This window comes from Cynocephalus volans, chromosome 9 (assembly GCF_027409185.1).
Source record: "Cynocephalus volans isolate mCynVol1 chromosome 9, mCynVol1.pri, whole genome shotgun sequence".
In the NCBI taxonomy this organism is placed as follows: Eukaryota; Metazoa; Chordata; class Mammalia; order Dermoptera; family Cynocephalidae; genus Cynocephalus; species Cynocephalus volans.
The window spans coordinates 105,015,489-105,087,577 of NC_084468.1; the positions used below are offsets into that span (position 1 = coordinate 105,015,489).

General features: G+C 35.0%; 1 pseudogene; it reads right to left on the reverse strand.

Annotated features, from left to right (window-relative positions):
- Positions 1-469: 469 nt before the first annotated feature.
- LOC134385775 (protein LTV1 homolog) lies at positions 470-28,166 on the reverse strand (annotated as a pseudogene).
- Positions 28,167-72,089: the final 43,923 nt, after the last annotated feature.

The following is a 72,089-nucleotide window of genomic DNA, read 5'->3' on the forward strand; positions in this document are numbered from 1 at the left end:
AGAAAATGTGGTATATCTACACAATGGAATACTACTCAGCTATAAAAAAGAATGAAATACTGCCATTTGCAACAACATGGATGGACCTAGAGAGAATTACATTAAGTGAAACAAGTCAGGCACAGAAAGAGAAATATTACATGTTCTAACTTATTTGTGGGAGCTAAAAATAAACAAAGAAATACACAAATTACCTGGGGAGGGGGAGAAGACACAACAATTACAATTCCTTGAACTTGATATGACAAGTGAACAGATATGAGGTTGTTGGGGGTGGGGAGAGGGAGTCGGGAGGGAGGTTTCGGTAATGGGCCACAATAATCAACCACATTGTATATTGTCAAAATAAAATAAAATTTTTTAAAAAATGGCAGAGTGAAGAGTTTCATCATTTGAAGATTCTAAGTCATAATTGAACACAATGAGGAATCCCTAATAGGGAATGTCTCTTTTCCTAAATGTCTCACTGTCATAACTCTAGACCCGCAACAGTATTCTTCAAGTTCACCAGCTCATTTTCCTGCCTTCTGTTTTCCAGTTTAAAAGCTAATTTGTTAGCTTTCCTCTCCATCTGTTCCTTGTACTCTTCTTTTACAGATTGCTTTCTTGTTCTATTATTTTCTTTGCGCTCATTTTTAGAATGTGGTTGGGTTGATCCCTTAGGCAGATCACTGCCATTAATCACCTGCATTTATTCAATTTGCTTTGCTGTGAGTCCTTTCTTTGATAAACAATTCAGAACTATTCCTGTTTTATAAGATATTTGTATTGGTTGGGATCTTGTTGATACTTGGTAAGCTAAAGAAGGTTGTATAAATGTGAGCATGCACTACAATTTGATTCATAATCCTATCTCTCTTTTGCTTCTTCTAGAACTACGGGAACAATGTCTTCCTCCTCAGACTCATCAGTTTCATTTACTGGCATACCTTTATCTTCAGAGGCTTAAAGAATATTCAGCTTTAAACAATTTGCTTTAAACAGTTCAAAATTTTGTGTAACTGATTGCTATCGATATGAATAGAACCCTTCAATTCAGTATTATTCAGTGCCCCAATTTTGCCATCATCATGTTGCTCATAAAATTTCCTAAAGTTCTCATTATGTTGGATCAGCTGCTCATTACTTCTTATGACTGAGGAAGTGACAGAATATTCTAAGAAGTGACTTTTTATTTCCTCTTTCTAAAAAAAGTGGCTTTCTATGACTCTGTGTGGTTTGCCCAGGCAAACAAATCATCTTCATCTGAAAATGAACTTTGAAAATCATAGTCATCATTCCTCACTCCTGATTTTTTTCTCATCCATAATCCAGTTGAGAGCCTTAAACAGGAGTTGCTTTACTTAACAATCTTATACCTTCCTCAGACTCTGTTCTGCAAATGCTGATTAAGGCAAATTAATTCCAGGGCCTGGAATTACAAAATCTCTTCTTTCCCATCTCTCTTGTCATGTGCACTGAAAGTGTTTTTGGGAATAAGTGCTAAGGGCCCAGATGGTTCTTTCAGGTGCTGTATGTGGTCATAATCATCATCAAAGAACACTTCATAACTTCCTCTGTTTTACTTACCTTCACTTTTTTTCTCTAGTCAATGGAACTCTCTGGTGTACATTCACATCTGCTGCTAAATATCTCTGACTTGAGTGGGCCAAGTGAAAAGACATTTTTTTTCTCTGTAAAGCTTTTTTTTTTTTTCTTCTTCTCATTTTGCAGGCTTGTTGGGCTCACCCCAGAAACAGCAACTACATAGCTGAGGGTTTCAGAGCAGGTGATATCACATCTTAGGAATGGGCAAGGCCCAGCGGGCAGCCGTGTCTTAAGGCCCTGCCACAAATTTCCTGTTGCATTTGAAAGTGCAGACCTGAAGACTTGATTCAGAGACACAAGGAAAGCTGCAATATTCTGCCCAGCCATGCCTAAATACACCTAATTTCTGTCACCCACAACTGCAAAGTCAGCTTAAACAGCCAAAAGAGTTTCAAATTAACTGCCAGACCGTGCCCCACTCAGGGCTGAAAGTCCACGTAGCCCAACACAAAAGCTCCCAGCCCAAGATCGAGATACTATGATTTTGCATGCTACTTCCCGCCCCCCTTGCCCTCCACCCCAGTCTATTCCTTATTTATTTTTTCAAGGTTCTCTGCCCATTTACTAAAATATTGGAGTTTAGGGGGATTGGTCCCTTTTCCCATCCTGAGTCTTGAACAAATCCAGGGACAGATGCAGGATTTCAATAAAAGAAAATAATCACTTAATATACCACTTTTATTAAAGAGAAAGTTGACTTCTAGAGTCAGAGTATTCTATACATAGTCCTTTTAAACTGAACTCTTAGCCTCTGGAGTCCATGTGTTCATTGAGTGGTATATCTACCTTAACCCCCAAATATGACTTCTTCTTTTTATAAGCCTCCCCTAATAGTTATTTGTTTATTAATAAATCTATTTTACCTGGGTGAAATAACAATCTGTATTTCTTAAGACCCATGGCCAAATAGATGTGCACTCCCAATTTAGACAGGTTACCACTCACACAGCTGAACTAGTGTAAGCCTCCCTGTTAGGGAAGGAACCTGACTTCATCACAGAGAGCTCACCCCAGTGAAAGAGGACTGGCCTATATTGCAGAACCAAGTTAATTCTCTCACACTTTCCAATTAGGTAAGTCAACCCCCAAATGGTTGGGACAGAAGTTGGAAAGATTATTCTAGTAGATGTACTCCCACAGGAAACCTTCTGCTAGGTAAATGGAGCTCTCCTCCCAGTAGACATATTTTCTAATATATCTGTCAGTAGTGAGAGGTAATTTCAGCCCCCCAAAATCTCAAGTCTGAGGTATTTTGCATAGAGGACGCTTACTCAGAAGGTGAAGCAATCCTGAGAGCAAAGTAACAGGAATACATCTAGTCTCCTCCCTGAACAAAAAATAATAATTGCTACCGTTATAGGGATAACCTACTAGTCAGTGAAAAGGTTCAAATTTTGGTAACAGAAGGTTTGGTTAGAAAGGTTGAGTAAAATTTCCTGCAATTTGACTTTCACGTTTTTTATTTTTCCAGTTTTAGTTACACAAAAGGAAATAGGAGCAATCAGTTGTTAATATTCTTCATGCCAACAAATAATGTTCCTGCCAAATTGTGTGAAATCTACCAGTAATTCAGAATATGTATTCTCATTTGTTTTATTACCCATTGGCCTATTTGTTTTATATTTAAAAATTTTTTGTGGACATGGTAATTTGAGAATTAGAACACATAAAAAAGATTAGACTTACAATGAAATATTACAATTTAAAATATAGTTCATATAGTTCAATATAGTTCATAAAAATATGTTGATTTAAATTTTTTAATAACTGACTTGATATTTGAAGTTATTATAATATAGCAGGTTGAGAGAAATTATATCATTGTAAATATAGTCAGTACATTAAGAGTAAAAAACCAATGTTATGAAATTCCAAAATTAATTTGGGTTATACTAGATTACACATTATTCCTTACTGAACTAAATAGATTATATATTAATATATGATTTCATTGCTAGGAGATAATTTAAAAATAAAAAATGTTATTTTTAGTAATTAAAAATCCAAAAAACTGTTCTGTTTCAACCTTTTTACTTTCCTGTTTAAATGCTTATTGATTTTATATTGTCTCTTCAAAGTTAAATTAAAATTCCATGGTAACAAATAATTGTGCTGTTTGTTTCCTTTTTGTCCTATATTGTTCTTTGTTCCCCCTCTCCTTTTTTTTTTTTTTTTGCCTCTTTATGGATTTATTGTATACTTTTAAAATTCCATTTTTCCTCCTTAATTGACTTATTGGTTATAATTCTTTGCTGTATTGTTTTAGGGGTTATTTTAGAGTTTATAGTATACATCTTTAATTGTCTACCACCAAGTGATAGTCTAAAACTTTACATATAGAATAAGATCATTATATTTCCATTACTTCCCCCTCCACCTTTGTGCTATTGTCATGCATTTTACTTCTACATATGTTACAAATCCCCTAATACATTTTGTCATTCTTACTTTGAACAGTTATTGTAAAGAGATTTAGATAATAATTACAAAAACAACCCTACTATATATTTATCCTTCCAATTATCATATCCATTGATCTTCATTCCATTGTGTATATATAGAGTTTAATCTTGTATTATTTTACTTCTGCTTGAAGGACTTTAACTTTTTTTTTTTAGTGTAGGTCTTCTAGTGATGAAAAATTCCCACTTTTATATGCCTGAAAATTTTCATTTTACCTTGCATTTTTTTGTAAGATGTTTTTGTTGGGGGAAGAATTTTGGATTTATAGTGTTTCTATTGCTTTAATGATTTGGCTGCACTCGTCTTCCAGTTTACATAGTTTTCTACAAGAAATTTGCCATCACCCCATCTTTTGTTCCTTTATATGATGTATTTTTTCCCTCAGATTGCTTTTAAAATTGTCTTTTCAGCACTGGTTTTAAATAGTTTGATTACAGTCATGTGCCACATAATAATATTTTGGCCAATGACATACTGCATATAAATGGTGGTCCCATAGGATTATAATGGAGCTGAAAAATTTCTATCACCCAGCAGTGTTAGTGCTGCTGTAATATAGTGCAAAGCATTACCCGCATGTTTGTGATGATGCTGGCTAAGAGCAATAGGCTATACCATATAACCTAGGCATGTAGTAGGCTGTATCATCTAAGTTTGTGTAAATACATAATATGCTGTTTCCATAAGGATGAAATCACCTAACGATGCATTTTTGGGAATGTATCCCTGTCATATTCCTATCATTACATGACACATGACTGTGTAATGGTGTAATGTTCCTTAATGTAGGTTTTTTTGTTTTTGTTGTTGTTGTTTTTAATGTTTCTTGTTCTCAGCCATTATTGCTTTAAATATTTTTCCCCTCCTACCCTTTTGGAGGATCCCATTATATGGATATTGGGCTGTGTTTAGTCATCCACAGGCTATGGTTTGACTGTCCCCTCAATCTCATGTTGGAACTTAACCCCTACTGTGATGGTGGAAGGTAGGGCCTTTAAGAGGTTATTGGATCCTGAGGACTATGCCCTTGTGAATGAATTGAACTATTCATGGAGTAATGTGTTGATGGTTTAATGGGTTGTCATGGGTGTGGTTCTGATGGCTTTAAAAGGACAGCAAGTGAGAAGGTTAGCTCTCTTGCTCAGCCCATTTCTCTCACCATGTGACATCCTGCATTGCTGTGGAGAGTCACCACAAAGAAGGCCCTCACCAGATATGCCCCCTGCACCATGGATTTCCCAGCCTCCAAAACTATAAGAAATAAATTTCATTTATTTGTAAATTACCCAATTTCAGATATTCTGTTATAAGCAATAGAAACAACTAATACACCACAGTTAATAGATACTCTGTTAACTTTTTTCTCACTGTTTCATTTTGGGTTATTTCTATTGCTATGTCTTAAAGTTCATTATTTTTTTCTGTTCAGTCTGTAATCTATTATTAATTCCATTCTATAAATTTTTCCTCTTAGATATTATAATTTTAGTCTCTAGAAGTAATTTGGGTTATTTTTATATTTTCTGTATCTTTACTTAACACGTTCAGTCTTTAACTGCTTCAACAAATGGAATACAGTTATAATAGCTCTATTATGTTTTAGTATTTAAGGCTTAACATCCTTGGCTACTAATTCTATCAATTGTGTCATTTCTGTGTCAGTTTTGATTGATTTTTCCCTCATTATAGATTATATTTTCCTGCTTCTTTGTATCCCTGGTAATTTTTATTTAATGTGAGACATTGTATATTTTACATTGGATGCTTTGTATTTCTGTATCTTTAAAAAATGTTCTTAAGCTTTTTTTTGAATGGGATTCAAAATCATTTGATCCTTTGTGGGTCTTTCTTTTAAGCTTTGTTAGGCAGGACTAGAACTGTGTTTAATCTAAAGTTTAATTTTCCCCTGCTGTTGAGGCAAGACCCATCTTAGTACTCTGAGTTATAAAAATTGATTATGAGGTTTTACCTTCTGACTGTTGGGACAAGCATTATTCCTAACCCTTTTAACCTCTGGACACTGCTTTCTCACATCTTTTCATGTAGTTCTTTACCCAGCTTCAGGTAGTTTCTTTACATATATGCATTGATCAATACTCAGGTGAATATTCAGTGAGACCTGTGAATCTCAAGAGTTCTCTTTTTGTAAAACTTTGTCCCTTCCAGTATTCTGAAGCAAAACCCTAGTCACTTCACTTCTCTGGACTCCCAACTGTGCCTCCTCGACTCAGGGATATGTCTGGACCCTGTTTGGATTCCCCTTCCCTGTGCCACACCCTGGGAACTTTCTTTAGGCAGTAAGCTAGGTAATCAAAAGACTTAACCTCTAGTTTTTCTATCTCTCAGGGATACTTTACTGCCTAATCTCCAATGATCTGAGTGCTGTTGTTTCATGTATTTTGTCTGCTTTTTCATTTTTTTCAAGAGGTAATGTAAATCTAGCTGCTGTTATTTAATCTTGAATGGAAATAGAAGTCCCATTGATTGATTTTCAAGTGTTGCACTATCCTTACATTCTAGTATAAACCCCATTTGGTCATGATGTATTATCCTTTTTATATATTGCAGGGTTGGGTTTGCTAAGAATTTGCTGAAGAATTTTGCATCTGTGTTCATGAGGGATACTGGTCTTTTCTCATAATGTCTTCATCTGGTTTTGATTTCAGGCTAATGCTGCCTTCATAAAATAAATTGGGAAGTATTTTCTCTTCTTCTAGTTTCTGGAACAAATTGTATAGAATTTATATTATTTCTTCATTAGAGGTTAGGTAAAATTTACCAGTGAAAATATCTTGACCTGAAGTTATCTTTATCAGAAGGTCTTTAATGATAAAGTCAATTTCTTTAATAGATATAGGACTATTCAGATTGTCTTTTTCATCTTGAGTGAGATTTGGAACTTTGAGTCTTTTAAAGAATTGGTCAACTTTATCTAAGTTGCCAAGAGCTATTTCTATGGAGTGCTCCAGCAAAAGCCAAACTAAAGTAGACTTAAGAGGTCTTTTGAGGATTTTTGGTACAAAGGATAGCACATAATGTGGTAGTGTCTGGAGGGTACTGGGTTCAAGAGAGACTTTTTGCTTTTTAAATATAAAAGAAATAAGGTAATATATTGTGATTAGAATCACCTAGTAGAGAATTTTGGTTGCCCCATGCTTAACTTATAGGATCAATGTGTAAACAAAGGTGTGCAAACTGATTTTAAATTGCACAGTGGTATGCAAAAGAGTTTTAATATTAATTTGGTGCACATCCTTCTTGATTTTTTACCCTTGCATTCTAAACCAAGGCAGATTACTGAGTTGTTTTCAGTCAAGAACTGCTTGAAAAAAATAAGATGCTAGGCAACCATTGATCTTCAAGTTTAATCTAAAATGAGGGTGATTATAGTTGAAGGGGAAGATGTTTGAATCTACATTATTACTGTCTCCCTTTCCCCCCACTTATTCTCCCACCACTTGACATTTAATTTCTAAAATGGAAAATGGAAAATTATGGTGATAATTTTTACTCTATTGTGAAAACAACTACCGAATGGAGCTAAAAAGATACTCTAATGCCCTTGGAAGAGGAGGGAAGATATTAGCAGCTTTTGTGCAAACAGTTATGCAGGAGAGGTAAATCCTGCTGGCTGAGATCAACGGGGATTGTGGGAATATGAAAATAACCTGTATAAAATATCAGATTTGTATTATAATGTCGACCACGTAGTAGGCACTCAATAAATAGTAGCTATCATTCTTATCATGTTAGTGTAGTCCCGTAACTGACGTGCCTGTGTCCAATTCTCTCCACACCAAACAATATTTCTACACTGTCACTAGACCTACATAAATAACAGATTATATCACTCCTTTGCTTAAGAAACCTCTTAGATTCTTCTGGTCAGTGTAAAAACTTTATGGCATTCATTAAGGATATCCATCTTTCTTTGTGTCTTTATTTCTCACATCATCCTTCCCCCATATACTATAGGCTCTGGACTAGAACTTCTCAAACTTTCATGTGCTTACAGCTCACAGGATCTTTGTTAAAATGCATACTCTGATTCAAAAGATCTGGGTGAGGCCTGAGGTTCTTCCTTTCTAACAAACTCCCACAGGATGCTGTTTCTGCTGGTCTCTGGACCACACTTTGAGAAACACAGCACGGTGGTACTTAAACTTCCTGCAGATTCTTTTGTGTTCCTGTAACTTTGGCTTTTTTTTAATTAATCTGATCTCACAGTGTGGACTGACCTTTCCTCATTTCTCTACTTAATGAAATCATTCTCATCTTTCACGTTCTATCTAACCTAAAGGTCACTTTCTTATGAAGTTTTCTTTAAACACCTGTTTTACTCACCACCAAAGCTTCCCAATGTTTGCTTTCTCTATTCCTCATAGTTTTGGTAAATAGCTTTTATTGCAGCATGTATCATTTTGTACTTCAGCTGATATTCAGATTGCTGGTGTTCCTTACTGTGTCTTTGTTTCTTCAGCAAGTTGCATAGTTCTTTGCAGAAATAAATAAATGAATAAATAAAGCTGTGTTGTGAACTTCTGAAAAACGGTGAATCACTGTATAGCAAATGTTACTCCAAGTAAATAAAAAAGTTGGGTTTTTTTTTTTAGCTTAGACTATTGATTTTGCATTTCTTTATTTAAGCAATCCTTAAATTTTTTTTTCAGTGTTTGTAGCTAGTCACCTAAAGCAATTATATATCCCTTAGCAAGCCAATTTATTGAGTTTATTAACTCTTAACATAGCCATATTTCTTTTCCAGGCTAGAGAGGCTCAGGCTTTCCTTAACTTATGCCAAGCTAAAATTTATAAAGATTATACACACTATAACTAATGATTTCTTTTAACTGTGCTACCAGAGGGTAACATGGTTAAAAAGTTTTTGCTTGCAGCTAGTAAGAAATGAGAAAAAAAAAGAAAACATAATGAAAATATAACTGCCTTTTTAACATTTAAGTAATATGAAAAAGAATAGATATGCTACTTAATTTACATTTTAATATCTATAGAAAAATTTAAAAGTTCATTTCAAATTTTTTAAAAAACCTACTTGTCTAATGGAGAAATTTAGGAATTATATAGAACCAAAAATTTCTTCAGAGGGTGCATGTGCAGTTAACTTCCATTTCTTGAGAATCCTTTAGGTATTTTTGGTGGCTAGCCAGTTCAGGGATCCGAACCCGTGACTTGGTGTTATAAGGCTGTGCTCTAACCAGCTGAGCTAACCAAGCTAAGCCAGAATCCTTTGGCTTTTATGAAATTTTCTCAAGGAGAGAAATCACGTTTTTTTCCCAACCCTTTGCCCCTACTCCTCCCAGTTCCCCACCAGGGAAAGTCTCTATGAAGTCAATTAGAACTCCTTGCTGACAGTGTAGCATAAAATGAAGGCTTTCCCTAAAATGGCTAAGCTGGAGATATCAGCAGGTTGGATGGCTCTTTTCTCAGGGCTGATGAATTGTACTTTTCCATATACACAACTCTTGGTGTTGCTGATTTCAGTTAGGTTGCCTTTCAAATTTTAATTTACATAGCATTAACACTTTTCCCTGAGAAGCTACAATTTTATGGAGCTATTTCCTTGTCTGTCCTCATGCAATTAAAAAAAATAAAATCCACAGGGCATTCATTTACACTTCTAAAAGTGATAGGCTGTGCTTTTATGCCATTTTCATTTGCACTGCTTCTGATCTTCCCATCACTAATTAAAAAGAGAATTTAGGTTAATATGGTTAATACTCTTTGGCTATACTAGAAACTATTTTTTTTTTTTTATCTGAAGTTGAAAGAGATAAGGCTCTTGGACAAAGGATAAGAATAGGCTGTTTATGGCTTGGCTCTCAAGAGGCCTTAGAGTCTACTGTTCGCCTATACCTTCCTTTGTGGAACTTTCTTCTAGTTTTGCTTCTATTACCTATCATTTTGTCCTACTTCAGTCCAGTGAGGGTACCCTAAAATCAATCACTTTGGTGGAAAGGCATGATTTAAATTGGGTCTTGAAATAGGATTTTTAAATCCTTTTAAAATAGGATTTTATTATCAGGAGGGGAGTTGGTCATGCCTGATTAAGAAAGAATTGTCAGCTGAAGCCCAGATGTAGGAAGGATGCCAGGAATATTCTAGAGGCAGCTCAGTGACCAGCTTTGTTGGATAGTAATAGGTAATTGGAAAAGGAATCCTGAGACCAGATTGTTGAGAAACTAAAATTTGGAGCAAGTTAATTTTGACTTTACTAAGTATATATTGATAAGTTACTGAAGGAGTTTTTTAAAAATGACAGTATGATAGCCATGTTAAATTTGGATGGGCATGCATATGAGATATCCCAGGACTACAGTAATATTCAACAAGTGAAGAAAGGGAGGAAAATGCAATAGAGGAAACTGAGCCTTGGAAAGCCGACCCACATGTATAGTCTGGTCTATGGGAAGGTCACAAACTCAGGTAGTAAAGGAGCAATTGTATTAACAAGAATCATTCTTTCTGCTACAGTACAGCAATAAAGAATATTAAGTAGTAATCTTGAAAGTCAAGATGTCTTTTGAAAATCTTGCATGTCACAAAATCTTCCCATTTGGCAGACTCTTTGCCAGTGGGGAACAAGTTCAAAGCACAAGTAATCAGGTGAAGAAAAGGGCTTTCCATGATTGAGGATAAGGACTAGGAATCCCTAGTTACTTGTTTCTTAAATATGACACAAAAGGGATACACTCTACAAGAAAAAGTCAGTAGATTGAATTTCATCAAATTAAAACTTTTATTTTTCAAAAGTCACTGTTGAGAAAATGAAAGCCATGACTGTTGAAAAACATTTGAAATATGTATCTGACAAAGGAGATATAGCTAGAATATATGAAGAATTCTTAAAACTCAATAAGAAGACACACAACTCAATTAAAAAAATTGACAAAAAATTTGGAAAGTTCACCATAGAAGAAGGGTTAACATACAACTACATACAAAAATGTACAAGGTTATTAGTCATTAGGGAAATTGTAAATCAACACCGTAATAAAATACCACTGCATACTCACCAGAAGGGCTAAAATTAAAATGACTAACAGTTCTAAGTGTTTGCAAGGATGTGGAACAATTGGAACACATATATTTTTGAAAAACAAATGTTTTAATTTGATGAAATTCAATTTATTGAAGTTTGCTTCTGTAATTTTTGCATTCTGGGTTATATTTAATAAATCTTACCCAAATGCAGGTCACAAAGACTTTCCAAATTTTTTTCAAGAAACTTATAGTCTTAGCTTTAAAAATCAGGCCTATGATTCATTTCAAGTCCATGTTAGACAGTGAGATCAGTCAAAATTAATCTTTTGCATATAGATCCCAATTTTTTCAGCACCATTTGTTGAAATAGTTGCCCTTTCCCTATTGAATTGACTTGGTGCTTGTCTAAAATATAAACTAGCCATATATGTGTGAGACATTTTCTGGACTATCTAGTCTGTTTTACTGATCTGTCTCTAAGTCAGTGACACATTGTCTTGATCACCGTAGCTGTATGATAAGCCTTAAAATCAGGTAGAAATATAAAATGCTGTAACAATTTTAAAAAACAGTTTGGCAGCCTCTTAAAAAGTTAAATATAAACCTACCACATGACCCAGTCATTTCATTTCTAGGTATACACCTGCTGTAGATTGGATGCCCGCCGCCCAACGATGAGGCTTAATCCCCACCATAACCGTTGAGGGTGGGAAATCCTATTATGGTAATTGAAAGGGGGGCCTTGAAGAGGTGATTAGATTGTAGGAAGACGCCATAGTGAATGGATTAATAATGGTGGTCAGGGGCATGATTCTGAGGGCTTTAAAAGAGTGCATGAGGAAGTATCTTTCTGCTCTGCCATTTTCTGCCATGTGAGACCCTTGGTCATTGTCACCACCACCAGATATGTTCCCGGGACTTTGGACTTCCAGCCTTCAAAACTGTAAGCAATAAATTTCATTTTCTTTATAAATCACCCAGTTTCAGGTATTTTGTTATAAGCAACAGAAATGGACTAATACAATACCTAAGAGAAATGAAAGCACATATCTACACAAACACTTGTACAGGAATGTGAATGGCAAATTTACTTATGACCAAAAACTAGAAACAGCCCAAATGTCCATCAACACGTGAATGTATAAAACAATTAGAGTATTCATACAATGAAATAGTACATAGGAATATAAAAGAATGATACACACAAGAATGGATCTAAAAATAATTATGATGACTGAAATAATGCAGACAAAAAAGTGCATTCTGTGTGATTCCATTTATAAAATTTCTAGAAATCGCAAACTAACCTATTAGAAAGCCAATCAGTTGTTGGTTGCCTGGAACAGTATTGCAGGAGGGTATGCATGGCGAGTTGGGAGGGACTACCAACGGACAGGAAAAAACTTCCAGGGGTTATAGATGTGTTCATTAGCTCGAGTATGGTGATGGTTTCACATATGGATTGAGACATAAGCATTCACCAAATTGTACCCTTAAAATATTTGCAGTTTATTGTGTCTTATGCCTCAGTTGATCTATCTAAAAACCTATTATTGAATTGTATTTGTTTTTGGTTTTGTCTGGATTATAAAATTGTAGAATAAAGTGTCTCTGTTCAGATTGTGTGCTTTAAAAACTAGAAAGATTCTAGTAGGGTTAGACACATAGGAGGGCTTAACAAATATTTAACTGGAGAATATATGATTAAAGAATAAGTTGTTTGAGTAATAAATTAGTTCCTCATGATACTCTTATTTATTAGTTAATTTTTCATGTTTGCATTACTTTATAATCTCAATTAGATTAAAATTGTCATATTAGATTAAAAGTAAGTTTTAAAATTTGGGATTGGTGTAAAATAAATGCTGAGTAAAAGCTTGATATTTACCACGGGATACAAGTCACTTCAGTCTTCCTTTAAATTGCTGCTTATAACAAACTTCAGGTCTTTAACACTTGTCTGTTTTATTATTGGTAAGTCTTATGTCAAGTTTCTTCCCACTTAATTGGAGCTTTATGGAATGTTATGCAATTATTCTAACAATAGTGACTGAGACTGTAATTATTTGTAGTTTGTTTTGGTAGTTTGTTGTTATTTATAGTTTTTCTTCAATAAAAACAATATACTACTTTATTACTTTCAAAACGTTTAAATAGAGATTGCACAAAATTGATTATTCATTAATTTTGAAATTGATTCTATTATCTAATATTTACTATAATACATAGTATGGCAGATTTCAGATGTTACTTTCAAAATCAAGCTATTGATGATGTATTGATATGGCTAGTGTAAATAAAAGGAACCCTTATTTTAATATTTGTTGTTGATGGCTTTAGCTTCTCTAAGCTTCATATTCTTGATCTTACGTGTTTTTTAAACTGTGGGGTCTTATAGAAACTTTTTTCTTTATTTTTATTTCAAAAAGATTTCTGGTAGGCTTCCAGGGAAAATAATTGGTGAGAAGATGTCAATGCATGCATGAGATTCATATATACATGAATGAGCTGCGTTCGTGTTAGGTGGAAGTGTGATTTAAAGTCTGTTTCTTTCATACATTCAGGACTGATGTACATATTTAGAGTGCAGCAAGATACTGCCGGAAATGGATGAAAGGGGCAAGTCAGGCCAAGCAAAGTTTGAAAATGAAATATGAAGTGTCAGCTCAAGGATCAAATGGGAAATTAGTGCTTGTCTACCAATGCTATTGTGCCACTCCGTTCATTATTCTGTCATGTTGTTTCTACTCATCTCTTAATCTTTGTTTCCTGTTTTCTTACTTCTAACTCTCTCACTTTTTCTCATCCTCTTTTTTTCTCCCTTACTATTGCTGCATCCAGTCTACTAGTGATACTTAGAAATAACCTCCAAGTCAATGTGTCAATTTAGGAACTCTCATATATGAGATGTAGTCTGCTTTGCTGTAGTTGTTCTTTCTAACGTAGACATGAGCTTCTTAAATTGGTTACGTTACAATAAATTTTATGTCAATCTTATTTTTTCAGAATACATATAACTGTCCTCATTTGTTACTAAATAAATAATCCATTTTAAAACTGAATCCCAATTTCTTCAATAGTCAAGGCCTTATGGAATCACTGTATGTTAGGGAACTTCCTAAAATCTTGTTTGTGGTGGTTTTTCCCTGAGGGAGTGGAAAGGGACAAGTCTACTTTTGAGCCACAAATACTATGGTAGGACAGCAAAATTAACAACCTTATATTAGTCAGTGGGAACTGAGAGTAAGAATGTTTTACTCTCTAGTATCTTTGCCCCTTTAAGCAAAATAATGAAAATAGTTCAAGAATGATTAAATCTGAGTGGATTATAGGAGCAAATATCCTCTCTTTCAAAATGCTTTCCCATTTCATGACTTTTCCACTACCCTCATATTCCCAATTCCATAATAGACTACACAGATCTTTCTTAAGGGAGATGGGAAAAGCAAGACTATTAATGGCCTTGGAGCCTCCAAAAATTATTTCAATTTTTATCTTCTTAATAGCCTCCTGCAGACCTGTGCTGTGTACAATGTGTAACCCCAGTCAATCAGTACTGGAAAGAGTCCATTGACATCAATGTGCTTCTAATGTCTTGTTGCCAGGGATTCTAAGGTAATAATAGATCACACTTACTGAGCACTGACTGTATGTCCAGCATTATTCTACATGCTTTATGTCTGTTACCTCCTTTAGTGCTCACAACAGCCCTATGTGATAGATTATGTATGCCCTTTTTACAGATGATGAAACTGGAACACCCGAAGAGTAAGTAGCTTACGTAAGATCATGTAGCTGATAAAAAGATCTTTGAACCCCTACTTTTTGGCTTTGGAGCTCTCACTTTCTTAACCACTATGTTATTGCTGCCTTTGGTCATACACCACTTGCTATCTTCAGATATTGGTAAATGTGTCAAGTGTCACTTTTTCAAAGACCCTACCTAGCAAAAATAAAGAAAGCAGAGGATTTCATGGCTACTTACCTAACCATATCCTGATCCACAAAAAGCAACAATCAAATAATCTGAGGCTAAAAGGTATCACCAGGTGGTATTCACTCTAGATAAAGAAGTGCAAATTGTTACAGAGCTTTTTTTCCCCCGCTACCATTAGCAAGAAACTATAGAGAAAGAAAGGCAGACCAGACCAGTGATGGGTTTGAAACATTCCCTGTGCTTTTTTTTCTTAAAACTAGGCATCAAGTTTAGTTCACCCGTTCTGGTTCATTGTCATTATTCTTTAACCTTACCGAACGTATTTAATATATGTTTGTCAAAATGCTTTTGCATATATGTGAATTAGAAAAAAAATGGTCTCTATCAATAGTTTTTGTTAAGTTGAATTGTTTTAGGATCAGCAAAAGGGGATAAAGAACCCGTTAAAAGTCAATGAGTACGCATCACTTTTTCATGAATTGATATTCGTGGTCACAGCCACATAGAGAGAAATCTACTTTGTTTTCTCTCTTGAGGATGTTTATAGACTGTACTCTGAAATAGTAATGATTGGAGTTATTTTAGGACTCTGCCCCTCTTCAACTTTGTTCTATTTAATATGTTCTTTGTTTTATCTAATTCTTGCATTCCAGGATATTTTATTCATAAATATTTCTTCACAAAAATCAAGGATCATTGTCTGATGTGGAGATTCATAATATTCTTCATCCTTTTGTTTTGTCTAACTTGCTTTCTTCACTCAAATATTCTACCTAGTGGTATTCTAGGAATTTTTATGTCAGGTATTTAGACATAGAATAGAATCCCAAGAAGTAAATAAAAATTTTGTCCACTTCTCATAATTTCTACCACTAGACCAGTTCCCAGGGTCTGATTTGACACAGGTGAGCCTTAAAGAGCTGGCCTATTTCCAAGCCATCTCCTATACAAACATTCATGAGAAAATTGATTTCAGTGTCAGTTATAGTCCATATGGGTGATTATGCTTAACTAACAGCAAGAATGTTCCTTTTCTGTATTTCCAAATGGTCCATAAATACATGACAGTCTGTTCATGTATTTAAGTGAGAATAACACTGATTTGGATGTGTCTTTTAGGATGAGAGAGAAGAATTTTTTGGTTTTATTTGATGGAAATATTTAATATTTTTAAATGATAAAACATGGTAGAAAACACGAACATATTATGAAATATGAGCAATTTAGAAATCTACATTGCTAAGAAAATAGAAATAAGAAAAGCAACATGTATACCAGATAGGCCATAAATCTGTACCTATTCTAAAATAGCTTTTCAGATTCTTTGACATTGACAAGTCAAACACTGACAAACTTTATTATACAGTAAAGTAAAGATGTCCCAAGTACTCCAGCTTTCTGATATAACCTTTTTTTTTGGGGGGGGGGGGCATATATCCAAATATAATGGACTAATGCCCATCTCAATTATTGTAACAGGTATACCACTATGCCCAATTTTTCTACTGGTTCTTGGTTTGCAGTGGGATGATGTCTAGTCTGTTTTAAATTTCTGCTCCTGTAGATTTCTTAATCCCCATTTGCTGTTTTCCCTAGGTTTTGTCCTTTTTCTGCTCTGCTTCTTTGTTAAGTGTTGAACTCAGGCCTGTTTTTATAGTTCCCCAGAGCTATAGTACAACAAGGTTACTAATGTAAGTGTCTTGGGTTTGATGATTAACTCAAGGGTTTCAAAATAGGAGGAACGAAAACGCAACTTAAATCAGAACAGTAATTTTTAAAAGTCCTCTGGCCATGCTGGCTACTAGGAATTTCTCATTGGCTCTCTTTCTTCTTAGTTGTCATTTGTCTGAATTTTTTTTTCTCTATCAGATCCTTCTCTCATTTCTAGTAATTCACCTAACTGGCCATCATGTCTCAGTCACCTTGGCCCCTCAGTTGACAAAAAACAGACAACTTTTTCTACACAAATGACAATGAAAAAAATCAGTTTTCTTCCTCCCATTAACTGACAAGTCCAAGGAAATAATAAAGATCTTCTAGTAAGTAAACAAACAAATAATAAATAACTGAAATGTTTCATTTGTTTCTTTTACATACCAGGGTACTGAGCAATTTTGTGGAGCCCATCATACACTGACTGCCGGATTGGTATCCAGTTGATGGTGTCAGTAAGGCTGATGGCAGCGCCCGTTCTGACTGATCGGTGCCTATGCTTAGCAGTTATCAAGTACTTTCAATATCATCTCCGTGTAGACCTATTTTCCTATTTGAAAAAAAGATACACATTAACGTTACTTTGTAGTTACTACAATTCATTTTTTTTTTCTGTTGACCCCTTTTCAGGTTGTTTTGCTTGCTCTTAATCAAAGATTGATAATAATGATATGTCTTAAAGAAGTAATATGTGTGCAGAAAAGTGTCTAGTAAAGCACATCATTTGCTGTGTTCTTTTTACCCAAGCTCCCTACTTCAAAATCTTGTTGCAAATTTATGTGTTTTTCTTAGTGGCACCTGGATCAGAATTTACCATTTAAAAACATTTTACATGTAAATTCTAGAAAACATTTAGCTATTTCTGTGTTTACTACTTTGTAAGATTTTTGGTAAGTAAAAATAAAAATCTCAAGACCGGTCTGAGTTATTACTGTTATGAAAACTGAAAAACTAAAATTTCAAGGTAGATAATACATTCAAGCATTATAGTTGTTTAGATTTATCTTTTAGATGATTTTCTCTGGTTTAAGTATAAACTTCTAAAAATGAGCATAGCAATACCTTGGTCATACGTGTCATGTAAGAGCTTGACTCGTAGAATGTTTACGTTACTTCACGATTATATGCTGGACTCAATGTTCGTTATCTCAGAAAGTTTGAATCTAATTTCCAGAATCAGTCTATAAAATTGAAATGAAATGACAGTATTTTTTCACGAAAAAAGAGGCCATCTTTCCTAGAGAAACTTATAACCTCTGAGAAGCAAGGACTTTTTCTTTTTCTTTTTTTTTTTAAATCTTGGGAATGTGAGAATAAGATGAGTGCTGTACTACGGAAAATTAATGACCCCTAAGACATAACTACAAACTAATTGCTGGTTTTTGCTGCTGCTGGTAAAGAAGCGGTTGCTACTTCCTTCGTTGATGGAGATGCTGATGTTATCATTCCAGTAAGAGAAGCAGGAGAAAGACCGCTGTTTTCTTTTTTAAAACTGTATATTAACCCTTTAAAGTGGAGTTAACACTTTCTCCAATTCGTTTTGAAAGCTCACATGAACAATGAAGAAATTCAAAGATGCTTATAGAAGCTAGAGCTGTAGCCTATATTTCCTTACAATATCACGGAGCTCTTAAGATATATATTTCAGAGTCTAACCTTTTTTTTGTGTGTGTGTGTGTGCACATTTTAACCTGGAACCAGATTGTGTCTTGTGGTTTTCCTAATGGTTACCTGTCCATGTTCTTCAAAACTTGACGAACGAGTCTTAGCAGCTTGGAATGAAATTCCACTGAGAGTACTGCATCACCAGCACTCGTGACTGCACAGAGAACTGTATTGTGTAGTAAAATATGATCACTCATGACTTGGAGTCGAAAATATTTGGGAAGAATGGACTTGGAATGAGGGTTAGCTTCAGGAATATCTTAACCAGTTTTGATTTTATTTTTTTACAAAGGCTCAAGAATGATATAAGATAAAAACCTATACTTTAATAATTATTAAAATGTCCTTTTAATAACTATGAAGTAAAAGTTGTGGGTTATAGAAGACATTGTGTTATAACTTGTTTAGCAGTATTTTTTTCCCTCCATGGTGCATAAAATAATGGCATTCTTAAAATCAATACGATACTATGATTCTGATATGGCCATAGATCATAGGATCGTAGAACTCTTGAATTGCTAATTTTAAAGATATTTTTGTTGTTCCTATGTTTTTTGAAGGGATATGAATCATACCACATCAAAGGAGGCATTAGAGCATTTCTCAGAGAGACTGAAAATAAAATTTAAAAGGATTAAAATGTGCTTTCACTTCATAAATAACATTCTTTTTGAGAACTACTTCCAAATATATCCTCTAAAAGTAAACTTCAAAGTCTCACTTTGGGCCATAAGTAAACTATTTTGTCTTGTTTATTGTAGACAATCATATTTGAGGGTTTTGAAGTTCATTTTGGAGGAGGATTTAGCACTCTTCAAGTTTATATTTAAGATTGTAATATTGACTGACTATCTTTCTTAACATGTAATAGACATCATAAATGGCTTGCAACATTCAATATTTTCAGACTGTTTGCCATTACTGTATATGATGGTTATTATTTTTTTAAAAGTCCCTCTGCTCCCCCATTCTAAAGAGGAAACAAAAATTGTCTCTAAGTCACTTGACTGTCTATGTGTCATCTGTCATTTAATATTGCTGTGTGAACACAGCGACATCTCATTTTCCTGGCATTGCCTGAGGAAGATTTTTTCCACATCAGTAAATTTCCCAGATAATTGAAGGATAGATATTTAAACGCCAAACCTAAGACTTTTTATTACCTTTTCTGACAGAAATATTTCTACAACACACCTTTCTGTTATTCTTGAATAGAGAATATTTAAAATTGAAATTCTACAATTTTGTCTTTTATGGTGATCTCAAGAGAGAAACTACTTTATTTGCTGGTGGGGTTTTGGGTCAGGGTGGGTAGAGGATAAGAGAAAGCCATCAATGGGAATTGACTGCACTCAAGCCTAAATGAACTTCCACCTTTTCTTGGAGACACAGACTCATGATTCTGAATATCAGTTTTCTGCCTCCAGCGTTCCATTACCACCCCAGGCGCAGGGCTTTCACATGTGCATTTTCATTTCTCCCTAGACGCAGTTCCATAATCTCACTGCACTATTTGACTGAGAGTTCAAATGTATTTTGACCAATAATTGAATTAAGCATCACCTTACTCTGCTTCTTCTTCTCACTTTCTTCTTTGTAGTCATGGTACAACTACAGTTTTAGCCATACAAATTTGAAATCTTGGTAAAACTTTTGATTTTCTCCATTTCCAATCTTCCAGCTAGGCCTGCTGGTTGTGCTTCCAGTTACTTCTTTATGTCTCTACTCTCACTACTCTTTTTAAAAAAGTTATCATTGCCTCTGCCTAGAACATCTTAGTTTACCTCCTAAGGCCTCCTGTCTCTTCAGTTTCCAGTGTGTTCAGCAAAGAGCTGACAGATTACTCTTCTCACAGAATAGCTGTGAATTTGCCACTTCCCTGTTCGAGGATCCCAGAGATCCCTTGGGATCTTTAACCAAATAATAAAAGACAATTACCAGCTTAAGCTAAGGCATCCTTTTGTAATAGTTTCACACTGAGTTCTGTTAGGTCACATATGGATGAAAGGCTATAAAATTATTTTGGCAGTAAGTACCATATTACTTTCCTACAAATCATCTGTATAGAAATCTGCTGTAAAAATCTCCTTGGGAAACAGGATCAAATGTATCAATTTTCCATTTCCAGGATAAATTATTTTATTGGGAAACATCTACATACTCTTTAGAAACCTCTCAAGATCCATGGACTTCTCAGAACTTATCTACAAATACTTCAAAGTCATACCTATACATTTCTTCAACAACTTGAAATGTCACTGAATCCTTTTAAAGCCCTTGGTCCTTCTTATTGTGTATTTGTTCCCATATTAACTTGTCACAATTTTAATTGAAATACTACTCTGTGCAGTTGTTCTGGGTGTTATAGACATGGTGGTACACAAAAATAGATATAATTTTGTCCCTAAGGAGCTTATAGGCTAACCCTCCTCAATATTTTGGGTTGAAAATTATGTTTTCATTGTGTATTCTATTTTTAGAACTTCAAGATTATTTTCCTAGGTGAGGAAAAGTAAATTCTATTGTCTGTTAACAAATTGTTGTCTTTCCCAAGTGGCAGCATTCTTCCTTTCCTGTCTTTTCTCTCCTCATTGCTTGAGATGATGGAAAAGTACTTTATATTGTCTTAAGTATTTTTCACAAGTCTCAGCTCATTTTGAATGTAGCACTTTTGACACTGATTTAAAACATACTGTATATATAGCTATGTGTGTTACTTAACTTTATGCTCTATTGCATGCATTTTTTCCATTTAATTAAATATATTCTGAAAACATGACATTTAATGTCTGTTTAATAGTCCATCTTATTTAACCATCCCCTATTTTGGGCTATTTGGTTTGAGTCCAAGTTGTTTTTATTTTTGCTTGCTCTGCAATTTTAAATAATGCTTCTGTGAACATCTTGGTACATAATTCTTTGCCTGCATTTCTGATTATTTCCTTATGCTGTATTCCAACCGTCAAATACTGTCCATTTCTTGTGCTCAGGGACTGAATAGGCTGGCTGTTTTTCCAATTGATGTCCAGCGAATATATTTTTCACTCAATAATCTGTAGAACTTTTTTGATGAGTGACTAGATGGGGTGTTGCCCATTGGGGCCTCAAGATCTTTCACAATCCCTCTCCAATTTACACCCTTGCAGCAGCCTATGATACCTATAAGGACGGAAGAAGAAAGGAAAGGGCCTATACACCTTGCTGGGTGATGATGGTAGGAAGGGTAAACTCACATGTGCATGCCTGTGTGTGTGCATGCGTGTGGAGGAGAGAGGCTGTTGCTGATGAAGGCAACCAGTTCCTGATTCTCCATGAGTTAGGAAATAGTAATACAAGGACTTTTTAGACTGCCACTGAATATTAGCTTAAAAAACCCTGAAACCCCAAACCAAAAAGCTTAGCCAACTCTAGTAAAATATTTTTCTCATGTTTATTAGTATTCTTTTAGTCTTGCTACTTCTTTCTTACTTTTCTTCTCTTTTCTTTATGCAGTATTTGAGATAATGAGTAAAGTATTTACATTATTTCAGCTTCAGTCTTTCATTATGGATTTTAACCTGTAGTTCAAATCAGGAGAGGATAGATTGAAGATACTCATTTCAAAGAGGGTCCTTCTTAAATCTTTCATATGGGAACTGCTTCCAGTTCTTGCTAATGAAAAAAAAATTGAATTCTGGAATATCCCTTTTAGCTCCTCTTTTTGGTTGACGCTTTCTGCTATGATATTATGATTATCTTTTTGTTTCTATAAAATTTCCAGAATTTAACATTTCAGTTTAGTTTTCTTCATGATTGAGGGGCAGGATGTTACTTACACTTATATATTATAAGCAGATGATATGGAGGGATTATTCACAGAACCGTGTTTCTGACACCTTGTGGCACAGGGGTTTTCTTTGTCTGTGTTGACTGCTTTGCTTACTAGGTATGTTGTTGCAATTAAATTGTTGGGTATAATTCTTATGTGATCACTGTGTTGCTGGGATGAGTGAACTGAGAAATCTATTGAGCTGTAAGTTTTCCTTTGGAATATTTGAAGAACTCTCAGGTGCTGCTGAAAGTGAAGGATAGGACTGCTCTCAGGAAAACAAAGGTTTTATTGCATTTTCTCGAGTAATGAGGCTATCTGAAGAAAATAAAAAAACAACACAGTAAAAGTTGCACATGTGGGCCATACGTCAACAAGAGAAATGGTTGACTGAACAGAAAAATGTGTCCAGTGGGTCCCTGCTCGCCTATGTTTATCTCCTCATGCTCCTTGTAGGTCTTTCAGAGGGAAAATCAAACACCCTGCATCAAACCAAACAAATGTATGCTCCTGAGGTTTGTGTATTTCCTCCTGTGAATCCAGCCTCTATTTTCAAATAGATATAGTAGGCTGTAAAGGTAGGAAACGAAATCTTTGCTGACGGTTGATGAAGTCTCAAATGCTTGACTAAGCTACACAATCGCCATCATTATCCTTATCTTATTGTAGACTTAAAAATTAGAGGCAATAGTGGCCAAATATCACTGAATATATTGTAGTATTTTACTCATATAATAGCAATTATGTAAAATATAGGTGTTTTTTTTTTTTTCCCCCCCTGATTCCATCAGTACCTAAGGTTTGATCAAAGCAGATGTTCCCAAACTCTTGGGTATTTTGATTGGGTAAAAAAGTCTGGATGGACTTGAGACAAAGTATCATGCCACCATCACAGTTTACTGCACCTGTGTTCCTCTGGAGCAGCAAACTTAGGGAATTGTCAGGGGTGGAGGTAAAGGCCAGTAGGTGACCACGGATAACACTGAAGCCAGAACATACGTTTCCAGCTTCATATCCTTTGTATCAGAGCAGTCTGCCATAGCAACTGGTAACATTCGGAGAACCGCCCCTTTCCATTTGACTCACAAGAAATGTATAGTCAGGAGCTTCTCAGACTCAAGAGGGAAACTTGGGCCCTTATGTAGAGTGTGAAAAACTGTTACGTTTCATTTCAAGACATTTTATCACAATTATTTCATTATAGCAGAATCCTCTGAGAATAAATAACAATATTTATAAAAACTCAGTGGTGAAAAGTGGACTCAAATTTCTATTCTAAAGCTTATAGATCATCCCAAACTGTTTCCTGAACCTTTAAATTTGAGCCTCCTTACATGTTCCTTTTCTGTCAATACAGAATTTTTTCTGTGACTTAAAAGTAGAAGATACAATTTGGCATTATCATTGGAGAGACCACTTTGGAGAACTCTTTCACCACATAAAACATTGCTTTAAAACTCCCCTTAAGGAAGCTTCAACACCTGCAAAAAAAAAATGCAAAAATCATTTTTTCATACTGAAAAATCACATGTTCCCATTAATGAAGTAAATTGGGTATGATTTTAGCAACATTGTTGCTGTAAAGTTTTTGTTGTTGTTGTTGTTTTACCTCTAAGTCTGAATTTAATTTGCTTAAAGACTTCCTAAATCTGAATTTAAGCCACTTTAGATTGCTAAGGGTTCATTTTACAGGAGCATGTATGTCATTTCACTCCAAATATTTTCTCTCATATAGCTGCAAGACTGGACCAAACCAGAAGGGAAGTAGAGATGTGAAGTTCTCTTTATTCTGTACTAGAAATAAGACTGTGTAATGGAACGGGTTGAAATGGGCTTGGCACAGTGAAGTCTGGGCTGAATTTTGGTATCCCACAGGTGAGGTTATTATAAGTTGGATAAACCTTATTTAGAGGAATGTTAAATATTGCAGTTGTCTAACCACACTTGGTATTTGATAACCATCCCAGCACAGGGCATCAAATAAGAGGTGAACTGTACAAAATAGGATATTTGTGGGAGGCCAGATTCTGGAATGAAATAAACAAACAGGTGGCCTTCTGTCAAAGAAATGATGCTCCTTACCCATGGAGGCAAACTCAGAGCTAAGCAGGTGTTCTGACAGTAGGGAAACTCCCAAGTGACCAAGAGAGAAACTCTGGAGCTGGAGATGAGAAGCTACAGCTAAAATACACTTGTTGGACTATGTAATCCTTCTCTGAGGATTCTCAAAAACACAAAGGTTGGAAAAACTATTAGTAGACGTGGACTTCCTACAGTTGCACAGAATGGGATCTCACACTAAGAGCACTAAATTTTTGTTAAAAAGAATTAATCAATGATAGTTAAAAGAAATGTTAACCCATGGCAAACTAGAAGATATTTAAATCACACATATGGCTTGCAAAGCAAAAAATTACTTAAGTAAGAGGTATGGAGTAAAATAAGAAAAAGTAATTGTATAAACTTATTGGTGAAACTGCAAAAATTGTCTTAATTGTTTTACTGGCATAAGTTTGAGAAATTTAATTTTTCATAATAATTTAATGAATTTATGTATGAGATTATAGATTATTATAAACTAAAAAATTATCAGGCTTTGATAACATTATTTTCCCACTGATTTAATTTTTTTCTTTTTTATATACATAATTGAGCAATAAAGTAGTTACAAAAATACACTGTCTCAAAATTACATATGTAACATATTTGAGTTAATAAAAATGTTATCTTGCTTTTAAAATGAAAAAGTCGATTTAAAATCTTATTTCAAATACTGCAGTTAAAATTTTGTATATTGACTAGGATCCTATAAAGTAATACTGTAGCTATAAATTAGAAGAAACTTTATAAGAACAAATACCTATCATATTAAATGAATTTTCAACTTTATTTTTCCAGATAGTCTTTTTTCTATATAGACTTAACCCCATAATGCAATCTGTTAAAAACTTAAAGATAGTTTGCACTTATTCTTCCATTGTTTAAATATTACATTAAAGGAGTCATGGAAGAAATATAGACTGATACAATTAGGGGTAATAAAAAAAGAGATCCATGGAGTATAGATCTAATTAGATTCAAAATTCTGAAGGATCCCTTCAGCCTGTGTGGTAAAACCCAGCTTGAGAGTCTTAACTCCTATATTTTCCAGAATACAGAGGCAGCAGGATTTCTTAAGGAGCCAAGTTGAACACTTTTTATATATTTTAAATGCCTGACAAAATAAAGAGCACATTCAGGATTCTGCTGGATGGGCTCAATTCACTCAGCTCCATAAATGACTTTAGAGCTTTCATTTTATTAGTCTCCCCTCACTCCTACAGTTGGAGGAAAACAGATTTTTTTTTCAGTCCTAATGGAGAAATAAGGTACTTGGGAACTCAGCAAGAAGTCCAATGGGCAATACATGTACTTGTGTATTTACTAGCTGGCTTCAGTAGCAATCACAGAAAAATCAATGTGGATGAGATGAAAATTCTAATCTGATTTGACTGGCAACTCTTCAAGTCCCACTGTCAGTATAAAAAAAGCAACTTGTGATTGCCATGAGGAAATGCAACTTGTTCTCCTGGACACTTGATTTCTCCTTCCTGAAGAGCCTTAAGTCATAATGAAACATACAGGAGATGATTTCCCTCTAGATCCACCTGCTATGGCTAAGACAGCAGAGTTTGTGGTACACGTGTTTATACAGTTAACTAAAGGGAGTTCTCAGACTAGAGCATGGTTCAGACAGTCTCAGTAAAGCCACGAGTTATGGAATCCCATGTTACTTTTATGTATACACTCATCCTGTTTTGGTAAGAAAGTACAGCCTGTAAGTTCAAAATTTCATCAATCGTTTTTAGAAAAGTGCTGTTCTTTTCCAATATACTTCGTAAATCCTAGTTGCTTATTTTATGTGTAAACTCTGGAATGGTGCAAGCAGGAGAACTCTTGATCTCTCGCTTGAGATTATGACCTATGGTTTCTTTGAAACCTGTGTCTGTCAGGATTAATATATATCTGAGTGGTGGTGGCAGAGGTATTTAAAGTTTCTTTCAGTAGGTGTCACTTTATTTTTGAAATCTTACCTGAAATGTCTTCACTGTTCTCCAGTACACCACCTTTCTGTGTAACAGCAGTCAGCCACCAGGAAACAGAAATGATGGACAATATTACTTCAATGTTTTGTGACCACACCATACAAGCTGCGTTGGTGTCCCTATTGTCATTATGAAGAAGACACTGGAATGTGCACAGTGTCTAGGCACTCTTGTCTTAGGTATAGAAAAACTAGGGAAAATAATTGAAGAAAAGATTTTAGAAATGGAGTCTGGGACCATTGGACAGACAGAAAAGTGTGATTGATGCTCACATTTTAAGGTTCAGGTGGCAGTTTGGGATGATCTATAAGAGCAGCAAAAGGCATTCACATATAAGAGCAATATTATTCTACATTCTCTGTTCCAGGGTCAAAGCTATGTTTGTTACCAGAGGGAGTAGCTAGGTGTCTTAGTCTGTTTGGGCTGCCATGACAAAATACCACCACAGACTGGGTGGCTTAAACCACAGTAATGTATTTTCTCACAGTTCTAGAGGCTAGGAGTCCCAGATCAAGGTCCAGCAGGGTCAGTTTCTGGTGAGGGCTCTCTTCCTGGCTTGCAGATGCTGCTTTCTTGCTGTGTCCTCACAGGCAGAGAGAGAGAGAGAGATCTCTGATATCTCTTCCTCTTTTATGAGGACACCAGTTATATCAGATCAGAGCTCCACCCTAATGACCTCATGTGGAGAAAATAGGATAATTTAGTCAGGCTCCCTTGCTCAGGTCCTGTTGGGGGTCGAGCAGCACATTTCTTATAAACAAGTTGTGTGTGGGTGGAGTTACTGTGCATGTGCACCAATGTAGCTTTTTCGTTAATAGCTATTGAGTGTTCTTGAGTTTGTGAAGCAGAGCTGGCCCACAGAGCTCACATCTAAAAATAGAGCATGTTTACTCTGCTGGCAGCTGCTTAGTTTTTCTTTGGACTTTGCCAGTAGCAGTTGAGTTTCTGAGTTTCTCTTTGTACTGCCTAGCTCATAGTGTTGTGTGTGCTGAATAAAGACTATTCCTTCTTCAACCAAGGCTCCAAGGACCTTTTATTGCTGGTCACCTAGCTCTCAGACCTGTGTGTGAAGGGTTTGTAAACAGGCTCGAGGGGTCTGTGAACTCCAGACCCTAGCCCTCATTTAACATCAATAACCTTCTTAAAGACCCTATCTCCAATATGGTCACATGGGGGGGAGGGTTATAGCTTCAACATACGTATTTTGGGGGGACACAATTTAATGAGCAAATCCCAAAGAGAGAGGTAGAATCTTCATCAGGAGACAGAGTGAGCGTCACGTTTACAAAAAGAAGCAGGCTCAGGGCTGGCTGGTTAGCTCAGTTGGTTAGAGCATGGTGCTGATAACACCAAGGTCCAGGGTTTGATCCCTCTACTGGCCAGCCGCGGGGGGAAAAAAAAAAAAAAAGGAAACAGGCTAAAAGTAGGTAAGGATGACTTTGAGAGATTTGTTAAAGGATGTGTGTTTTCCCAGTCGTTCTTGTTGATGAGCGATGGCTCCAGAGTAAGGAAAGCAGTGTAATGGTGGCTTTTCAGTTACTTTATTTCCTGTTTAAATTGCTCGTTCTTTCAGTAAATTCCCATAACTAACCTCTCATTTTGTTTCTTCCTCTCTGCCCTTTAAGATAACACTTTTGCCATAGAAGGATGAGTTGTGTGATTTAGGTGTTCTTTTCAAGATCACTGGGATTAGCTTGGCCCAACACACACTGGGTTAGGCTGGCGGAGCCCACAGACATCTCTACTGAGCCTGGGAGAACGTTTGACCTTCGATGTCAGAGGGCTGAGGGCTCCACCTCCGGACTGTGCTAACACCGCCGTGCCATGTTCTGAACAGGCAGAGCCTGCACCAGGGCAGATCACTGAAGGACTCCTCCAAACCCTTTAACCAAACACCATCCCCCATGCCTCACACCGCCCCTAAACACTTCCCCATAAATGTATCTTCTTTCCCTCTGCGGGTAAGACTGATCTGAGATGCAAATCTCCAGTCTTCTCACATGGCCGCCTTGTGAATAAACCTTTCTGTTCTGCAAAGACATGTGCTCCAGTTTGGCTTTCCATGGCGTGCAGGCAAACAGACTCCATTGGGTTCAGTAACAGTAAGACACTGTGATGAGCCACTTTTAAAATCTATTTTGATACAATAATTTTGAGAGAAAATTTCACAGAGCAGTTTTGATTAACCCATATCAACTGTAAAAATATAAAGATTTCAACTTTTTACTACCAAAAGATATTCCTTCCACTTATTCCGTTCCTATTCCATTCCTTACTTACAGGAAAATTTTCAATTTCCCTTTCACTGTTTTATTTTTAAACTTTCAATAACTGTGTTTTAATTCTTCAACAAGTTACAAGAGTAATTTATGCTTCTGGAAGCAAAATCAGAAAGTATAAAAATGTATAAAGTAATATATATAATTATTTCCTTACTAAGTATATATTACTTTATACATTTTGATAAATTGGATAAAAATGTCCTAGATGATATTTGGACTTAGTAAACCCAATGGTTTTTCTCAAGATGATATAAAAAGTAATAATTTCTTAATGAATAATGAACAATATCACACTTATTGCTTAGAAATTAAATACAGAAGTTTCACTTTAAAAATAATTTTTGATAAGTGAGAATGCTTTTAGTTTTGAAAATGTAATATTTATATTCCAGTTTAAGGTAAAAAAAAAGTATACACACATACAAGTATACACTTAAATAATTATAGATATAATGCCATTTTATATCATGTAATTTTTCTTTTCCATGAAATTTCCAAATCTAGTTTGAAGAAAAAAATGTCAAAATTATATTACAAGTCTTTGAATTATACTGAAAAATTGGTGGATTTTACTCTCTATATAGTTTATACCTTAATAAAGCTGATTAAAAATTGTGTTATTTGAAAAAAACATTTGTTAAAAGTTATTGGAAAGAGTAAAATAATGTAAGTTCCTGAAGCATCATTCAGAAATATCATAGTAAATATGTGTACATGATATTCTTATATCAAAACCTTGATAACCGTGTTACAAAATACAAAACTTTCTCTCGGTTTAGGTCTATACCAATCATTTGTTTGCTGTCTTTTATGTTTACTTTCCCACTGATTTGACATCAAATCCTGGCCCCTTACATTTAGTCACTGAGTGACTACTTTTTAAAGTATAGGCTCTATGCTTGCCAAGTGGATTTGGAAGTTCTCCCAGTAATGCTTTCGTTATCATAATCTACTTCACAATTCCATCATGAACGAGGTCGTTAGGGAATGAAATCATTTCTAATACCTCCTAGACTGTAAAATTAAAAAAGAAAATAACAACCCTTGTCTCTTACATGTTTCTCTTATGTAATTATGTCCTAAGTTAAGCAAAACGTAGTTCCTAAATCACACACACACACACATAAACACACAATGTAACTTGAAATCACATAACTGGAGGAATTTCTAAGGACACATTTGGTTGTGGGTGGTCAAGAAGTGCTAAAGGCTTCAGGAAATACTATGAGACGTCCCAGGGACAGGCCAACAGGAAGAGGCCACCTGGAGTTGGTAGATGAATTCAGAAGGGAAGTAAAAAAGCACTTTGGAGCTTTTCTGCCTTCTTTACTCCTTCAAGAGACTATATAGAAAGTTGCTGCTGTCTTTATAAAGAGGAATCATATCATGAGAGCCCCAAATTCCCATTTATTTATTCAGTCATATAACCAACCATATAGTCAACAAATATTTATCATACATATGTGATGTGTATTAGTATAAGCACTGGAGATACAGTTGTGAAGAAGTTAGATGTGACCTCTGCCCTAATAGAACTAAAATACTAGTTGGCGAGGCAATTAATCATTAACAAATTACAGGCATAATTTTAAATTTTCAAATATTGTTAGTGTTATGAAGAAGTACACACTTTTATAAAAGTCTGTATCAGGAGGTCATAAGCTGATGTAGAAGGTCATGAAATCTTCCTTGTGCTGAGCTTTATAAGATAATGAGGAATTAACTGTATGAGGAAGTGTGGTGTGCAGAAGAGAACGTTTCAGGAAGAAAAACCTCATGTGCAATGTCCTGGAGACATACAGGAACATTCTATTGTGGTAGGAAGTTGATGGGACAGAGCTCTGAAACTGGGAAGGGAAAAGCAGCTTTCTTTCACTAAAAATATTGCCTTCTATCAGAAAAACCTTTTTGGATAAAAATATTTCTTCCTTTAAAATCAAACATCTCTTGAAAGGGTGAAATCAATTCCATGTTAAGGTGAATTATTTTAGAAAGTAAACAACATCAACATGTTATTTGGCTCTTAGACAATGGTTTTGGGAGAGGAAGGTAGTGTTGAGTGAAGCCATGTGTGTAACTATGCTGCTTACAACTGGCAGATCGGCGTTAGAGTGGAGACCACTTAAAGACTCAATGCCAGTGCCCTGGTAATGTTAGATAATTGAACAGCATTCAACATATAGTTTTAGAATGCCTGGTATATCCCAGCTGCTGGCTGGCCTCAGAGATCCCTGCAAGTCTTACTGCAGTGCCCATGTCAGTAATGGCAGCAGAAGTCATGGAGTCACAAATGAACAGAATAACAAAAATTTCATTTCTAAACTTCTTTGTCTTTCCTGCTGGGTGGCACTAGCCCTCCAAGTGTGTGGCAGAGATCATTGCAAATAGGGTTATTATAGTCACAGCTGCTCCAAACTGAGAGAAGAGAACAGGAGGCTTTTTACCCAGAGAAATAGCTTCCTAAACAGTGCCTACTAATGGTAGAAATTTAAAACAAGACCCAATACCATTTTGAAATCATAGGCTATTTTCGAAATTCAATAAATCATTTGCCTTTCTGGGAAAGTGGCTTGAATGTACAGTCTTACTTTTACTGTTTTTTATTGGGGAATGTTTGCATCACAGAGCATTTGGAGAAATTGCTAAACTATATATTTGGTAGGTGTGTTATTGTTCAAAATTATACACTATATCCCTTCCTTATAAACACTTTGTTTATACCTCTCAGCCCATTGCCATGGTACTTCCCTGCTTCCTTTAGTGAAGAGTACATATTTCTTTCCCCACTGATTTTGGATTTGTATTAAAAGAAGGGGATTACTTGCTTGTGTATATAGACAACTTCATATTAATTTAAAGCAACATTCATAGATGAATTAACAATTAGCCTATAATAGATCTAATAATATAGGAGATACATGAGAACAATTAAGTCATGTCATGGAGGATTTTAAGATTTAATAATATCTTCCTATGTTTTATATACACACTTAAACTTATAAATCAGATGTAAATATTTAAGACATTTCAGTCATGTTTAGTATAAATCATGGTTATTGGATTTTAAAGGCAGTCATACAAAGACTGAGAAAAGAAAATACCACAACTGCACTAATAATTAATATTGGCAGCCTATAGCGATGGAACATTCTAAGGGTAAAAATACTGTTTTGTGGTCACAATGGCTGTCCTCAACACATTGGTTGCCATTAAATGTCAACATGTCAAGACTGTTTTAACACCTCTAGGAGCCAGTTATCACTGAGTTATAGTGAGAGGTAAAAGAATTCTATTTGACAGAATGTCACTGGTGAAATCCACAGAATCTCTGAAAATTGCTGCTATTGTCTCTTTGGCTTCCCTCAATATCTCTGGGCTATGTACTCAGAGATATGCCAGGGGAAAAAATGATGGGAATAATTTAACATGGGATATAGCAAAACAGTGGATAGTCAATGAGCAATAAATAAGATATTTATTTGTGGTCAGCAAAGAAAAGAGATGAGAGCTAGTCATTTGATTCTTTTCCTTGTGTTTCCAAAAACCTGTCACTTTCTGTTTTTATTTTCTTCCATATTTCTAAAGTGTATTTTGTGATATCAAGTTGCAACTTTTAGAAAATTGTCAAATGTTCCCGAAAACTTTTATTTCACTTCAGGTAAAATCCTCATTTGTATTAAACAATCAAGCATAATATTTACTAAAACAAATAAATAGTTCATAATGTAGATTTACAAAAAAAAAAATGAAAAATAAAACCTTGTTTTATTCAGGGAAATAATACTACCATTCTAATAGGCAGAAATTTTAAAGACTAAAAATGACATAAAGTTGTAATGAAAAATTTATGAATAATTTATTAATTTGGGGGAAAAGATTTCATGTTTTTTTATTATTTGTAGAAGAAAACATTTCCATGGTTATAAAAATCTATTTCTAAAAGGGAAAATATATAGATTTCAAGGGCTCAGTAAAAAGCATGTCTTCAGGCAGTATTTAGTGAAAATTTTATTGTTCTACCTTCAATGAATATCTTTGTTATATTTGACCATGTTCAAGTTTATCAGAGGTTTAATGTTGAAGATGCTAATGCCAAAAAAGTTACTGCTTATCTTTTGTTATTCTAAGAGAAGTACCTGGAGTTTAAAATATTATTTTCTGGAAATTTGGAAGTCTTCTCAGAAAACTGTGTTTTTAGAATTACAGATATGGGAATATAGTGTGGTGATAATTTAATCATGAAATCAACAGAGAATTACCTCATAAGAAGACTTCTAGGAGTCTTACATAACTTTGATTTATCTAGTGTGGAGGCTAAAAAGATTTTTTTTGAATCTTAGAAAAAGAAAATAATTATGCTTAACTCTGGCACTGATTTCATTTAATTTAAAGTGTATACATTATACAACATGCCTAATCAAAAAACCAGGAAGTTTTCATTACCAAGAAACTTTAATTTCTGCTACAATTTTTTTTTCATGAAACTACTTTATTGTTTCTTGTAGGAAAAATTTTTTTTAAGTTAGATTCACTTTATTGAGCCATTCACAGTATGGTTGTTCCTCACCACTAGTACATCTTCTGATAATAAACCTAGCCACTGGTTGTATGAACCTGAGTTTTGTGAAAAAAATTCTAAGGATTTCTTGAAGGCTTTGCAGGGTTCAAGAAGATCTACAACCACTGGAATGTGCTGGTACCTTTTGGAGGTTTATAATGTGTTGGTGAACAGCTTAAAGTTTGGATGTTGATAGGATACGGTTGACTGCTAGCTCTAGTAGTCATTTACCAGCTCAGTGGGCCTTGGATAAGTTTCTTAATTTCTTTAAACTTCAAGGTCCTCATCTGAAAAAGATACTAACAATATCTAACTTACAATTTGCTGGGAAGATTAAATAAGGTATTGTATATAAAAGTACCTACTGTGCTTATTAACACATTGTTGGAATCAATGAATGGTAAGAATAATTTTTCTTAGTTATGACCCTAGGTGTTATTTACTTGTTCAGTACTTGTGATTAAATATTCAAAATCTTGGAAGAACAACATATAAACAGTTTACATTTGATGGCTAATTAGCATGCTGCTCATTAGCACATGTTCTGTAGTATAAAATGATAATCTAGTAAACTACATCTGTATCTTATTTAGTTACAGAACAGACTGGCATGGCTTCCAGTGTTTTCTGCTCCTGTAGCATGACTGTGTACCAACTCACAACCTGAAACAGTGAGAAAAGCGCTGGCAGGAGCAGCTGCTGGGCACTTAAGTTAGTGAATAAACTCAGTCTGGGGAGAGAGTTAGGGATGATAAGGAGCTTCCAGCGGGGAAGATCACGGTCCACCTATCAAGAGGCAGGGACACAAAGACTATGGCTTATCCAGAGAAGAAGAAAGGACTCGGGGCCACCACAGTCATGAGAGGGGAAGGACTGTCAGCTGCCAGGGGGAGGTGGACAGCAAGACAAAGCTGTTCCTGTTGAGGAAAGAAAATTTACCCTGTTTAAATAAATATCTCTGGTTCTGAACTTAGCAATTTTTGCTGGAGTGCAAAATAATTCACTATTAAATTTTTATTTAACATATTACCTACAGATTATAGAATAAAGTATTTTATACCCATTTTACAGATGGATAAATATACTAAATCACAAAGAAGGAATAGTTCATTATTTTTTAAGTAATATAGTGTAGGAGAATCCAATATCAGAATTAAATGTTTTTATTATCATCTTATTATTTTTCTGATTATAGATTTTTAATTAAGGCTGTTACCATTAAACATGCCGCTTTCTCAGCTCACCAATCCTAGAAATATAATGCATTTCTAAACATGTGCTTGCCTCCCAAAGGGATGGCTGTACGGTGGTTAACAACTGTGTTCAAATACAGAGAATTTTTATGATCATTTGGAAAAATGATCAGCCCTTTTTCATTTTCTCACTGTAAGCAACATAGGAGGAATTATAAGTTCAAGGAAAGATTTAAGGTAGAAATCACACATGCACACACACAACACGCCCCACCCCCTGACACACTCCTAGCTACTAGCTAATAGAATAAATTTTAAAGGGGTAGTAAAATAATTTTTTCCTGGAATTTTTAAAGATTTGGTAGGGAATTGTGGCAATAGTCATTACCTAGAACCGAATTAATAATGCCATTGAAAAATATGATGATTTGGATACTTTATGCAATTTTACTTTGTGTTTTCAACCCAATCCACAATAATATTTGAAGACCACTGACATGTTTAGCATTTTGTTAGACAATACATACAATGAATTACAAAATGTTATAGATAGCTAAGCAGATATGATAGAAAATAATTCTTTACTTTTGACTAATTATAAAATACATCTCCAGTGTTCCTGAAGCACATAAACTACCTAAAAGTGATTTCTGATGATTGATATCTTTATAAAACCGGGGACAGACAGGATGTGGCCAAGAACACAGGCTCCAAGTCAAATAGCCTTGGCTCATCCCCCAGCTCTACCATTTGTTAAATGTGACCTTGGGTAAGTCACTTAATATTTTCCACCTTGATTTTCCCATCTGTATGTTGGGAATAATAATAGTCCTGCCTTCTAGGAATGTCACAAGTTATAAATGAGAAAATATAGGTAAAATTACTTGGTAATTGTAGGTTTTGTATACTTGGTAACTATAGATACAATTACTTTAAATTACTTGGCACAGAGTAAAAATCTCACTATTTGGCTGTTTCATTTTTACTCTTAACTGACTTGCTAACCTTGGGCAAGCCACTTAATTTTTCTGAGCTGCAGTTTCTTTTGTGTAAAATACAGGTAAATCCCTACTTTATAAATTTGCTAGAAGCGAGAGCTCGGGGATAGTGGTGAACAGGGACAAGTGACATGTCACAGTGAGGGGAAAGACAAAGATTCTACCAACAAAACAAAAAACCATATTTATGACAGCAGGGATCTCATCTGCCCTGTATGTCACTAAATAACCAGTGCCCAGAGTATCATATCTTTGTTGAAAAATGAGCAAATGAATGCATGTTTGCAAACACTGCAGAGTAGAGAAGCATTTGGTATGAAGAATATTATTTCTCAAAGAATGTTTCTCAAAGAACGTTCTCAAAGAAAGTAGCCCCAAAGATACTTCTAGGAAAAAATAAAAATAAAGATTGTGAGGTCTAGTTACATGTGCACTTCACATTGTATTCTAATCTTTCATCTTGCCATTCAACTTGCTCCGGAGATATCTCTCAATTAAAAGAAAAAAAAAAAAATCTGTTTAGCTTGGTTTTAATCCTGTGTTGTCCCAAATTTTGACCGAAAAACTTTTTTGTGTAATACTTGAAAATATGCTGGGAGTTTGCCTTCTGAGGAAGACAGGAGCTCACTTTGTGAATACTAGTTGCAGATCCAGCACTTATACATCTTGGATACTCTTGAAGGTTTTACTATTTTAGAGATAGTTCAAAACAATATTTATGGACTATGTCATTTATTTTAGAAGGCAGGAAAATATGACAGAAATTTTAAGATATCCAATAAGATAATTAAAGAAATTATGTTTTGGTACTTAAAATGTTAATATTTTGGAAATGTAGAAAAATAATTCTTCCATTCTTCTCCTCCTGCTCCGTGCCCTAGCAGTCTGGCCGGTATAGATGACATGAATGGGCTTCCTTGACGTTTAGCTGCCAAGGAGGGGCCTGGTAGGAGATCCCCAGAGGGCAAATGTGAGGCCAGGGTGTACATTTCTGCCTCCCTTCCTGCCATTCGCTCTGGATTGACTGCTTCTCTTAGAATAATTTTCTCAGTGAGGCCTCCCCACTTGACTCAGTCACTCTGAGTTCCAGCAAAGCCCACTCCCTTTGACCTTCTGATCTACACAGCCTCATTGTTGCTAATCTGAGATATTACACCCTTCCCCTGTGACCAGCTCATGCTTTGGTAAATAGTTCTTTCAGCTAAATCCTCCTTGAGTTATCCTAATTGAGTGTACCAGTCCTTTCCTGTACAGTTGCTCCTCAACTTACAATGGGATCATGACCCGATAAACCCATCGTAAGTTGAAAATATCATACATAGGTCAAAAATGCATTTAATACACCTAACCTGCCAAACAGCATAGCTTAGCCTAGGCCACCTTAAACAAGCTCAGAACACTTATGCTAGCCTACAGTTGGGCAAAATCACCTATTTTATAATGAAATGTTGAATGGCTCATGTAATTTTTTGCATACCGTACTGAAAGTGAAACACAGAATGGTTGTATAGGAACTCAAAGTACAATTTCTACTGAATAAGTATCACTTTCACACCATTGTCAAGTCAAAAAATCCAAACTTGAAACATCTTAATTCAGGGACCATCTGTATATTGTTATCTCCTGCTTGAAAATTGGTTATTTAGAACATGTCTATATAACTCCTAATGTGGTTTGCAGTCACCTTGATAATTTACGTAACTGGATAAGTATTATTTCATTTTAAGTTACCTAAAGTAAAACTTAAGGAATTTTTTTGCTAGAGAGTTCAGGGTCAGCTGTGATAGTAGAGCATAATGGTTATGTATAGACACTGGAATGGAATTGCTTGGGTTTTAATTTTAGTTCTGTCTCTATTGTTTGACCTTATGCAAGTCATTTAAGCTCACAGGTTTTCAGTTCGCCAGTAAAGGATGTATAGTAAAGGATCAGTAAAGGGTAAATAGTAGGTGACCTAAAGATTGTTATAAAGATTTTAAAAGTTAATATTTATAAAGCACTTAAAATGGTGCCTGACACATATTAAGTGCTAAGTATTTACATAATAGACATTATGATTTTATTGAGTGCCTACTGTGTTCTAGGTAGTATTTCAAATACTTTTTTATGCTTTATCAATTTAATCCTCAGAACAATCTTATGAAGTAGATATTATAATATAATTCATTTAATAAAAGAAAGTGAAGGTCAGAATAATTGAATAATTTGCCCCAGTCCTCATGGTAACCGAACAGTGAAGTTGAGCTTTGAAGGCAGATTGGAATTATATCTTTATTAAATTAAATTACACACATACACATACACTGTATGTATACATATATACACAGACATAGCTTCACATACTATATGTAATACTTAATACATAATATTTAAATGTATAGAATAGTTATGCCTGGAATATCATAGATACTTAGTGAATGATTGTTGCCTTATTCACTCCTGATTCCAAGTCCACTGCCCTTCCCACTTTTCCACAATGATTCCATCTCATATGTAAAGGAATAAAATGAACTTTGTGGAAGTTCAGTATTAACAGGAGAGGAGAAAGAGGTAGTTTATCTCTATCACCCAACCTCTCCCTTCACCCCACTGCCCCAAGATAATAAAAGCAAAAAATTAACAACATATTTGAAGAGAAATGAAATTTGGATTTTCCAAATGCACTAAGCTTTAACTTAGAAAATCATGGAGGGCTGTCTGCAGCAACCAAGGATTGCTGTAGTGGATGAGTCCCAGCTAATGAGATCAAAGGTGATTAGGAGACTAGCCAGATGTCACACTAAAGAGCTCTGCCTGTTTTCAAAGTAACTGATGAATGATGTGAGAGTTTCCATCGGAATGCTTTTGAATGCTCTACACAGATGTCATAAATGTTAGAAATCTTATCAATGGGTCACATGCATTTGCGATTTGTTAAAACACTGTTCATTTAAAACATTATCTGATCTTGTACGAACATAATTAGGAATTCAGTAAGAAGGGGCTTTTCTAGAAAACATTATAAAATTTAACAAAACCACTGTTTTGCCAGTCTTCCATATGAAATTTGAAGATGTCTTTTGAGTTAAGAATCTTTTTTATTCTGAAGTATACTGTTGTGTTACTCACCAAAAGATTTAACTGACTTGCAATTGTCATATAGCTAGTAAGCGGCAGAAGTTAGATTTAAATAAAGTTTCTTCTATCTCTAAAACCTATTTATTTATTTATGTATATCTGAAGTCAGAGGCAATATACTACAGAAAAAACAAAACAAAACAAAACAAAACACATGTAGGGTAGTATTTACTAGCCATTATAAATTTCACTGTTTATTAACTCTCCTTCCCCTTAGAATATTTATTTATTTATCTATCTGTCTAAAGATTTGCCTTCTTTAGTATAGAGGATCATAAATGATTTGTCAAGGTGATCTTTTGTGTCTCCCATCTTCTTTTTTTCCCTTCATGATATTAGAAGGGCTTTTATTCTTAGTAAACAGAAAGAAAAGAACAATAATTTTTTGTTTTTAAGCTTCTCAGTTGTCTCACTGAAAAATATCCTTGGAATCTACATTTAATTTTCCTTTCCATTTTCTTCACTAAATGTATTCATTCTAACTTCAGGAATAGTGATAATATTATAGCAGTGAAACTCTTATTTTTTGACATAATTTTGTTTTAATTGGCCTTATTTTTGAACCAAAGTCAGCATATATAATTTTTTTTTACTGATAGGATTATTATTGGCACTTTTTAAAATCTTTAATGAAACCATAGTGATTTATGGCTTTATATGGCTATCTTACTACCTTTTTTTTTTTTTTTTTTTCTGGGAATAGGGGCTGGTTCAAGTACATTTCCAAAAGAGACCAATGATTGATTCAACATCTGTCCCTAAAGGATACTTGAACCGCAGATGAGATAACTTTCTTCTGTTCACTTGCAAATTATCCCCGGGAACAGAATCTCTGACCTCCAGGCTGGAGGTCTGTGTATTACCGTTCACCTTCAAGTCTAACTTGAAGTGCTGACAGAATTATATAATATTGCCAAAACTATGTGGATTTATGGACTAACATGTTTTTTGTCATAAATTGGAGATAAGTAGAAGCCTCAGTATCAAGAGGAAAGGCAGGAGAATTTGTCCTATGAATCGTGACCCAGATGCTTGCTAAGGATAACTTACAAATATGAAAACTGGATAGTTTCTTTCTGTAGAGGATCTGGGCCTTCTGCTCAGGTACAGGTAAGTGGTTTTATCCCTTTGAGAGATAAAATCATTTGATAATTTCTCAGTGATAACGTTAGCATTTTATAGTAGAGAAAGTGCCAAGTTTTCTTAGATTTATTATATGCTATTTTTAAAGAATATGTTGTATATTCTTTTTCTTTTAGAATAATTTCTCTCTTTCCCAGAGGCTTTGTCTTACTTTGAGATATCTAGTTTAATTTTTGGAAAGTCAGAAAGTACTTCTGAGGAACGATTTTTTAGAAAAGTTACCCATTCGAGCATACCTCTAAAGAGTGTGGCAGAAAAAAAGGATGTTCTTCCAGGGAGGAGGGCGGTATATAAATAAACCCACGCACATTAGATGGAACATCGTGCACCATTACTTTTCAAATAATAAACAGCTGATTGTTAGAAAACTTCCATGCTAAGTGTATAAACAATTAGCCAAATGCTAGAGTCTCAGGGAGTAAAAGAAATCAGCTAAGTCAAAAAGAAATCAGACTGGGACGTATAAGAATTTCAATGACAATGATACAACAGTAGTTGCTGATACTAGCTTCAATCATTAGATGCTATTACTCTTCGTCCAAAGAATATATAGTATAGTGTTTAAGTGGGCAGACTCAAGACCCAGGTCATCTGGGTTCAAATCTTAACTGTGCTGCCCGAGAGTTGTGTGTCCTTGGATAATTTAGCTATCTTCCGTATGACCCAGTTTCCCCAAGTTTAAATAAGGGGTAGTAATATTCCCTACCTGAGAAGAATATTATAAAGATTAAATTAGTTATTTTCAAGTACATTGCTGGTGGGAGTGTAAATCGGTATGGCCACTGTGGAAAACATTATGGAGGTTCCTCAGAGAACTAAAAATAGACCTGTCCTAATTCTCGGCTATCTCACTACTGGGTATATCAAAAAGACAACTGCACTCCCATGTCCATTGCAGCACTATTCACAATAGCCAAGAGATGGAATCAACCTAAGTGCTCATCAATGAACAAATGGATAAAAAAGCTGTGGTACATGTACACAATGGAATACTTACTATTTAGCTACTAAAAAAAATAATATCCTGTCATTTGCAGTAACATAGATGGAACTGGAAACCATCATGTTAGGTGAAGTAAGTCAGGGCACAAAAAGATAAAGACTGCATGATCTCGCTATATGTGGAATCTTAAAAAAAAAAAAAAAAGGTGGTTCTCATAGAAGTAGAGAGTATGATAATGGTTACCAGAGGCCAGGAGGTATGGGGAAAGGAGGGACTGAAGGAGGAAAAATGGTAGACTAATGTGGACAAAACTGTACTATCTACACTAAGTGAATCATTGTGCAATAGACACATGTATTGAAACAACACACTGTGCCCCACAAATATGTACAAATAAATGTTAAACAAATAAATAAAGTACTTAAGACTAAATCTTGCACAGTAAATGTTATATAAATGTTTATGCTAGCAACATATTATCCACTTATTTAAGATGTTTATTTGTCTACTGTGTTTAAAGATACTATACTGCAGGATCATTCCTACACAGAAGAGATGTTTAGTTAGAAAAACTTGGTGCCATTCAATATGGAAATGTGAATGCTAAATACAAGTAAATTTTCTCAGAAGAAGTGATGTTGTAAAATTTTAAACTCAATTTTAATGTTATTTTAACTAGAAAATTTTAAATGGTTACTTTTTATTAACTTCCTAAGAGCATAGACTACCTATTACATATACAGTAGTCCCCCTTATCTGTGGTTTTGCTTTCTGTGGTTTCAGTCACCCACGGTCAACAGAGGTCCAAAAATATTAAATGGAAAATTCCAGTTTTCAACAATTCATAACTTTTAAATTGTGTGTCGTTCTGAGTAGCGTGGTAAAATCTCTCGCTGTCCTGCTCTCTCCCACCCTGGACATGAATCACCCCTTTGCCCAGTGTCTCCACACTACACCAGGTGCTCATTAGTCACTTAGTCATCTCAATTACCAGATTGATTGTCACGGTATCACAGTGCTTATGTTCAAGTCACCCTTATTTTACTTAATAATGGCCCAAAGTGCAAGAGTGATGCTGGCAATATGGATATTCCAGAGAGAAGCTGTAAAGTGCTTCCTGTAAGTGAAAAGATGAAAGTTCTTGACTTAATAAGGAAAAAAAATTGCATGCTGAGGTTGCTAAGAGCTACTGAACAAATCTTCTATCTGTGAAATTGTGAAGAAGGAAAAAGAAATTTGTACTAGCTTTGCTGTCTCACCTTGAACTGTGAGATACAACTACAGTGCGTGGTAAATGCTTAGTTAAGATGAAAAAGGTATGATATTTGCAGGTAGAAGACACGAACAGAAACGTGTTCTGATAGAATGTCATGTTTGGTACTATCCATGGTTTCAGGTTACTGGGGGTCTTGGATCGTATTCCCCCCATGACTACCGGGTATTTTAGTTCCTCACAGGACATAACAAAGGAGTAGACAAAAAGGTAGGGGCCAAAGAATACTTGCTTTTAAAAACAAATTAAAATTTATTCAGGTAGCTATCAAGTTACTCCATTTTGCCTTGTAGTTGGAATAAGTAGAACCCTTGGTATAGAGCCATGGGCTTTGAATGTCAGATGTCTCCATTTGCTAAACTGTTCATGTAAAACTCTCACTACAGTTCCTCTTACAGGACACTTGATAAAAATGAAAATTATGATACTATATTTATACTGTCTATAAATAAAATAAAGTGCAAACAATTTATTTGTCATGTTTAAGTAATCCATATTAATAAAAGAATATCTTAAGACTTATAATTCTACCAAACTTCCATATAAACAATTGCATATTCACTTGATAAAACTAAAAGAAAAATTTCAAGATTATTTTAAAAGACAGACTAAATTTGAAATGGAAGCAATTTACTCTTAAGACTCCCATTTAAATATTTGTGAAATATTATCTGAATTGTGATTCTGTCAAGTTTTCATATGAATAACAGTATAATCACTTTACAGCAACGATGCTAAAAGAAAATGCAAAGTTTTATTTTAGAAGGGAAACAAAAGAATTTCGCTGTGGTTCAGGACCTTCAGAAGTAAGCCCATTGGAGGACTGGATTCTTGTACAGAGTCTCAGGATGGGGGGACTGTCCAGCGCTTGGTGTAGAGACATTTCTCATTGCTAATGGGACATGTGTCAGGTCAGGGGTATTTCCCAGTGATGAGTATTCTTTGGGACGTGCATACTCACCTTGCCCCTTGGAGAGGAAGAAGTTCTCTTCCCACGAACTGCCCCCTGGAACTCTTCTTTAACATGTCACTTCTGACTGGAGGAAGAGGCAGAGGAAGAAAAGCTGGACCTGAATCAGGTGTACATAAACGGCCAAGATCACCCTTAGTGTCATTTCTAGTGGATTCCATTTTTGATGATGCACAATCTTAAATGCTAACAAAAGCCAGTAAAATTTTAAGTTCTGCTGATCCAAGTTAGATACACTAAGATAAATTGCATCAGGCTTTTGTGGAGAAATTGCTGGAAAAGTATAGCAACTTGATGGAGGGATCATTTTCCTATGATTATGATCCCATGGAAGTGACATTTGATCCACACAGGATACATTCAGACACTAAGTTCCTCAGCTATGACAGCCTAATATTCCTGCTTTCTTGGCAGTTTGATAATCCCGATGATTTGCTAGTCCTCTCAGACTTTTCACATATGCCTCACTTTAAATATTAGGGGCATAAGTAGCCCCTTATAATCTAAATGCTGAAATTTAAGCTCTGCCTCATTGAATTTTTTCCCATTGAATATATTTTCTTCTCTTAATTTATTGAAATTCTCTTGGCCAATAGAGCTTTTGACCAATTACTTCTTAACTTTTTTCCTCATGGGGAATCATTTGGCTTTAGTAAGAGCAACTGCTTCTTCTTTATTATTTTTTCCTGTAAGAATTTTTGCTTGTTTTCTGTAGGTGTGCAGCTGTTTACAATTACAGCTAATAATTTCATCTGCTTTGGACAGTTTTTCCTGTATCATTAAGTGATAATTTCTCTATTGAATGAATATTGCCATATATATACATCGTTTTCTCAATGAAGATCAGAAATGACTAAGTTTTTTGGTGACCATTTCTTTTTTTTTCTTTGGAGGCTGACCAGTTATGAAGATCTGATCCCATGACCTTGGTGTTACAAGGCTGCACTGTAACCAACTGGACTAACTGTCCAGCCCATGATGATTTCGAATATCACTTTCAAACTGAATATTCTGTCTTCAATGAAGTCAGTTTTAAAATTAAAATTCTCAGTTTGGAGAATTTAATTCAATCTATAAATTCTTTATATGTAATAGAAACATGTTTGAGGTGGCGAAAAATTATAGTAAAATTTTAGTAAATGATTATTTTTTCATAGAAAAACTTTGGAACTTACAGAGCCTTTCTAAACCAGCCTTATTTTTTTTTTTTTTTCCCTGAAGACTTTTTATGTAAACGTAGCTGAAGATACTTTCTCAAAAGTGAGCTAGCTTTGGATAATTTTCCCAATGTCTGTTGATGTAAACATTGCCCATGGTTACTAAAATGTTTTTAACATGACAGTGCTAGTTAAATATGCAACTTTATCCTCCCATCTTGGGCACCTGCAAGAAACAAGTGAGTTTCTTTTTTGGTGTTTGTAATGTGAAATATATCTGTTATTGGACTGTTGTCACAAGGTCACCAACTCAAGCCAAAATGTGTTACTTCCTATTTTGCAAAGTAGTTGTTAGGGAGTGGACCTCAAATGATTTAAATTCGTATGACTTTTTGGAATAGCTCTGTGTGTCAGTGGGTGTAGTTGGGGTATGGCTTTGACGTCTCTGTTATTGATCTTCCTGTCAATTGACCTGCTTATTCAATCTAATAGTGGCAATCTTATTATCTGTGGCTAAATTTGCTGTGATAACTCAAATAGTATTTGCTTATCAGAGCCTAGCATTGCTATAAAATTAAATTCTTGTTTCTCTTCAAATATGATGAAAGATGGCAACAATAAAACATTCATGTAAAATGATCCTGGTTTCTACTGTATTTCATTATGGAGAAGAAGAATTTTAAAGGAGTTTTTTAAAAGGCTATAATATATTTCACCTAAATAGATCCCTCTATTCAAAGACATGTCTATGCAGCATATGTATTTACGTACAAGCAGAATTTTTGTTTATGTCTGTGTATACAATATCCCTTACCTCTTCTTTTCATTATAGGGTAGAATGCAAATCTAGGAAATCCTCTCAAAGGATTATCTTTTAGCATATTTGAGTCAGTTTTAGGAAAGTAAACCACAAAACTTGATTAAATTACCAACTTTATTTGATTTTGTTTATTTTTAATGAATTCTTTTGTGATTTTTGTCTGGATAAAATTCAGGCTATATACTGTGCCTTTTGGAACATACCCATCAGCAAATTGCAAACTCCTGTAACTTCCACCATTTTGGAATTATTATTCTTTTGTTAAACTTTTCACGAGGTCACTAAAACATTTTAAAAAATCATTTAGCCGAACTTCATATAAATTTTGTACTTGTATTTGTTGTAAGGTTTGAAAACAAGCAGATTCCCAGTGTAAACTCAAGTATTTTTATTAAAGTTTCTGCAGTTATAGAACACCGAATTTCCTGTGTTTATTCACCACTATTTTCCCAGTCCCTGGAATAAAGTATATGAGTAGAAGAATGAATACCAGATCTTCATAAAACCATAGTAATGGGTAAGCTTTTGAGTTGTCATTGTCATCATTAGCATCATCATAAGTATCTATGTTGAACAGTATTTTACACTCAACATGTGCCTTCAGGTACAAGATGGTTCTTACAAAGAACATACAAGGTACGAAAAAAGGCACTCGGAATGTGCCTATTTTATTGATGAGGACGTTAACAGTTGGCATAATCAAACTGGAGCTCAGATCTTATGAGCTTTTCATTCTACTGCCTTTCATCAGATGTCTGTTCTAGCCAATAGTCCTATGGTGCACTTACCTTTACAATATCTCCAGGGAGAGATGTTGTTGAAATTCTGTTTATAGTCTATTCCAATAATCATCCTCAAATATCTTTAGGATTTAACCAAATTATTTGACCATTTCTCTGTAAGATGACTCTGCATTACGGCAACTAACTTACTTAGAAAGTAAGTTATAATTTCCACATAATTATCTTTTACCTGTTTAATGCATTTTAAAATAATTTCTAGTCTTTACCTCTCTTTTCCAAATTTCTTTAATCTTTTTTTATAAAACATGTATTACTTTCTTGTCAATTTTTATTCCATTCAATTAGTTATCTTTGTTTCTCATTCTACTCTGCCCTCAGTATTTGTATCTCCAATTGATTTTATACAGTTCTTTCAAACTCTATATACACTATCTCATATTCAAAATCTTAACTGACTTTCTATATTATGCAGAAATACATCATTAGCCTGGCATTCAAAACCATAAATGATTTAATCCAACTTACCATTGCAACCTTGTTTTTCTCTACTCTTACTGATAATTTTACATAATTGAACTTCAGCCCAAACTAGTATGGACTTATGAAATTGTGGTTTTAAAATCTGAGAAATGTTGATTATTGAAAAAGTATTCCTAAAGGTCTATGGTATCCAGTAGTTTGTGCTTTTGCTGAAGCACATATTTGTCTGGCAAGAATTATAAGTTGGTGTGAATGTGAAAACAGCACCCAAATCTTAGTGTGATTTTTTATCTACTAGACACAACTATAGTGCAGGGGATTTTAAACTTTTTGGTCTCAGGACTATCTTATACTCTTAAAAATTATCAAGGCCCCCCCAAGTAGCTCTTGTTTAAGTGGTTTATATCTATAGATATTCACTCTACTTAAAATTAAAACTGAGAACTATTAATTTGTTTAAACTACTTAAAACTATTTGTGTTTAACTTCAACTATTAATTCATTTAAATTAATAATAAATCTATTATATGTTAGCATGAATACATACTCTCATGAAAAATAAACATTTTCTTAAAAAAATTAGTAAGAAGAGTGGCACTGTCTTACATTTTTTGCAAATCTAATTTTTTTAAAAGTAGAATATAGCTGTGTTCAATCTGTTGTATATACATCATTCATCATGTAACCTTTGGAAAACTTCATTTGTGAAAGATTGAGAGTGAAAAAAACAAATAACTTCTAAATATTATGATGAATATTGCTTTGAGTTCGTGAACCCCCTGAAACAATCTCAGGCACCCTCTGGAAGGTCTGTGGAACACACTTTAAGAACCATTCACATAGTGCTTAAGAGCTTAGGCAATGAAACCCCACTGCCTGTGTATGCAGACAGACTTCTTCACGTCCTAGTTTCATGACTGACACAAGTTATTAACTTCTTATGCCTCAAGTATTCTTCTCTAAAATGTAATTAACAATAATATCTATTTCTTAGATATGTTTGAGGATTAAATGAATTAATACATGATTTGCAATTACAATGGTCCCTGGCACTGGGAATAGTCAATATTGTGGCAAAAGCAATACATTTTTCTCTATCTGGGGGCTCTTCCCTTTATTCCTCCTTTTAAATGTCTTTTCTTATTCAAATTAACATTTATTTGTTTTAAAGAGAGAAAAATAGGGAATATCTTTTATGTTGATCAAGTCCTTAGGCAGTGTTACTCCTTTGATATGTATTTAGCTATAGCTAAATTATACACAGGGATTTTGATATGTACCTGAAAAAAGTAAGAGCAAGTTCCAAACATTTTTATTAATGGTAAAGTTTTTTTCATTTCATTCATCTGCATGTCTTCATTTTCCTTCAGCAATCTGTCATGCTTCATACTCCCTCCTCACCAGGTTAAGAAAACATTAGCAAGTCTAGAATTCATTCATTCATTCATTCATTCATTCATCACATACCTATTGTACATATATGCCAGGAATTCTGTTAAGGTCTGGTATGTAATCTTATGGTCTAGTGGTTAAGAACACACATTAAACCAATGAACAACAAAATAAATGTATGAATAAAAAATGTGAGAAGATTTTAGAAAACTCTTTCTTGTTGATATTTATGCTTTGGATATTATCTTTATGACATATTATATGCCTTCATTTATGCTAATATTTTTACCTTCACTCTTTTATATACATGTGTAATATAATCAGTAAGAAATAATTGTGCAGAAAGGGAAACCATGAAAAGTGTAGTAGTTGATATGGATTCTGGTTTCAGCTTGGCATTAACTAGGAATATGATTTGAACTATGTATTAAAATTTGTCTCATTTTTCTCAATTGCAGAAATAGGCAGTTGTTTAAATCTCTCCCAGAACTAATATTTTACTTTTTATTCTAAGAGTAAGTATGTCTTTACCTCAGTTTTTACCCATTGTTTGAATGAGGAAATTGTCATTCTATTGCAGCATTTTAATTTCCTTGTAATTAATTTTTTTTCAGCCTAGCAACCCATGAGACTACAAACATCTCAAAGGCTGATTCCTGAGTCTTCTTCATCTTTGTGTTTCCAGAATGCTCAGAGCAAATTTTGTTGAATGTTGAATGTACATTTAAACTGTGTTTGTCATTACAATATTCCCCAAAGACTTTTCATTACGTGAATGCCTAAATGAGAAACAGGGCTGAGCACACTGAAAAGATGTACTAGTGTTTTATAAAGGTGAAATTTTAAGGAACAAGGGCTACACTTGGTTGAACTTTTCACATATGGAACAATGGTCACAAATCTTTAATTTTATTGTTGTCCAGCAGATGGCACCAGTGCCCAAAGTAAACCCCCAATTTGAGGAAAAGCTCATAGTAAGGATATAATTTAAAACTAAGCAGAAGTCATCAAAATCCAAGAGAATATTATACAAATATTCAGACCTATACAGTTAAATGCAAGATGAAATAATTGAATAAATATTTATCTTTTTAAAAAGTTTCTCCAAATTTTAAGTTTTTAATTTATTGCAATTACTCTAGAAAAGTAAGACTAGATAAGAAGAAAGAAACAAACACAAACAGGAGGATTATTTTAGCAGAAAAGGCTCCTCCAAGGTCAGGACATGCTCCAAGATACTTTTTGGCTGTATTTTCCCTGGAAAATTTATTTTAAAAAATCACAAAAAGGAATAAAGATCATTCAATTTCTCCTTTTCCCAAGATATCTTTTGTCTTTATTATACTTGAGCAGTTCACCAATTGTTCACATTTATGAAGGAGACATGCATTAGGCACTGTTGAAAATTAGAGAAGAAAAGCAAGGACAAGTCAATATTTCTGAAATTTAACTTGAGAAAATTAATGTTGTTCAAAAAGTTTTCTTGGCATTGAAAGTCTTGATTCATAATCATAACATCTTCTTCCTGAATATTGCTATATTCCCTTTCCTAATGGAGCAATCAACAGTTTTCCTTTTTAAAAAAAATCTGAAATGAACTAATGTTTATCCACAATTTCTTGAAATGTCATTTGTTTTTAAAAAAATTTTTTAAAGCCCCTTTACTGTTTTTCTTTTTTATTATATAAAACTAGATCACCTTAGATCTTAACTATTTATAACTTTTAAGTATGATAGCTTCACCCTTTCTTTCGGTGTATTTTTCAAACTTAATAGATATCATTAGCTGATTAAAATTAATGCATATAAAAGAAAACAGAATTTTCTAATATGCTGAGTAATATGATACTATTATATCAACATATTATAATAACTATATTTACTTTATTCAATTAGATCAAATTAATGATTTGAGGGAAGCATATAAACAATACTTATTTTTTCTTAAATACTCATAGATCTTTAATACAACACCTCTACTTAAAGAAATTTAAGAAATACTCTAAGAAGCTATTTATAGAGAGAGATTTTATCATTCAATCATGCTTTTGATGAAATAAAGTAATTATTAAGGATTAACATAGAAAAACAGAAGTGGAAATGACAAAAATTTGTTAATTTTTAAATTTCATAATTTAATAATGTGTTGTTCAAAAAAATAGGTCTAGCCTCAAATGTGTGGCCTATCATGACTTCCCTAAAATTCCAAGGGATCTCTCTTTCTCCTCACCCACTCCAACTCAGTGACTCATTCATTTCTACTTCTATGTCTGTTGTCGTCACTGGGTAAGTAAAGAACAGAAGGAACGAAAATCAAGAATGAATACCTTAGGGTAGGAAGAGGAACCATCCAATCTCACTGAAAATTAAATAAAAATACACTGTGAGTCTATGTAGTCACCAATGTGCAACATATATTACAGACTTTAGATTTCTTTAATTATTTCATAGTCATTTGAAGAAAAATTTACTGGTAATAGGTGTTTTAAGGCAGCTTATTCTCTAATCTGATATTGTATACTCTCTTGGACTCATCTGTATGGGCATATATGCTTTATATTTTCCTTTGGGATCTTATGTTTTTCTGTTAATCTTTTTCAGCTTCGATTTGTTATGAAAATAGACACATAATCGTGGGTCCAGTGCTTTAAAGAATCTCTAAACAGAACTTTCCTGTACTCTGTTCTTACACTGTTCTACGTGTGTTCAGTGGTGAAGTGGGGTGAGAATTCAGTGGGTCTGTGCCATGCCACCAGTTACCTCTAGGTGGAGCAGTTACAGAAAGAACAGGGGATGGCTGGGAGGAGCTCAAAATATCACTGGGAAATGTGGGCAGAGCCTATACAAATGTGGGCTAAACAGAATTCTGGTGGCTGGAATCCTTTTTTCAAACTATTTTAAAAGTTAATTTGCATTGTTTCCAGGGGTAAATTTTTTACTACCTTTTTCAATGAGAGACAGAGAGAGATACTGGAAAACATCTACCCCTCCTTCCACCTCCTCCTTAGATGTCTTAAAAATTATTTTTCTTCTTTCCACTATCACTAATCTATCAAGAAGGAATAGTATGGCTTTTATGATTTTACTAACAGTATAGTAACAATGCGAACTAAAGCTATTTTTACCTTTCTATTTCTAAAAAGCAAGTAGATTATTTCAGTTTCAGAGAAACCACCTTAAATAAAAAACAAACAACACAACAACAAACCCCTTACTCTCTGGGTAATGCTACATTTGCATTAAAGTCTTCAGCACTCAGTATCAATGTGGTCCATTTAAAAGTATCTTTGCTTAGAGGCGCATCCCAGCACATAGGGGCTGTTTTATAGTCTACCTAATATTTCGATGCTTGTGAACTCTGTGAGCAAACAGAATTTGTTCACAGGGTGAAACACATATTTATGGTCTTGAATAAACTGCTCAGATTCAAAAACTATTTGTGTGACAGTGCTAGACACAGCAATTCTGAGGCCAAATGGGATGTTTGTAGTCTATATTTGCATATCAATGCCCAGACTCCCGTTTAGGAACACTGCTGCTTCATGACAATGCTGTTGTCTGAGGTCTGGGGGAGAGAAAGCCCATAAAAGTTTGGACTCACTTTTCAATGCCCTCAACTTTTTTGTGTGTGCTTTGGAAAGCTGTGAAACAAGGTCACCAAGTTCCATTCGCCATAGTTTTATTATGTTTTAAATGAAGCAATTGAACCTGCCCAGAACCCAGACAGACACACACCACAAGGCCACTTTGTGGAAAGGCAGCTTCTTTAGAACTTTGAACCTTGTCTTACCGTGTTTCATGGACTTGGGGCCTGTACTACCATTCCCTTAGTTTAATGAACCAAAGGAAACCAAAATGTGTAAGCAAAATACTTAGAATCCTTATTCCTGGAGAAAAAAGTATATAATAAAGAGTTCTTTTAGTTATTGAGAAGCCAATCTAAGAATGTAATAGTTATTTGAAAACCAGGCCGTTGATACCAAGGGGATTTTATAAGGTTATGTCATTTTCTCCCCGTCAAGCCTCCTGATGGCTGTCAGTTTTTATCTTTGAAATGGAGTCCTTGTCACATAGAGTCTTTATATATATGTATATATATGTATTTATTTTTTTATTTTTGGTGGCTTGCCTGTATGGGATCTGAATCCTTGATCTTGGTGTTATAACTGTTTGTTTGTTTTTCACATATAACCTTTTATAGATTCGCTGAAGTTTTATTTGGGGAAAGTTATTTCTTTCTAACAATGCTTTGGTTTTCCTGAGGGGAATTTAAATGGAACATTTTACCTTATATTTTAGAATGTAGTTGATTGAGTTCATTGCAAACCTCCAAAGAAACAAAGATCAAAAAGAAAGACATGTTTTGATATTACTGTTTTTACCCACTTCTGCACATTTGAAAACATTTTTGTGAGAGTGCTGTAACTGCAAGTGTCAGCTTAGCAGAATTTCTTCACAGTTTTATTTGTGACATATTTTTCCATACAACTACAATATATTGTGTTCTTAAACATCCTTTTTCAAGTCTGCTCCACTTAAACTATCCCACATATTGTTTTGCTTTTGGATTTTGTGTTAATTTGCTTTTTCTGTGTAATCCAGACATATTTCTGCTTGAACATCCTTTTATAGCTATCTCAAGAGTGACTTACACGCTATGAATGAAGTAAAATTGTCTTTAAAATAAGTGGGGCCGTGTTGGGCTTGCTTGACTGCCCTCTGCCATTCCTGTGAGAAGCACATGGCCCAACCAGACTGCTGGTCCGAGGAGGATGAAAGGAAAGTGGAGCATACAGAGCTCCACACAGCGTGAGGAGTTAAGCCCAGGCAGACCTGGAGCTTGAAGCAGAGCTACTTAGCTATTCCTAGTCTACATCAGCCCAAACTCAGCAAACCCGGTGAGAATAGGTAATTGTGGGTTTAAACCAATGAGTTTTTGAAATGATTTATTATGTCACAATAGCTAACTTTTAGTACTTTAACCTCATCTTATCTTTGCAAATGTATCATTTTTTTCTGCCTGGCCTAAGCCCATTATTTCCTGTCTGTTCCTTGTTCCCTACGTGCACTTACCCATTCCTGTTGACACAGCTTCTCCATTTTTCCTCATATCCTTAAAGGCCCTACTAATGATAATATTTATTAAGTTACTAATAACCTATAAAGCTGCAATACTATATCTCATATAACAATACTGTTATTTCACTTTGAAGACGAGAAAGCTGAATTTTAAGGTTTTCAAAACTTGCCCAAACTCACATCAGAAGTAAATGAAGATAGGATTTGAATTCAGGCCTTTGTGATTAGAAAATTAATACTCATAATTAAGAGTCTATGTCCTTCTTTTTTGATAATTCCAGTCCAGAGATTTTGCTAACTTTTTTCAATTCCAAAAGCACTTAATATTCTCAGCACTAATAGTTTTTACAATCATATCAAATGTTTTATCTTTAACGTTTTATAGTTAACATAGCACATTGTAATCTTCTATTCAGTCTTTACAGCCTCTTTCAGAAGAATGCATGATTAGTATTTCCTCCATGAGGAAAATGAGAACCAGAGGTTGAATAATTTGGTCGGATTCATTCATTTTTACGTGATGGAGCTGAAGTAGAGCTTCAGACACACTGAATCATGTGTCTCCAAAATGCACATGCTGAAGTCCTGATCCCCGAAAGTGATGGTATTCGGAAATAGGGTCTTTAGGGAGATAAATAAGGTTAAATAAGACCATGAGTGTAGGCTCCTAATCTGATAGTGCTGGTGTCCTTAGAAGAAAAAGAAGAGACAGTCATGGGAACATGGATGAGCTTGGAGGGTATCATGTTAAGTGAAGTAAGCCAGGAAAAGAAAGAGAAATACTGCATGTTCTCATGCAGGTGTGGAAGCTCGGAAGGTCAATTGCAGAGAAGTAGGGAATAGAATGGTGGTTACCAGAGGCTGGAAAGGGTATAAAAATAAAGAAAAACAGTTTTAAAGAGAAAAGGAAGAGACACCAGGCTCTCTCTCTCTCTCTCAACACATGTGTGAAGGGAAGGCCAGGTGGAAGGCAGCCATCTACAAGCTAGGAAGAGAGGCTTCGGCTGAAATCAACCCTGACAGCACCTTGATCTTAGACTTCCAGACTCCAGAACTTTGAGAAAATGAATTTCTATTGTCCTAGCCACCCAGTCTATGGAATTTTGTTATGGCATCCCTAGACAGCTAATGCAAGAGCTGAACTTTTTCACTGTGAATGTCTCTATTCTTAGTTTCTTAATGCCTCTTCTACATCATTTTTACCATTAACTCTCTGAGGACAGTGAGAATATCTTTGAATTCTCTACCATATGTTCTTTGTATAGTACATCCTCCACTATTTTATAGGATCACAGAAGGTTTGAAAATGGAAGAGGCCTAAGGAGATAACTCAGATCCAGGGAGGGCCAAAGACTAGGCCAAAATGGCCCTGTGGTTGGTGAAGCGCAGGGCGTGGAATCTAGAGCCCACCTCCAGCCTCTGGAAAGTGTTTCCATTACTTCACTGGGGGAAATGGAAATTAAATTTATTATGCTTACTGCTATTACCATCTCCTATTTTTAATAATATTGTATGATGGAACCCAAATGCCACAAAATGGAACAATTTAAACTAGATCCTAATTAGAGTTAGAAAAATTGATACTGCATGATAAAAAAGGAAAAGGAACCAGAAGTACAGGCTTTTCAAGGAATGTGATAGAGCAAACATATTCAGCAAATATATTTGTTTCTTATTGACTTATTATGTGAAAAGTTTAAAAATGTTATATTTGTGGTGTGTAAGAGTGGAATATAAACATATTTATGTGGTTAATCTAATTGTATATAATATGCTTATCTTTATTTTCCAGAAGGGAAACCTGATTCAGGTGGTCCAAGGATGTGTCCGAGGAACATACATGTTCCTCCATCTATCAAATCAGGCTGCGCAGGTGGTTCACTGATCTGTGGCAGGGACACAATGTGTAAATGACTATATCTGGAATGGAAGCCATCAATAAAACTACCCCGTAAAAATGATGACAGAATCTTTTGCTATTGTCAAGAGCTGTTTTAAATGCTAAATCAAAAGAAAGGCAACTGATGGCCTTGTTACTAGTCTCAATAGAGAAGCAGATGATTACATTAACATGAAGCTTCAAATCCATTCCCACTTTGTAGAGAGTTCTGAAATTGATCATCATGGTAGCATGTGAAAACTTGCACAGCGATGGTTGGTGGTACTTTTGTTTAATGGATAAACAACACTCACAAGTTGATAGTGCAGGCTGTCATTTTTATTTATTTATTCATCCAAAATTTAGACCTTTAAGTTAGATCACAAAGTTTTAGGCTCTTTTTCTTTTTCTATTTTAAAGATGAAGGTTGACATGTGGATGTGAAACCCCACCAAAATCTCCATCTGCAGAAAGGTGGCATGGTGCTGTAGAAGGGGCGCTGGAAGGGGACTCGGGGCACAGGAAGGGGACTCAGATCACTGGGTCCAGCCTAGATGCATGCCTTGTTGCATTTGGTGGCCCATGAAGAGTTCTTCAGCTGTACTGAACCTACTGCATCTGTTTGGTGTTCACAATTAAGTCCTTGCCTACTGAGCAGTGTGGTGAAAATCAGCTATTAGAATGCAATTAACATTTGTATGACCTTTTGTAGCTCATGAAATCCTTCCTTTTTTTTCCTCATAAAAATGCAATGAAATTTCTTTTCCTCATTTCAGAGCAAGCTCAGAGGCTTTAAACACTCAAGGTAAGAAACTGAGGAGAGTCACCTTGTCCTACTTATTACATAGTACTCTCTGGCTAAAAATGCAAATAAATACTATGTATGTGAAGGGGAAGTATTAGGTTATGACAGCTCTAACTTTTAAAATATTATTTTGACAATCTAAATAATAATATTGAGCTTGATTTTAAGATTATGTAATTTATTTTTTCACTTACCCTGGTTTTGCTATGGGTAGGTTACTAAATTCGTATGTTTCATTTTCCACATCCATAAAATGGGATAACAATATGCAAGAGATAAGATGTTGTGATAATTAAATGTTTTAAAATTATTAAATGCTTAAAACTCTTCCTAGCATATGGTAAGAATTAAATAAACATAATCATTATTATTGTTAAGCTTGGATAAAGAAAAATTGTACATGCACTAGATGGGCTTTGACCCTGGGAAACAACTTGTGAATAATCATTTTTGGTAGTTTCATGAAATTGCCTTTACATCCTGTGACTGTTCTTTATTTGTTATGAAGAAAGCCTGATGTTGGGTATGGTTGTAGCTCACCAGACAAAGTGCCCAATGGTCTTGATTCTATTTTGCCACCAACTTTTTAAATTGGTCATTTTTATATCTCAGCCTTTATTTCCTTGTAATCAAAATAAAAACACTTATATTTTTGTTCTCTGCTCAAAGATTCATGCAATGATTCATTCACTTACTAAACAAAAATGCAGTGTGCTAGGAGTTAAAGAGACAAAGTTAAAGAGATAATTCCTGACTTCGCAGATCTCAAAATCTAGTAGGGGGCAAAAAACTGTAAGGAGATAATTATAAGGAAGTGCCAAATATATAGGAGTTAATATGCACAGACTGTAGTATTGTAATAGAAAAAGGAGTACTGGTTCCTCCTTTGTGTAAAATGGTGTGGAGATAACTTCAGAGTTGGTTTCTGAGAAAGGACAAAGAAACATAAATAACGCATTCTTTAAAAATCACAAAATGATGTTTTTTGTATTCTCTGTTGAAGAAAATGTCTATTGAATTTCTGATATTTTTCCTAAGAGATATTTAATACTATGATCATGATAATCAGTATTTAACAAAAAAAATTATTTAAGTTAGATGGTATAGATATTAAAGAATTAGAGAAATATATTTTGTCATATAGCAATTTCCAGACTGACTAGGAAGACAAGTCATGTAAACTTAAATACACAAACCATGCATACACACACATACACACATGAACACAGGCAAGAATTTACTAAATACCAAGTAATCACTCACAATAGCAAGTACTTATTGCGGTTTGGGAGAGAAATAATCATCAAAGGCATCCTGAAGGAGATGACCCTTGTGCTGGGCATCGAAGGATATGGTTTCAGTAAAAGGGAAAAGAGAGCAGAGGAAGCCATGTATAAGTACATAGAGGTAGAAAAGAGCAGAGTGTAAAGTATTGTTTTGGTTGGAAAATGTGTTTGTACAGGAGTAGTGGAAGAGTCAAGGCCATATTATAATCAGCGATCTTTAAATGCTTTACTAGTAATTCAGACGTTGTTTGGTAAATAAATGGTGGGGAATTATGGATGCTTTCTGAGTTCGTGATTACATGAACTTATTACATGAACAGCTAGGTTCTTTAAAGAAATTAATTCTTTGGTGCGCTAAGATATACATGAAGTACACCCTATTATAAGTGAACCTTCTAAAATCCACTCACTGCTAACTCCACAAAAGCATGATGTATTTAAATGTATGCAGCATTGACTACTGATTCATGCAGACATTATTATAAACTGGCTTTTGTACTTTGTAAGGTGTAAAGTCAATGATATCGGTGTTCACTACGTTTTCTGCACTTTTTCATGGTGAACACTTCTCAGCATAATTGGTGGTCAGGGGGTTGAAATGAAGTAGATAATTCACAAAAACTATCAGAGCTGTGTAACTTTCCTTTAACCTTTCCTTCCAGGTATTCAATAATTTACTATTTAGTACAATCATTCTATATATATATATATCCCCAAACTCCCTTGGTTGTAATTACGAATTGATTAATCAATTACAGCCCTAGATTAAGGTAGGGACTCAGCTAGGTGCTGAGAATTCAGAGATAAATCAGACATGGCCTCAGAGAGACCTGTATTTGGATTAAGTATGAGAGAGATGTGCTGGGTTCATGGAAAACTGAACGAGGGAATGAACAGTCGTCTTATGGGATCGTTGTACTCTGACTTGACTTCGAGTGGGGTAACTGACTGGATCATCTGTTACTTCTCCTCACACACCCTGGCAAAACAGATACCTTGTTGACCTCCGTAGTTACCTATTTGCAGTCTGCAGGGAATACTTCATTGTGTCATCTCAGCATGGCCAAACCTTAGCCATTTTTCAAGAAGCTATACATACAAGCACAATACTAAGAATCTTTTCACCAAATCTCTCCACCCCAAGGTTGTATCTTCCATAGGAGAGAGGTAATAATAACTGCAGAAAAATTCAAGGGACCCCAAAGAATAGAGAGAGGGATTTTCCAACTTTCTATTGGGAATCCTAGGAGCAGCTCAGTGTATCTAAGCAGGGAGGACCTGAGATAGTTCCAGACTCTTCCATGCCATGGAGCGGGTATGAAAGAGACTGGGGCTGGGGATGAGGAGGAGACTGGATGGGGGACTGATGATGAAGACCAGGAGGAAATTTTAGATATACCAGCAAATGCCAGTGAGGCATGATCTGATGAACCAAAACCATGGAACTAAGCTGTTAATAATTTTTTATTTATTTTTTATGTGTGCCTGAATGTGTAGCTTGAAACATTATAACTGCTGTATGGATGATGTGATGAAATGTCTCCTCCCTCAGCCTTTGGTATGAAGAAATTATCTGCTTGTCTTCTTTAGGTGCCTACTCCTCGTTTAAATCTTTCTCATTGCACTTTTTTGGGAGGAGTATATTAGAATAACTAATGCTGCTTGTTCCTTTTTCTTTATTAGATTGCAATCTTCTAGTCAGATTGTGTCGTATTCATCTTGTTATGTCCCCTTCCTTGCAGGGCCTAACACTGTGCCTTGTACTTCTCACATAGTGAGTACTTTGCATGTAACATGTTATAAAGTTAACTGAATTGTAAAGAAAACAATACCATGTAGTTTGTACCTCAGGAAAGATCCTTTCATACACCACACTGTAAGACAACATGGTACCACATATTACTTCTCTCTTACATATTTGAATGGACTCACAAAAACATAATTTTTAACCAAAGGAACAGGAGTATTAGCAACATTTTGTCGTTACACTTTCACTAAAGTTTTGCAGATAATTTACTCTGAGCTCTGCAAAGCAAATAAGGCAGTTTTGTGGCTATTCAAATGGGTATTCATTATGTCTTCACAATGCCATTTTCCTTATCCATCATTACAGAAGTCTTCAACAACAGGGCACTGTTTTAGAGAATATGTAGACATTCCACGATGATTCAGATTTCTACTCGCAACAAGTTGTGTATGGAAAAACCTTGGCTATGATTCCTGAGTAAATATTTTAAAAATAAGCAGAGAAACTTTAGTATGAAACCTATAATTTTAAGAATTTTTTTCTTATCCTAACCCTGGCCTCATAGCAGAGGGCTGTTGGAATAGTACTTGTCTTTCCTTTCCAATTTTTAATTTTATCCCATTCTCATAAAATCGTTATTGTCCAATTCATTCATTTCAGTATAAGACTTGGAAAATCACTTAATTTTGATTTAAGCTTTCCTTATTTTGGCCACCAGCATCTCTATGAATCTGTATGGGGCTGTCCCACAAAACTGGCTTCCTCAAACTGAAAAAGATGAAATATTGATTCTTTGATGCCCACAGGAAAATATTAAAATAGTTTTGTTTGCAATTAAAGGTAACAAAAACTACGGGGATATGATTATGAAATAAATATTGGAGGGTCTGATTGAGAAAAGAGAAACTATTCATCCTTTTATAAAATCATTTTTTGTGTCTCAAATTGTGAGACATTTCCAAATAATATTTTTACAATAAATGTATTAGTTTTAGAAGAAATATCTTTGTTTTTAATTAAGGTATATGACAAACTGGAACTTTTATATTCTGGAACTAAAATTCTTAATGTTTTGACATTTTAAGTGATTAAAAAAATATGTGTGTTATACACACACACACACACAAACACACACACATATTCCAAAGTGTTTACCTTTTAGAACCACCTAATACTTTAGAGACAGTGACAATTTACTTATCAAAAACCAAAAACCAAAGAGAACAACAATGGCTCCAAAAAAATCCCTCTAGCTTGAGAATGCATTTACCATTTGTATCCTTACCTTTTCAATCTCTCTTAACTTGTATGCCAGAGCAACAGGCTAAGCAAGACAAACACGTTTGTAAGCAAATGCCTTTGGAGCATTCTTATACATTTATATTCCCATTAATACTGATCTAATGGGAATCGAGTGTATTTTAAGTTTCTTTTAGGATCATGGCCACGTTTTCCTTCTCATAGTTAATGGTAAGATTTTATCACTATTGGGGATTGAAGTCTACAAAGAAAGAGAAAAAGTAATTCTTCAATGACCAAGTGTGATTTTTATAAATTATAACTTGCATTTAAAAGGGGTCAGAAAAGAAAAAAGTAAGAACATGTTTCTTATTCTATTGAACTGCATTTCACACCACAAATGCTAATATCAAACAAAGTGTAGCGAGTCAAGTGAAAAAATTGTAAAGGGTAATTCAATACAGAAACTTGCATGGAATTATTTTCCATTAACTAATCAAAATCTTCGTTAATGTAAATGAAATCTATTTTTGTTTCAAGGAATGTCATTGACTCTTTAAGGGATCTTAAGGAATAAAGAACGAATGTGTGAGAATAGTAATATGAAGGTAATGTGTAGTAATTTCACATTGACCTAATTGCACAATTTAACACAAAATGTAATCAGTACGGTGAAGAGCAATTTAGCAATCATTAAAAATTCTTGTATGTTGCCTTCATGGTCCAGTGATACAAAGCAAATGTTGCACATTTTATACCAATGTCAGTCATCACTTTAAAATTTAAATTTATCCTTATTGAGTATAGAAATTATCTGCTGTTGATTTCAAATAATTTTTAAATATGAAAATGCTTTGATATTATATTACTTGTAGTGTACTAAATTATATGCTCAAGCCTTCCATAATTCAGCCTGATGCTTTTCTGTTCTTAAATGCTTCTTTGTTCTTACATACAAACTTAAACATCCTTTGAGTAAAATCCTTCCCAAGCTGATGTGTCTTTTTGTGTTGATATATCCTAGAGATATTCTAGTTCCAGAAAAAGGATAAGTAGATAAGAATCTGAATCACCAAATCGCAAAATCTCTAATAGAGTTCAATAACCTCTAGGTGCTATGTTCTTAGCTTTGAAAACTAATGTAAGTATATTTCAGGTGATAGATACTTTCCCCTTTTAATGAAGATTTACCTTTTGGAAGTCCACAAATGGCAAACTAAATAAAATAAACAATCTATTTTTTTTGTACTCCAATAGCACTAAAAATGAACGATTTCCTTGCTGAGAATGTCTAATGTAAATTAGACAGTTAGGCACATTTCATTTCACAAACATGCACATTCATAGTCTTAGCATGTGGTTGGACCAGTGGCCATTTATAGCTGTGTAGCATGAATTTGTGGGGGGAGAAAATATTGCTCTATTTCTCACTGCTTCTCAAACTTTAATGTGCCTTTGAATCGCCTGGGGATCTTGATAAAATGCACGTTCCAATTCAGCAGGGCTGGGGGAAGGCCTAGGATTCCACATTTCAAACAAGCCTCACGTGATGCCAGTGCTGCTGGTCCACTGAACCTTACTTTGTTTGATAGGCAGGCTCTGTGTGATGTATTTTCATGTTTTCTCTGGAATTAAATGACATCTCTAAGGAAAGAGACCTAACATATCTTTATTTTTCCTCCAGCAGAGCCAAGCACAGCACTAGGCATCTGTTGGGTGCTCAGTAAATATGTGCTGCTTATTGGAAGACAGAGCAAGAGTAGAAGGCCCATTGCTCTCTGGTGGCCTAACTTTTGTTTCCTTTTGGAATGTATGAACAACCAAGGGGGCCTTTTTCAATGTAAGCATTTATCTGGTACAACTCTGAATAGTGGTATTGTCTGTGAGGAGCAAGTTGAAATGATAAGACTATGCCAGAAGCCACAGAACTTGTGAAAGGGCAGCCAAACTCACCTGTAGAGGTCAGTAGACTATTTCTAGAAGCTGGGAATTCTCTCTGGTCATTTCTCTGGCTTACCTTATTTAGGGAGCTTTAATGACAAATTCACACAATGCTTCTTTTTTCCTACCCCCTGCCTTTGCTGTCTTGAATATATTATAGGACAGGTGCTCTTTTCAACTCATGGAAATAAAATCACTGCATGGCCTAAAGTATTGGACTCATAAACCCCTTCAAGGAAAGGTAAGGGGGAGACAGGAAGTTGAGGATAATGCCTTGAAAGTTCTCTCTAATATTAAAGTATCAATAGATATTTATGAAATTGTTTGTCCCCGAGGCAATTTATTTATAGTATTTCTCAGTTAAAATTGCTCCTGAGCATTTTTGAATACTGAAAAAGTCAAAAGTGTGTGTTATTTTGTTTTGTTCCTAGATCACTAAAAATCCATTTTCAAATGTGCAAAATGACGCCATTCTATGGGATGTTTGGGCAGCTTGATTTCTCTCTGTGATGGGTGGATAACCCTGCTTGTAGTGTAAACAGTGTTTTCTACATTCTGTGCTTAGAGAATCATTGTTGGTTTGATTTTTTTTCTAGTATTCCATATAAATAATGGCTTGGCTAAATGAGAAGATATACTTGAAAGTATGTTAGCATCAAATTCCAACATAGAGGGATTAAATGACCTTCCCAAGGTTGTGGATAAATATGCACCAAATCTCATCTTCAAAACTCCAAGTTACATTACCAAGTTATCTCATTCTTTCTTTCTACATATCTTATTTTCCAGGGAGTAATGAAGGTCTATAAATCTTTTGAAATTAAGGAACATATTTTGTTGTCAGCACAAGACTGGAAAAGCAATGGCTAAAACTTTTAAGTATCAAAAACATTACAAACTTATAGCTGAGTTTAATATTTTCTTCCAGCTATGTTTAGAACCCTGAGGAGATAATGGCAAATTATCCTTTCTTCTCTAGAAATATGTCATGATTTATAGGAAGAAAATAATTCTCTGTTGTAAAGAATAGCTCTCCATAGGATTGGCTGAGTTTTCTATAGCTAGAGAAACTGAACAAAATAAATGACATCTCAGAGCATTCTGCTTGTCTTTGTCTTCAAATAATGTGTTTTTATTGCATTTTTTCATTCCTGGCTACCATAAACGGCAGAAAGAAAACCACCCCTTTAAAAAGCTGGTGCCTGAAAAACAAATACTTTATGGTTCTTGGGGTCTGTGTAAATTCAGGACGCAAGATATCTTTCTCAGTTTCAGGTACGTGCCCAATGCCTATCTCTATTGCACATGAAAAATGTGCAAATATGAAGTTTCTGAGAAGGCTAGTGTCATGGCCCAAAACGAATGGAATCCCAAAACCTGAAGCACATCTCTATCAGTGGGGCTCGTTTTGAGAAACTTGCATTATTTTATCAGCTTTCTCATTTTAACCACTCTATTCTAGAAATACTATTATCAAATATTAGAAAGCTGTAATGAATTGTTCTTTTTTAAAAGCTTTTGTAGAAACCATAACTTAAAAAGCAATATGAACTAGGCACAAGGCGAAACTGACTCTAATATGTTATATGTCAATCTGTTAAAAATACAGTACGTTTAACTGCAGGATGTTAGCAGGGTATATTTTTAGATGGCAGATTATTGATGTTTTTATCTTATATTCTTTTACTTTTATTCCTTTTAAACATTCATTACCTTTGTTATAAAAACAACAAAAATAGTTCATAAAAGATTAAGATATTTAAAATGTTTTTAAATTTTTTATAATGATATTATCAACCACTGATACCTAAGTCTTGAGAGGTGTAGAGGGATGTCTTAAGAGGCAGCCAAGGTAAAAAATTACCACTAAATCTTAGCTCATGGCATGACCCAGCAGTGTAAAGAATAGATATCTCCTTCTCTCCTATTTACCTCTCTGTCCCAGCTCATCACTACATATATTTGGGGCAGTGTTGCTGGTCAGCAGCCTTGAGCCCAAGCATGGTGGATCCTTTGCATTATTTCTTGGTTCTCGCCACCCACCTCCCTTCCAACATCACCAGGCTAGCTCATTTCCTCAGTGCCTCTCATAGTCACCACCAAGTCACACAAAGTGACTTCTCTGCCCCAGCCTTTTATTCCATCAGCACATTTCTGTTCTATCCCCAGATAGTTCTTTTACCATGTCACACTCCTGTTATAGAATCCTACAAAGCCTCTATTTCTTGTATTCTGTTGTTCCCAAGTTTTAACTCTTCCTTCTCTCTAGTTATTCTATAAATGAAGCTATTTCTCTGAGCTCATATTCTAGTACTCACCATGTCTCCGTCCTGGTCAATCAACTGTCCTCTCCCTCTCCCACATAAATCAGGCACAATTTAATATCTCACCCCTTATTTATGTTCTGCTACAAAGAAATATCTTCCTATCTCCTTTCAATCTACTCAAATACTAATGACCTTCTTCGATGGGCCAATTCTATTTTCTTCCATGAAGCCTGGTTGACAAATCCAATCTCCAGAGAACTTTCTCTTACCGACTCTGACTTGTTCGTGTAATATGATAATAACAATTTTAGAAAACTCTATTCAAAGCAAGAACTGACTACAAACACTTTCACATACTAGGCAAGTGGCATTTTCACATAAGGTGAGATGATTTTTTTTTAGGAAAATAACTTGATGGGTCCCTTGGAAATAGTGAGGTTTCCCTGGAACATGAATTAGAAAAAGAGTGCCGAATTGACCTTGAGTAGAAGATAGGGACTGTGTAAGTTGTCATATCAGAAGGAGAGAACTCATAATTACAACTGTAATTATGAGAGGTGGGAAAGGTGGAGGGGAGAGGGAGGATAGTGAGAAATTGGTTAATGGACCCGAAACACCTAGCTAGGAACAATAAGTTCTATTGGTGTGCAGGGAGCTAGGCATCTGTAATTAACATTAATTTACTGCATGTTATCAAATGGCTACAAGAGAGAAGATCGAATGTCCTCGTCACCAAGAAATGATTAAATTGTGTAATGAGGAATATGCTAATTATCCTGTTTGATCGTCACACATTGTATCCAGGTATTGGTATTTGACTCTGTACCTCACAAATATGGATAATTATGTTTCAAAAAAAATAAATAAAAACGAAAACAAACAGAAACGGCCAGCCACCAACATAAGTAAATGAATAAATACAATAACAAAGGAATAGAATTTTTTCTCCTGATCTGATATCCTCCAACTACTGACACATTATCTGCTCCCTTTTAAAATAAAACTTCTCAAAAAAAAAAAAAAAAGAAAAGAAAAAGGAAAAAGTAGGGATTATGTGGAATTCTGTGTAAGACACGGTGAGACTGGAGAGGTAGAGATGCAAGGGGGGCCTGAGAAAATGTGGCTAAGCGTATGGCTCTAGGGAAGCGTGGACAATAAGTTACCCATGCCTGGGAATGGCTGAAGAACACGAACAGTTAGTTTTAAATTAATGGCTGTCCTATGTTGTAAACTCACTTACCACTCTCCCAAATCCTTAGTAAAACTCTGTTACACACAGCTGACCTGTGTCAGTGGTATTCTGGAAGAGTGACGGAATCAGCTGTGGCCAGTGAGGAGCAAAGCTGTGCAGACCAAAGGCAGCAGGTGCAGAGGTGAGAGGCCGGGCGTGATTGTGAAGGAGGATCAGAAACTGAAGCAGGAGGAAACTAGGAAAAACACCTTGCCCGTAATTCTCGGCTATTGGAGTGGGATTTTTACAGTATGTGGAAAGAAGCAAAGTTATTTAAGTATTAAAGAAAAGGGATACCAAAGAGTCAGGGACATCTAGGAAGCTGTCTATGGGGGTTACACAAATTTGGAGCAACTTTAATACGACTCTTAAGTTTTTGATAGTTTCATATTTGTAAATATTAACTCCTCCACAAAATTATAATCTAATTGAGAGAGTAAATAACCTTATAAACCTTATAACCTTTTAAATCCCCACAATTGGTACCTTGGGGCAGTTGCTCAATAAATACTTTTGGATTGCAGAAAATTAAGTCAAATTAAGAAACTAGTTCTCTATAACTATAAAAAAGCTCATCAAATATGAAATTGTTATGAAAATGTTGTGTATAGAGTCAACCATTTTTATAGCATGGTCACTAATTTTTTAAGACTTTTCAGAAAATTTGTATGATAAAACAAATGAAACTGTGTAATCAGAATTGTATAAAATAGATTGATCAGAAAAAAATTTTTTCCCTGAACTGAATAGAGAATAATCATAGGGCTTTGCCTTTCTGGGTGTTAGGACTACTGTCCATAGATTTTGAATAAATCATGAACTAGGATTCTTCTAACGTTGTCTTTCTCCATATGTTATATAACCAGATAAGTTATACAAGGAAGGGGAGAAGGTTATTTCATTTAACTTATAGTCAATGCTTGTTTTGGATTTAATAAATTAATTAAGTCATGATATGTGTAAATAGTAGGTAGTCATTTAAGATATTTGAAAGCTTATAATTCCTACTGTTAAGCAGTTAGCCTGTCACTTTTTAATATGGCTTAGGTTGAGTAGCTAATGTACATAATTTTGTACATTTGGCAAAAACTTGCCAAACATAGCTTAACTCTTATCTAGCCCGAAAAAGTACTATCAATGAGTATATATTTATTAATGAGTTCACTTTCAAACCTTCAGAAAATGAAATCATAATTGAAGATTGGTGAGAAAGGCTTTATTCTTACATTCTGATGAAAGAAATATCACATGCTCTTTCTTTTTTTTTTCTCACGGCCTTCAAACTTGGTTTAACAGAAAATGTGGAGACTTTAAATAAAAGACTAACTCGATGAGTGAATCTGATTAAGTCAAGTGTGGTAGAGATAATAGACTTTGGAGAATTGTGTATACGTATGTTGAAGTGAAGCAGTTAAGATCTGGAAAGCTGAAGTTAGGAGTTTCTAAGATGATCCAAAGTGTAATATTTCTCAGAAAATTCAATTTGAATATGATGCTTACTGACATTTTGGACACAACAAGTGCATTCCCTAGAACTACTATTCTGAATAAAGTACTCAAAATGAATATTATCATCCATTTATTGTATTGATTGTCTGAAGTTAAGCAGCTATGTTGTGTTGAAGAGCAGAAATTGTAAAAATACAAAAATATTAATTAGTAACTAAGCACCATGAAATTAATGTCCATTCAAATATCCCCTCTTTTTGTAGCACCAATATGAATGTGCTCAACAGCTTTGTCAATCAATGCCTTGAAGATTATTAGATGCTTATATTATCCAATTTACAATTCACTTTGAAAAGTGAAAGTGCAAAAGATTAAGATTTACAAAGTGACCTGGGAGAACTTCTTGAATCTCATACACAGCCAGTAAAATGTGAGAATGTGGAATGTTAAATAAGGGGAGAAAAGCCACATTTTGTATGTGATGGGCTTTCAATAGACAATGATTTGAGAACCATAAGATTAAGATAGGAGTCTGGGAAACGAAAATGAGCCTTCTTTGCATCTCTGATAGGAAATTTAAATATGAAGGGAAGAAGGTGCTTTACCAAATTTTTTGCCGAAAAAATATTTCTTCCACAAATCAATGAACACTCAATTCATTCTTGATTTGTTCTAAAAATTAGAGCAAAATTACAATTACAAGATGAATCATAAAGATATCATTTAAATCAACAAATTTTCATAGTTCTTAATTTCAGTTTTCAAGGCTAAAGGCTAATTGATCTCTTTTAACAGTGTAATATGAAATTCTTCATCCTCATTGTGAACTCACTTAAAGTGATCTTTTTTTTTGGAAGAACTAATTATCCTTGAGTTCATTTTTGCACTTCTGTTTTAGCTTCTTTCCTAGACCATCATTGAGATAAATATGGAATAAGAGAAGTAAAATCTTTTTGATTAAAAGATGGCATATTCTTTATAGCTCTTTAATTTTTCAGTAGAAAGAAACATATTATGCTTACTATTTGATCTATGAATGAGAACACATGGGGTTTAGTCACTCTTTTACTTATTTAACTATTCTCTGAGTGAGAACTTACTGAGCAACAGGTAGTGCTAGGTGCTGGCCTTACATCAGTGAACTAGCACAATCCTACCTGGTTCTTTCTCTTCCTGTTCTTGGGAAAATCACCCGGCTACCCTAACGCTATCAGAAAAAAATGGAGAGAAACTTTAAGTTCTTATCTAACTCTAACTTTCTATTATTCTGTGGTTCTTAAACAACACACACATTTACCTCTAATAGGAATCCTATTCTAAAGTAGGAAGATGATAAAAGCGTGCTATGACTTCCCGTTCACCCAGTGCTCTTTTCCATGACAGTAGTATTTAGATTTATATTTTTCTCTTAGATACTGCTTTTTAACATGATTATGACACCTCAACAGTTCATGTACTACATTAAATTTTTCTGGTAGGCCATTATTAGGTGTATTGCTCTTAATTACTTTTCACCTAGTTATAAACAATGTGGACTGATTACATGGGGCATAAATATGCTCATGCCTCAACTGTCAAGTCAAGAAAGTAGCTGTTTAAACAAGTCAAGCAAAGCAATTATTGCACTGTGGTTTGTGAAATCTAGTGTAAAGCTTCAGAGGGCTGAAATATTTTAATAACTGTAAAGAAGTAGTTCTTCTCTTTATATTTTGAATGATGCATGCTTATTAAGAAACATTCTGTGAACTCTGTAAATATTTTCTACATCTATTACACTTAGAAGGCAAAGCAACATGCTATCAGGATATGATAGGTAGGTTTTCCTTGATCCTCACTGATCTAGAGAAGGTCTCATCTGATGTGTACTGTGTACCTAAAACCACATTAAAACAGGAAAAAAAAAAATCGAGAACCCAAACAGAAATTGTGACTAATTAAAATGGCTTTTCAATTTTCAAAGGCTTCCAGAATACACATGCTTGCTCAGACAAAATGTCCCTCCTCGTACCAAGGCCAACTTTCTCCTTGATTCTCTTAATTGTATCTCCTTTGCCTCTTTTTGCCCATTCCATCAAATATCCCCCTGCTGTCTTTCACGTTCAGTAGCACCAGCTTCATTCCATACATTTCATCTTTTGTTTGTTCACTCATTCATTTATTCAAAAGCCTTTAAAAAAAATGTCTTTTATGTGTTAAGCACTTCACAAAGTATGTATCAATGAAAATAAAAACTAATGACACATAATCATAATCATCATCAACATTTCTTGGTCCTTTCATACATTGTGTCATGCTCACAATGACCCAGGTGGTTGTCATTGCTTGTATGTCCCTTCTACAAATAGAGACATAGATAGGAAATAGCCACATAGCTAGTAAGGGGTGGAGCTGGCATTTGAAGCTAGACCTTGAGACTGCAAAGCAGAATGGTCTCTGACATTTGGGAAATCACAACTAAGTATAAGAGGCAGCCACGAAAACAGGCAAGTACCATGTATGATAATTTAAATAGTGGAAATATGTAAAAGAAACAATGAGAGGCCCAGAGGAGCTGTAGGGAAGATTTTACAGAAGTGTTGCTTGAACTGAGTTTTGAAGGAAGACTAGGACTTTGCTAAGATAATATTTTTCTTATTCCTTCCACAAAACTTTGAAATCACCTTTGACTTCTATATTTGACTGAATGCATTCATGGCTCTAAATAATGGCCTTGCTATATGTATACTCTTTGCTCTGTGACTCCGTAGTCCCCTCTCACTCTGACCCCACACTCAGTCATGTGATTTGCTTTGGCCAATGAGACCAAACGTGATGCAATCTTAAAAGCATGCTGTGGATTTCTGCTCGTACTCTTGCTTCTTTGCCTTCATTTTGAGGGAGTGCTGACACCTGCTAGAGAATGAGACAGTGGAAAAAGCAGAGTCAGCCCTGTGGTCCCAGCTAGGGCTCCAGGCAATTCTAGAGCCCTTCCGAGATCGGCAGATTCCTGTGAAAGTGCCCCTTCCCCTTCACTCACCCAGCTCATATAGCTGATATGTCCAGCCAAGCCATAGAAACATGAGCAAAAATAAATGTTTATTTTTGTATGTCACCATGGTTTTGTGATTTTTGTTACGCAGGATTATTGTAGCAAGAGATGACAGATATAACTCTTATCTGTACCTCATCTCCCAAGTCCAATTAGTTGTCTGGTGGTATTCATTGTACTTCTGTGATATTACTCTCATTCACGTTTTATTCCCTTTCAATTATTGTTACAACTACTGTAGTTCAATTCCTCATTGCCTGTATCTTGGACTACTAGGCTATTAACTGGTCTCCTTGCCTTCAAGTCTCTCTCCTCTTCAACCTATCTTACAAAAAGTGATTAGGTATTTTTCTTAAAAGACAGTCCTGGTGTTGCCTCTCACCTCTTCAAAGCCTTCAATAGTTTCTTTATTTTGTCAAGACCCAAATCCTCAGCCTAGCATTCAAACCCTCCACACCCATCATCTAGTCCCAAACTTCCTTTTTGCTTACCTGTTCAGTTCTCCCTTTCCTTATCATTACTATGCGTCCCTCTGTGCTATCTGACATCCTTCCAATTGCACAGACCCTTCCTTCCATCTAGAATGCCATGCACCCCATTTCCAGACATCTAAATCTTGTCATGACTGCATGTCTAAATCTTGTGTCTTTGCTATAGGAAACTTTGTGATTCTTAATTCTGAGCCTTCCTCAATTTTTTTTTTTTGTGTGTGTGTGTGTGCCACTTTTAGAATATTGAATGCTCACTTTTTATCATAGTCATTTGTGTATAGGACTTTACATCCCACAGTGTTAGGTTCTCAGGGATGCTATAACAAAATATCACAAGCTAGGTGCCTTAGAGCACAGAAATTTATTCTCTCATGGTTCTGGATGCTAGAAGTCCAAAATCAGAGTGTTGGAAGGGCCATCCTCCCTCCAAAGTCTGTAGGGGAGAGTCCTTTCTTGCATCTTCCTGCTTCTGGTAGAAACATGTGTTCCTTGGTTTATGACAGTGTGACTCCATTCCCTGTCTTCATTTGGTATTCTCCTCTCTGTGTGTCTCTGTCTTCACATGACATTCTCCTTATGTGTCAGTGTCCAAACTTCCCTCTTTTGTGAAGACACTAGTCATCTTAGATTAGGGCCCACCCTAATGCCTTCATTTTAACTTGATTACATCTGCAAAGACTGTTTCCAAATAAGGTCATGTTCATGCACACCATTGGTTAGAACTTCAGCGTGTCTTCTTGTGAGGTCACGATTCAACTCATAACACCCAGTATATTTTAGGGCAAGCCCCGAGTCATTTTCCTTCTTTACCTTATTACTGCTCTGACTAGCACAGCTCCCCCAGGACAGGGACGGCATCATCTTCAGTTTGTACCTATTTTGCACATAATATTTGCTCATTGTTCAACTTTATTCTGAACTGAATCAAATTTTTTTTCCAAAAATTTTTGTAAGGTTTATAAAAGTATTCAGAGGCCGCCAAGAAATATTTATTAAGAATCAATAATATGTGAGGTGTTATAAAGCCTCAAAAATTGAGGTGGTTATTAATCAACACATTTTAAAAATCTCAATTTGGCAGAGAGAAAAGTCCCAAATGCACCACCAGAGACTGGCATATTCAATTTGGGAAGGTATGAGTGAGAAAGAAAATAATTATCAGTTGAATATACTTTCCAGATGGGCTAATAAGTTGGCTAACTTAGAAAATTAAGTTGAAACTATTGTACTATCTTCAGCTTTTAAGAAGTGAACGTTTAAAGAGACCACTGAGGTCTGTCATGCCTGGAATATGCTAACCGGGGTTGGGGTTATGAAAACCAAAAGAGATAGGGTTATAAAAACCAAAAGGTCCAGCAAAGAGAAGCCAGAATCCCTGTTTAAAGTCAAGAGATATGGACACTCACTCGTCGTTGCAGTCAAATTGCCCTCCTGGAAAGAACAACCATGGTGGCACCACTTCTGCTATGGTAGTGCCTGGCTCTAGTGTGGCATCTGTTCACGCTTGCATCTATTGAAATATCTCCTCTAATTCATGGTCACTGTCAAACCTCCATGATGACATGCTGGACATCCAGTTCCCTGTCTCATCTCTGGTGACAGCTGTGTTTGTTCTTACAGCCTCATCATGTATATTTTGAGGTCTCTCCAAGTTCACCAGTTCTTTCTTATCTGAATTTCACTCCCCTTGGAGGACTTGTGAAATGACTTGCTACACTGCTACATTTAACTGGGATCATGGGAAATCTTCAGTGCTGTCATCCAAGTAGCCATCTCTATGCTAAAGCCACTGTAGGGGCTGGGAGTCCTGCAAGACTGCTGCCTCCAGGACTCATAGTGGGAAGTAGGGCACAGGTCCCCTCTACTTTTGGGCCCCAAACATGTAGGGGATTCTGCTGCCCCACCCCCACCTCTTTTCACAACATCCTCTCACACATGAATGTTTTCCTTACTGGTGCTGCACTTCCAGTTCAGAGGGATTTTTTTTCATCTCTGGAGTAGTAAAAATTTACTCATATTTTATAAATTATTCAAAATATGTTCTTTTTGGCATTGATTTGTGCTTTGATTCCTTCAGTATTAGGCCTTTTGAGATTAAAAAACTTTTTCTTTAAAACTATTGTCCCACTATGTGTTTCCAAAATTAATTTTGAAACTCAGAAGCTAAAAATTGGCTCTATTTTTTTTTTCTCTTTGCACCCTGCTTTCATGACTCTAACCTGAGGGTACTGAATTTAGACTGTGTCCTCTCTTACCTGTAAATGGGTGGAAAAGTACTGGGACCTCAAATAATCCCTCAGCTGGTATATTGCCTTGAC